Source organism: Electrona antarctica, assembly GCF_951216825.1.
Source record: "Electrona antarctica genome assembly, chromosome: 2".
In the NCBI taxonomy this organism is placed as follows: Eukaryota; Metazoa; Chordata; class Actinopteri; order Myctophiformes; family Myctophidae; genus Electrona; species Electrona antarctica.
Genome location: NC_136807.1, coordinates 48,779,152 through 48,840,099, shown reverse-complemented (window position 1 = coordinate 48,840,099; position 60,948 = coordinate 48,779,152). Strand labels below are relative to the sequence as shown.

At 42.0% G+C, this 60,948-nt stretch overlaps 2 protein-coding genes and 3 long non-coding RNA genes across 6 annotated transcripts in view; all 5 read right to left on the bottom strand.

The window, feature by feature from the left end:
* Positions 1–765: 765 nt before the first annotated feature.
* On the bottom strand, positions 766–4,988 carry LOC306916151. The gene is made up of 4 exons (XR_013788939.1): positions 4,899–4,988; positions 4,351–4,770; positions 1,434–1,708; positions 766–1,081 (listed from the first exon to the last, which is right to left on the bottom strand). It is a non-coding gene; the product is annotated as an uncharacterized lncRNA (long non-coding RNA).
* Positions 4,989–8,352: 3,364 nt separating this feature from the next.
* Positions 8,353–12,602, bottom strand: LOC306916140. The gene is made up of 4 exons (XR_013788934.1): positions 12,513–12,602; positions 11,970–12,384; positions 9,032–9,306; positions 8,353–8,679 (listed from the first exon to the last, which is right to left on the bottom strand). It is a non-coding gene; the product is annotated as an uncharacterized lncRNA (long non-coding RNA).
* A 7,379-nt stretch (positions 12,603–19,981) lies between these two features.
* On the bottom strand, positions 19,982–24,486 carry LOC306916144. Its single transcript, XR_013788936.1, has 4 exons — positions 24,397–24,486; positions 23,849–24,268; positions 20,930–21,204; positions 19,982–20,577 (listed from the first exon to the last, which is right to left on the bottom strand). It is a non-coding gene; the product is annotated as an uncharacterized lncRNA (long non-coding RNA).
* A 6,779-nt stretch (positions 24,487–31,265) lies between these two features.
* Positions 31,266–34,408, bottom strand: LOC306933765 (uncharacterized protein; the record flags this gene model as incomplete). The annotated part of the gene is made up of 6 exons (XM_079516075.1): positions 31,266–31,401; positions 31,497–31,603; positions 31,833–31,975; positions 32,300–32,467; positions 33,330–33,413; positions 34,213–34,408. 6 exons carry the CDS (start codon positions 34,406–34,408, stop codon positions 31,266–31,268), a joined length of 834 nt encoding a protein of 277 aa, XP_079372201.1.
* An 11,877-nt stretch (positions 34,409–46,285) lies between these two features.
* Positions 46,286–60,948, bottom strand: part of LOC306916025 (myosin-binding protein H-like) — a 59,269-nt gene continuing 44,606 nt past the window's right edge. For both annotated transcript variants that reach the window (XM_079493717.1, XM_079493718.1), the window contains 4 exons: positions 52,670–52,856; positions 51,996–52,045; positions 47,115–47,162; positions 46,286–46,573 (listed from right to left, as the gene is read on the bottom strand). In XM_079493717.1, coding sequence (XP_079349843.1) covers positions 52,014–52,045; positions 52,670–52,856 — 219 coding nt within the window. In that variant the 3' untranslated portion in view covers positions 46,286–46,573; positions 47,115–47,162; positions 51,996–52,013. The remainder of the gene's footprint in view (positions 46,574–47,114; positions 47,163–51,995; positions 52,046–52,669; positions 52,857–60,948) is intronic.

Genomic DNA, 60,948 nt, shown 5'->3' with positions numbered 1-60,948 from the left:
TCTCAAGGGCTAACCTCTGTGTGTGGACGCTGCACACAGAATGAAAAACAAGCAATGCTTGATAAATGCATTTTATATATGTGATGTATCCCCATGCTTTTAGTTCTTGCCTAATGTAAATCGCTCTGGATTAAATGTCTGCTAAATGTCTAAATTGTTGTAAATTGCACAGCAGAATTAGGGCGATACCCACTCATTAATACCCACTCATCAAAATAATGAAGAGAGCGATTACATTTCAGGACCGCCTAAAATAAAGGTGGTCAATCATAGAGAAAACCTACAGGGATGCCCCCTATGTCAGCTGGTCGAGGGACTATATGCCAGGCGGTAAACCCATTGGATTTAACCAGATTATAAGAAAACAAAAAGAAAGCTATACCTGACGACTGGAAAGAGACTACCAAAAAACATAGCTAAATGGAATGCTATCTATCACTAAAAAGATAATATACATGGCTGAATACCTGAGCACGGTAAAATTACCCAAAATTTAGGAAGTGTGTATGTGTGTGTGTGTGCACAACACATAAGGTTGGGTCATTGATTCACTCGTATACCAAAATATGTTTTAATTGCCCAAAAAAAAAGAAAAGGTTTTCAGGTCAAATGTTGATATGGGATTAAAATGCTTTTTTTTTTAATCGAGTCCCAGCCCTAATTATATATATATATATATACGGTATATATCTGAGATGACCCAACCTTAGACACTTTTGTACAGTGAGTTAGTAGAAAATTAAGGCATGAGTTACTTATGTCAGATCGGATCATTTTTGCGACATTTATAAGATGATAAAATGAGGATCGGATGACATTGATGTGGTGTTGGAGGTTGAAGTCGGGTCATAATCAATCATTGACGATCAACCTAATCACCATAATCAACCTATAGGTGATGTATTGAATTATTTCCATATATGCGTGTGCCATGATCGGGGATACTTTGTGTTCATGTCATGGTTTGGTTAATCCAGTCCACATATAGGACGTTGGCGTGGACAGCAGGCTTGTTCTTCTGAGCACATCCCCAGCTCACCACACCACACCACACCATCCTGTTCTCACTGCAGAGGTCACCCTGTGAAGACACACAACCAGTATGGATGTTTAACACTTCAGACTGAGCTCCACCCTGCAAGAACACATGCACAACCCAACCCCATCTCACACAAATACGAAATAGCACGGAATTGCAATTCCGTACATACAGTACGGCCAGTACTGGATTTAAGGCCCTGGCAAGGGCTCTTGGACCCGTCATTGGCTGTTAAATATAGGTCAAAAAGATGATAAAAAAAACATAAAAGTCCTATTTCACCGTGTTTGGGTGAGTTGTTCGGGTGTGACATTATTTACAATGCTGTCCATATCGGGTTATAGACTAGTGTCAGCGTAGAAGTCAATCATTATTTATTACATGAACAGATCACCTCCAGCCTCTCCACAGATCTCCCAGCCTGCAATGTTATGCACTTCCTCAGTGACGATTCAGATCCAACACAGGAAGATGAAGTCCACCAAACAGGTTGACGTTCAGAACCAGACCTCCATGTGCAGAGACGCAGCCCAGCTGTTTACACACCACAGATGACGGCTTCAGGTTCCAGTTAGATGTAAAATCAGCCACTGGTTTCCAATCTCCCTGGTGTTTCACCTCCAGTTTACCAGTAGTGACTGGTTCCTCCCACCAACCTGACATCATACTCTGTACAGAGCCAAGAGAATAGACTTTTTAAAGTAATATTACTTTGAACGAACACACATACTAATAATGTAAGACAAGCAATGGTCTGTTATAAACGAACACAGGTTGGTTGTCATGGTGACTTTCTGACACTGCATGTGACCTTCACCACCAAGTGTATAGCTAGCATTTAGGCAGTGTTGATTTTGATTTAGTTTTAGTCATAGTCTTTTGAATACAATTCCATTCAGTTTTAGTTATATTTTAGTCATCTGAAAAGTGTTATAGTGTTAGTCTAGTTTTAGTCAACTAAATATCATTCAATTTGTCGACTAAATCTACAGTTGAATTAGTCGACTAATGTATTTTGGCAGGCCTTGACGATGTCGTAATGGTTGATTTTACACTTGGTTGAATGCTGAAAATGGCAGATCTACAGCTATTTTCAGAGTGCAACCAAACATAAAATTAGTTCTACTGGATCTCTTCTCCACTAGTCCCTCCCTAACATTTTAGTGAGACATGGCCAAAGCATTTCCGGGGGTCCCCAGCCAAAAACGTTGAGAACCCCTGATCTAAGCGGTATTGTAATATTGTTTTGTTCTTTGTGCTATAGTGTGTTTCTGCATACATGGCTGCTGGGTCGCAAGACAAATTTCAGTGCGAACTGACAATAAAGTACTATATCATATCAGATCTGATATTTGGCCCAAGTTTTAAGATCAATATTCAAATGTAATTTCTGAGGAATGTTAACTGCCCTAGTATATCCATGAGTCATTTAAGCCAGACGCATTGCCATGGCAGAGCCCTGAACAGTGTTTGAATCTGCTATAGGGGCTCCATAGAGACACACGAGGACTACAAATGTCACGCCCCCAAATGAGACAGCGGCCCCACTTCTGGTCCGTTTCAACTGTGTACTGCAGCTGCCAATACAATCCCTATGAGAGTCATCATAAAATACCCTAATTTCACTGGTTCATTACTGAGGCTATAGCGATTTTTTTTTGTGTTCTAATAAAGTGTCCCATATGTTTAATGTCCTTTTCAATGTCACATACCTGCCATCTCAATATACATACTACAATGTACTATAATATACTCCATCAGTTTGTGAAAAGTGATAGCATTGTAAATCTCAAGTCAAAGTGGTCGCACGGTATATACGTCACGGATGCATCCACTGAGGTTTTCAATACCCAGATATATTTGTTGTATTTCGTTTTATATGCTATGTATTTGTTGAAAATGATCTAAACAGCATCTTGCAAGACTATTATTAATACTCATCTGGAGTATTCACTAGGTAGTTGAAAATGTCAGGATGTCACTCCTCCATTTAGCTGTGTTATTTTCCCATGCAACTATTCAGCAAAGTTAATTATACAACAAGTTGACAGCGGTAAAACACACCGTCGGAGCTCCGTGGTAGGTAGAACATATATAGTAAGCCTGTGACATGTTCAAAATAGAGACATGAATAACAAAGTCAGTCGGGATCGGGATGTATATTGAGAATTCCACTCTTCAAAGTTGGCGCTCGTAGCCTCGTAAAGGCAGTGACGTCCCGTAAAAGCGACAGGTTCTCTGTCTGCCGTCTCCCCTCTGCTCCGTTAACATTATGGGTAACTCATTCAAGTGGTAAATTAAATGTGAAATACATCCTCTATTGAGAAAACAATATATGTTGACAAAGACACTTCATACATTTGGAAACATATTTTTATTCAAATCAATATAGTCTTCAGTTCATTTCATATTATTTTAAAAGTAGGCTAACTACAGTTGAATTTCAATTGACTTCTATGGGCTGGCCTGCAGTATCCGTGCCAACGGACCAGAAGTGGGGACGCCGTCTCATTTGGGGGCGTGAAATTTGTAGTCCCTGTGTGTCTCTATGGCAGAGCTTGGATCAGCTAGGAGCTCCCAGTCCCGTCCTTGACCTCTGACCCCTGTCCTCCTGTCGCCAGACTACTTCTAAGGTTGGAAGCTGAAGCCTGCACTACTGGTGGATTTAGTGAGGCGCACAGCTATATCTTGCACCACCCCTTACCCCTACATTTTAAAATGGCCGATCTACAAGCTCACAATGTGTCACATTGGTTACAGGGCTCTGCCAGCGCGTGAATTCCGTTTGCAGCCGAGCATAGACATGGTAACGCCCCACCTGCCTACAGACACTGCCCGTTTTGACTGTCCTCCGTGGTGGATATGCTGGATAGTCTGATGTGAGGCTACTCCGTGGTGGGAAATAATACAAGTAGTATGGTATGATACAAGAGAATGCTAACTTGTAAGTTTTATTTTTGTAGAAGAGGCAAACTAATATTGTTTATGCCGTTTGCTTTGATGGAATAATTGATTGAACATTCACACCAGATTATGATTTGGGTGTGTTCTAAAATAAAGTTTTGATTGTGTAATTTGTTTGTAGTGTGTTAAAGTTAAAAAACCCCAGACGATGACACTTATAGGCATGTAGCCTTCAGTAGTCTATTATGCACCTTGCATAAGGTTGCAAGTGATAACAAAAGTCAATTACAAGAGAAGACAACCCATTGGTTTGGCAACTAAAATTGGATACAGGATAGGTGGGCCCTGGGCACTATAGGACATGAATGTAAACTAATAATCAAAGCTATAGTGTATTTGTCTTTTACCTGAGCAGGTGAGTCCAACAGTATTGTCAGGTGAGCAGGTGTTTCTAGTAGAGTCTGAGGTTCTACAGTCCAGCAGATTAGACTCACTGCCTTCACACTGGAACTCTTTGGTCCACATTGGAGCCTTCACTTCACCAATGGCACAAATGGCAGCATCTTTTTCTCAGGACAATTTAAATAGTATACAGAAAAACTCAGATTTAAAGGTAGCAGCTCTGTTTACATGTGCAAAGTCCAGCGGTATATTTGGTACAGATAGTAGTAACCTTCTATGGTATAATAATAATAATAATAATAATATTGGAAAGTTTGTTTGTTCTGTTAAATTGCTGACCACCCAAAAGTTCTCCAGTTAAAGAGCTGACATCGGCAAGGTTCAAAGTGATTGTTGTATTTTCCACAATTCCAGAGACCATGGTTCTGACAAAGACAGAAAATGGAGCATTTTAATACTAAGCAGTTAACAATGAAGATCAGATATAGCAATAAATCAAGTGCATCAAAACATAACTCAAAGCATAATATAAGACAAAGAAACAAGAGCTTACATGTGGGCAGTGACGCATGGCTTGGGTCTGGAGTGGAGAACTGGGTGAGTGAACTGTGTGTGGAGTGTTTGTAGGTGAGCACACCTGAACTGACAATGGCAATCAGCCCAGAGTGCTGATGGCAGACACCTGTGAGTGATTGGTGATGCAGGGAAGGGGAACTGTGAATGGTTTTGTCCAGCAGAGGGTGCCATTTAGAGGGCATGGGAAATTCACAACAAATAATAATAATAATAATAAATATGGCGATTTCTTTATTATTATTCACTATAGCACTACTAGTTTTCAAGTTTTCAAATAATTGTAGTGCCTCTGAGTACGTGGAGTAAAATGTTTTGGAAATGCTCAAGTAATTAACTAAAATACCTCAAAATTGTACTTAAGTAGTAAGTACAATACTTAACATGTTTTTAACTTTGCACTACTGGTTGTATTACTATTTTACCTTAAGTTTACATCACTGCAATATGAAATACTAATCTATTCACCCTCTATCCGTTCATTTCCAGAGGTTTTTGCACAGCTATGGAATGTGGTAACGAGAAGTGACGTGTGACTCTGTTGTCTGTTTACTTAATCAACATTCAAATAGGCTGATTGGAATGTGTGAAACAGATCAGTGAGAGGATTGATGGGTGTCTGAACAATGTGTGAAACAGATCAGTGAGAGGATTGATGGGTGTCTGAACAATGTGTGAAACAGATCAGTGAGAGGATTGATGGGTGTCTGAACAATGTGTGAAACAGATCAGTGAGAGGATTGATGGGTGTCTGAACAATGTGTGAAACAGAGTGAGAGGATTGATGGGTGTCTGAACAATGTGTGAAACAGATCAGTGAGAGGATTGATGGGTGTCTGAACAATGTGTGAAACAGATCAGTGAGAGGATTGATGGGTGTCTGAACAATGTGTGAAACAGATCAGTGAGAGGATTGATGGGTGTCTGAACAATGTGTGAAACAGAGTGAGAGGATTGATGGGTGTCTGAACAATGTGTGAAACAGAGTGAGAGGATTGATGGGTGTCTAAAAAAACAAAAATACATCGCATGGATGCACCTGGGACGTATCCTCAGTGATGTATCCCAAGGTCATCTGGGTTTCGGGTCCCCCAACATCATACCCCTCACTCAGGTGACCCAGCCAACCCATACTGCTCCCGGGTGCCGTCTACATTACGGCTGCCACCCGTCTCTCCGGTGGTCAGACTGTCTGAACAATGTGTGAAACAGAGTGAGAGCATTGATGGGTGTCTGAACAGTGCCTTTTGAAAACAAGGGCTATTTGCCTCTCTATAGTATAGGGCAGTGCTGCTCAACCTTTTCAGGCCGTGACCCCTCCCCTCTGTGTACCACACAATACAAAGCAAGCAACATCAACTCTAATCCTAATCTAATATAGAAACAAATGTAAAAGTACAAGTAAAAGTCCAGAATTCAAAATGTCATTGAGTAATAGTACAAAAGTATTGGCATCAGAATGTACCAACATTAGAAAGTATTCACTATGCAGAATGTCCCAAATTACTAGTACCTATAATTTGACTTCATCACTTTTTCTAATACACTTCTTGCTATTGTATGTAGTCACGGTTTCACAACAAGCATGTAGAGAGACAGGAAACCACCGCAAACACAAACAAGTCAGGAACAAAACCACATCCTCTTTAAGTGCTCAGAGCCTACAGTAGCCCACACCATGCAAGAGTTGCTTATGTATCTGTACACAAGATGTATAACAATTAAATAAAGTACAACCTTGAATCATTATGAACATGTGAGATTTTAAACACGCCGTAAGAGCGATATACTGTATGCTACCCTGCATATGCACCCTGCATTTTATTGTTTATTTGGATCCACATTAGCTCTACCTTATAGTAGGCTAGCTGTTGCAACAGCAGCTACTCTTCCTGGGGTCCACACAAACATATGTACAGTAGCCTAACAGCGTTAATTTATTTTAAAATATAGGCTACAGTACGTTTCACATTTATAGCTGAAAATATCTGATCTACACAAGCACACATGGTTTCACAGTGGTGACACGTTGTGTGAGCAGCTTGTAGATCGGTTATTTTCAATGGTGTATATCTATACGAGTGGTCTGGAACTGTTCTTGCTCTCTCTGCAAAGTTAAGATAGGAGTGCTGAACGCTCTGAAGGGGCTGGACTTAAACACCACATGAGAACCATGTAGAGTCAACACACAAAGGCCCTCTTCTCTCTTGTGCCACTTGTGTTTTCTCCTCGATTAGTTATAACAAACTACTGTGTATATTATTTAATGCGACAAAGAGCTGACCAGTTAACACACATGTGCCTTTCTATCATGAATGTATATCTAAGATGAAAGCAGTGCACTCCTTTTTAGTAATAACCTCAAAACATCACCTGTCTAGAGTCAGATCAAAGTGTTGCCTTTGTCATTTTTCTTCTAAAATATTGTAAACTATGTTCTAATAACAACAATACTCACAATCAATTTAGTAGACATTCCTGGTGACGTGATACCATAATCTATGATTTTGTTATGTCATCCGTTTTGCTATAAATATAATGTTTTCTGAACGCAGTAAACACACTCCTGTTCAAGGAAAGCATGATGGTGGAGTTGATCCCAACTTCCAATGACAGAATGCCAGCTGTTGGAAAACTTGGTTAATTTTAATAACAAATAACTCACTGTGATCAGAAAACTAAGAGTGTTTAAATCTTCTATAAACTGTATGTATATTTGATTATGGAGACACTTCTCAGGTAGGCCTAGATACTTCTAGCCTGGTTAATAAACCAGACCGAATCAGCAGTTGGCAAAAAAAGAAAAGCCTGCCAGTGTTGTGTGATATTAGTCTGGCTTCATTATGTGCCATGCTGCAAAGCAAATGTACTCATTGTACTCTGCATAAAATACAAATATATATAGGCATACTTCTTCCCTAGTGCCATTTCACACATTTCCATTAAAATTACAATTACAACGTATGCGTTTAGCAGACACTCTTAATCCAGAGCGATTTACATTAAATTTACAAAAAGCATGGCAATACATCACATACATAGAAAGGGGAGGCATTGTTTCATTGTATTGAACTCAACAAGATGCTTCACACCAAAACCAGCAGTTGTTCACACTTCATCGTCCTGGAATGGGTGCGGAATGAGACTCTTCTGTACCAAGCAAGTCTAGAGTTTTGGTTTAAATCTAATCTACATGTCTAGTATCTGTGGCTTCTCAAAGCGCAGGTTGAGCATGTTTTACTAGGGGAGGGGATCAGAATTTATTGTAAGAATTGTTATCAGAGTAATAAATACACAAGCGTTTACAGGACATTGCAGAAAACGTAGCAGGACGCTGTCATTGTACAGCTGCACAACTCCTGAATCCAGTCACCAGGAGTTAATCTGCAATAAAATGTAGTCCAATCTCCCATTTGATGCCCCGTACTGAGTTCAAAGGTTATCTAAAGTCCAATAAACATAACTCATGAGACCTTAAAGAAATTTAATTTTTTAATGATTACCACCGGGATACATATCCCAAAACGAATAATCAATCATTGACGATCAACCTAATCACCATAATCAACCTATAGGTGATGTATTGAATTATTTCCATATATGCGTGTGCCATGATCGGGGATACTTTGTGTTCATGTCATGGTTTGGTTAATCCAGTCCACATATAGGACGTTGGCGTGGACAGCAGGCTTGTTCTTCTGAGCACATCCCCAGCTCACCACACCACACCACACCATCCTGTTCTCACTGCAGAGGTCACCCTGTGAAGACACACAACCAGTATGGATGTTTAACACTTCAGACTGAGCTCCACCCTGCAAGAACACATGCACAACCCAACCCCATCTCACACAAATACGAAATAGCACGGAATTGCAATTCCGTACATACAGTACGGCCAGTACTGGATTTAAGGCCCTGGCAAGGGCTCTTGGACCCGTCATTGGCTGTTAAATATAGGTCAAAAAGATGATAAAAAAAACATAAAAGTCCTATTTCACCGTGTTTGGGTGAGTTGTTCGGGTGTGACATTATTTACAATGCTGTCCATATCGGGTTATAGACTAGTGTCAGCGTAGAAGTCAATCATTATTTATTACATGAACAGATCACCTCCAGCCTCTCCACAGATCTCCCAGCCTGCAATGTTATGCACTTCCTCAGTGACGATTCAGAGCCAACACAGGAAGATGAAGTCCACCAAACAGGTTGACGTTCAGAACCAGACCTCCATGTGCAGAGACGCAGCCCAGCTGTTTACACACCACAGATGACGGCTTCAGGTTCCAGTTAGATGTAAAATCAGCCACTGGTTTCCAATCTCCCTGGTGTTTCACCTCCAGTTTACCAGTAGTGACTGGTTCCTCCCACCAACCTGACATCATACTCTGTACAGAGCCAAGAGAATAGACTTTTTAAAGTAATATTACTTTGAACGAACACACATACTAATAATGTAAGACAAGCAATGGTCTGTTATAAACGAACACAGGTTGGTTGTCATGGTGACTTTCTGACACTGCATGTGACCTTCACCACCAAGTGTATAGCTAGCATTTAGGCAGTGTTGATTTTGATTTAGTTTTAGTCATAGTCTTTTGAATACAATTCCATTCAGTTTTAGTGATATTTTAGTCATCTGAAAAGTGTTATAGTGTTAGTCTAGTTTTAGTCAACTAAATATCATTCAATTTGTCGACTAAATCTACAGTTGAATTAGTCGACTAATGTATTTTGGCAGGCCTTGACGATGTCGTAATGGTTGATTTTACACTTGGTTGAATGCTGAAAATGGCAGATCTACAGCTATTTTCAGAGTGCAACCAAACATAAAATGACTGGTCCTTTAGTTCTACTGGATCTCTTCTCCACTAGTCCCTCCCTAACATTTTAGTGAGACATGGCCAAAGCATTTCCGGGGGTCCCCAGCCAAAAACGTTGAGAACCCCTGATCTAAGCGGTATTGTAATATTGTTTTGTTCTTTGTGCTATAGTGTGTTTCTGCATACATGGCTGCTGGGTCGCAAGACAAATTTCAGTGCGAACTGACAATAAAGTACTATATCATATCAGATCTGATATTTGGCCCAAGTTTTAAGATCAATATTCAAATGTAATTTCTGAGGAATGTTAACTGCCCTAGTATATCCATGAGTCATTTAAGCCAGACGCATTGCCATGGCAGAGCCCTGAACAGTGTTTGAATCTGCTATAGGGGCTCCATAGAGACACACGGGGACTACAAATGTTACGCCCCCAAATGAGACAGCGGCCCCACTTCTGGTCCGTTTCAACTGTGTACTGCAGCTGCCAATACAATCCCTATGAGAGTCATCATAAAATACCCTAATTTCACTGGTTCCTGAGGCTATTACTGAGGCTATAGCGATTTTTTTTTGTGTTCTAATAAAGTGTCCCATATGTTTAATGTCCTTTTCAATGTCACATACCTGCCATCTCAATATACATACTACAATGTACTATAATATACTCCATCAGTTTGTGAAAAGTGCTAGCATTGTAAATCTCAAGTCAAAGGGGTCGCACGGTATATACGTCACGGATGCATCCACTGAGGTTTTCAATACCCAGATATATTTGTTGTATTTCGTTTTATATGCTATGTATTTGTTGAAAATGATCTAAACAGCATCTTGCAAGACTATTATTAATACTCATCTGGAGTATTCACTAGGTAGTTGAAAATGTCAGGATGTCACTCCTCCATTTAGCTGTGTTATTTTCCCATGCAACTATTCAGCAAAGTTAATTATACAACAAGTTGACAGCGGTAAAACACACCGTCGGAGCTCCGTGGTAGGTAGAACATATATAGTAAGCCTGTGACATGTTCAAAATATAGACATGAATAACAAAGTCAGTCGGGATCGGGATGTATATTGAGAATTCCACTCTTCAAAGTTGGCGCTCGTAGCCTCGTAAAGGCAGTGACGTCCCGTAAAAGCGACAGGTTCTCTGTCTGCCGTCTCCCCTCTGCTCCGTTAACATTATGGGTAACTCATTCAAGTGGTAAATTAAATGTGAAATACATCCTCTATTGAGAAAACAATATATGTTGACAAAGACACTTCATACATTTGGAAACATATTTTTATTCAAATCAATATAGTCTTCAGTTCATTTCATATTATTTTAAAAGTAGGCTAACTACAGTTGAATTTCAATTGACTTCTATGGGCTGGCCTGCAGTATCCGTGCCAACGGACCAGAAGTGGGGACGCTGTCTCATTTGGGGGCGTGAAATTTGTAGTCCCTGTGTGTCTCTATGGCAGAGCTTGGATCAGCTAGGAGCTCCCAGTCCCGTCCTTGACCTCTGACCCCTGTCCTCCTGTCGCCAGACTACTTCTAAGGTTGGAAGCTGAAGCCTGCACTACTGGTGGATTTAGTGAGAGGCGCACAGCTATATCTTGCGCCACCCCTTACCCCTACATTTTAAAATGGCCGATCTACAAGCTCACAATGTGTCACATTGGTTACAGGGCTCTGCCAGCGCGTGAATTCCGTTTGCAGCCGAGCATAGGCATGGTAACGCCCCACCTGCCTACAGACACTGCCCGTTTTGACTGTCCTCCGTGGTGGATATGCTGGATAGTCTGATGTGAGGCTACGCCGTGGTGGGAAATAATACAAGTAGTATGGTATGATACAAGAGAATGCTAACTTGTAAGTTTTATTTTTGTAGAAGAGGCAAACTAATATTGTTTATGCCGTTTGCTTTGATGGAATAATTGATTGAACATTCACACCAGATTATGATTTGGGTGTGTTCTAAAATAAAGTTTTGATTGTGTAATTTGTTTGTAGTGTGTTAAAGTTAAAAAACCCCAGACGATGACACTTATAGGCATGTAGCCTTCAGTAGTCTATTATGCACCTTGCATAAGGTTGCAAGTGATAACAAAAGTCAATTACAAGAGAAGACAACCCATTGGTTTGGCAACTAAAATTGGATACAGGATAGGTGGGCCCTGGGCACTATAGGACATGAATGTAAACTAATAATCAAAGCTATAGTGTATTTGTCTTTTACCTGAGCAGGTGAGTCCAACAGTATTGTCAGGTGAGCAGGTGTTTCTAGTAGAGTCTGAGGTTCTACAGTCCAGCAGATTAGACTCACTGCCTTCACACTGGAACTCTTTGGTCCACATTGGAGCCTTCACTTCACCAATGGCACAAATGGCAGCATCTTTTTCTCAGGACAATTTAAATAGTATACAGAAAAACTCAGATTTAAAAGGTAGCAGCTCTGTTTACATGTGCAAAGTCCAGCGGTCTATTTGGTACAGATAGTAGTAACCTTCTATGGTATTATAATAATAATAATATTGGAAAGTTTGTTTGTTCTGTTAAATTGCTGACCACCCAAAAGTTCTCCAGTTAAAGAGCTGACATCGGCAAGGTTCAAAGTGATTGTTGTATTTTCCACAATTCCAGAGACCATGGTTCTGACAAAGACAGAAAATGGAGCATTTTAATACTAAGCAGTTAACAATGAAGATCAGATATAGCAATAAATCAAGTGCATCAAAACATAACTCAAAGCATAATATAAGACAAAGAAACAAGAGCTTACATGTGGGCAGTGACGCATGGCTTGGGTCTGGAGTGGAGAACTGGGTGAGTGAACTGTGTGTGGAGTGTTTGTAGGTGAGCACACCTGAACTGACAATGGCAATCAGCCCAGAGTGCTGATGGCAGACACCTGTGAGTGATTGGTGATGCAGGGAAGGGGAACTGTGAATGGTTTTGTCCAGCAGAGGGTGCCATTTAGAGGGCATGGGAAATTCACAACAAATAATAATAATAATAATAAATATGGCGATTTCTTTATTATTATTCACTATAGCACTACTAGTTTTCAAGTTTTCAAATAATTGTAGTGCCTCTGAGTACGTGGAGTAAAATGTTTTGGAAATGGGAAATGCTCAAGTAATTAACTAAAATACCTCAAAATTGTACTTAAGTAGTAAGTACAATACTTAACATGTTTTCAACTTTGCACTACTGGTTGTATTACTATTTTACCTTAAGTTTACATCACTGCAATATGAAATACTAATCTATTCACCCTCTATCCGTTCATTTCCAGAGGTTTTTGCACAGCTATGGAATGTGGTAACGAGAAGTGACGTGTGACTCTGTTGTCTGTTTACTTAATCAACATTCAAATAGGCTGATTGGAATGTGTGAAACAGAGTGAGAGGATTGATGGGTGTCTGAACAATGTGTGAAACAGATCAGTGAGAGGATTGATGGGTGTCTGAACAATGTGTGAAACAGAGTGAGAGGATTGTATGGGTGTCTAAAAACATTCAAATAGGCTGATTGGAATGTGTGAAACAGAGTGAGAGGATTGATCGGTGTCTGAACAATGTGTGAAACCGATCAGTGAGAGGATTGGGTGTCTGAACAATGTGTGAAACAGAGTGAGAGGATTGATGGGTGTCTGAACAATGTGTGAAACAGATCAGTGAGAGGATTTATGGGTGTCTGAACAATGTGTGAAACAGAGTGAGAGGATTGATGGGTGTCTAAAAAAACAAAAATACATCGCATGGATGCACCTGGGACGTATCCTCAGTGATGTATCCCAAGGTCATCTGGGTTTCGGGTCTCCCAACATCATACCCCTCACTCAGGTGACCCAGCCAACCCATACTGCTCCCGGGTGCCGTCTACATTACGGCTGCCACCCGTCTCTCCGGTGGTCAGACTGTCTGAACAATGTGTGAAACAGAGTGAGAGCATTGATGGGTGTCTGAACAGTGCCTTTTGAAAACAAGGGCTATTTGCCTCTCTATAGTATAGGGCAGTGCTGCTCAACCTTTTCAGGCTGTGACCCCTCCCCTCTGTGTACCACACAATACAAAACAAGCAACATCAACTCTAATCCTAATCTAATATAGAAACAAATGTAAAAGTACAAGTAAAAGTCCAGAATTCAAAATGTCATTGAGTAATAGTACAAAAGTATTGGCATCAGAATGTACCAACATTAGAAAGTATTCACTATGCAGAATGTCCCAAATTACTAGTACCTATAATTTGACTTCATCACTTTTTCTAATACACTTCTTGCTATTGTATGTAGTCACGGTTTCACAACAAGCATGTAGAGAGACAGGAAACCACCGCAAACACAAACAAGTCATGAACAAAACCACATCCTCTTTAAGTGCTCAGAGCCTACAGTAGCCCACACCATGCAAGAGTTGCTTATGTATCTGTACACAAGATGTATAACAATTAAATAAAGTACAACCTTGAATCATTATGAACATGTGAGATTTTAAACACGCCGCAAGAGCGATATACTGTATGCTACCCTGCATGTGCACCCTGCATTTTATTGTTTATTTGGATCCACATTAGCTCTACCTTATAGTAGGCTAGCTGTTGCAACAGCAGCTACTCTTCCTGGGGTCCACACAAACATATGTACAGTAGCCTAACAGCGTTAATTTATTTTAAAATATAGGCTACAGTACGTTTCACATTTATAGCTGAAAATATCTGATCTACACAAGCACACATGGTTTCACAGTGGTGACACGTTGTGTGAGCAGCTTGTAGATCGGTTATTTTCAAATATGTGAAGGGTTAAAGTGGTGAAACTGGTTTTTAATGCTATATTAATACATTACATTTGGCCCGGGGACCCCCTGGAAGCCCCTCAAGGACATACATACTGTGGGAGAAGGAGGGAGGGAGATCAGTGAAACCCACACACACTTGACACTTCTCCTTTGCTATACTCTATGGTTCAATGGAATTCTAAATATCTACAGAAAGCGGAAGGTGGATGTGCAGTCACAGTTTCCCTGCTATCATGTCATGATCTCTCTAAAGTTACACAACACACAACTGTCCAGTTTTAAGAACACCAACAATGTTAAATTAAGCAATATTACACGAGAGGGGGTGGTTTAACGTCATTAATGCACTTCTGCGTTGCTTTCGGAACTCGCCCGAGTTCCGAAAGCAACGTTGAGAAACATACGGTAGGCTACCACCACCACTACTGCTGTTGGTGACGAGCTGAACTTTGATCTGTTCAACTATAGTCAAACCTTGTGATTACTTGGAGGATTAGCAACTAGGCCCAGTCCCCCCAACCCCCCCCCCCCCCCCCCCCCCCTCTCTCTCTCTCTGTGTATGAACCTTACCCTTTATTTGTACTTTCTGTTAGAAAACGATCAGACTACACTGGCTTGTTATAGCTGGAGCTCTTCAGAAGTCATACTGGGCAAGGGGGCATGCATGTCCTGTTCTCCCTTTTAATACCAGACATACTTTTTATACTGCCATGCTTATAGTTATATGGGCACTGGTACAACCGTATTCACATAAAATTAAAGCTCACAGATGTTTTTTACCAGAGTCCACTTTGGTGTTTTCTTCATCACACATTCTAAGTGATGGAGAATTACTGTCAACTTAACCCTTTCAAGTGTGATGGGTGCCAACAGAAAAGGCCCAACAATGATAAAAGATGTCACTCACAAAAAAAAGTATGTACCAATTTTTATAATGCACAGCAGCAGAAGGAAACAGCAGTAGAGCTGTGTGAAGTCTGGTTTTAGAGCAGATCTGTCTTGTCCCTAAAATGTTGAGCAAACTTTGATCTGTAGTAGTAGTAGTCAAACCTTGTGATTACTTAGAGGATTAGCAACCGTGTGTGTGTGTGTGTGTGTGTGTGTGTGTGTGTGTGTGTGTGTGTGTGTGTGTGTGTGTACTGAAGTAAAGGAAACAACAGGCGTTCCTCAGTGTGAACTATCAGCACTATGGTTTTTCTTCAGTAACAGTGGTCTCCACATCCCTCCACCTCTAAAATAAACAGAAAATACATTTTCAGGTGGGTTGCCATTTTTCGACCAATCAGGAGAGCGTATGAGCAAAAAACTCTTATACTGTTCCAGGTCCAATTGTGTCTCATTTCATTCTTTGTGTCACCACTTTAATCAGAATTGCTAATTAAAGACTTAAATCATGCTATTGTCAATTAACATTTTATTAAAAGCTTTCACAGTTCATACAAAGCAGGGTTCATGCTTCATCAAAAAATAGCAGCTCTACAAGCTCATTACCTTGTGACGCATTGTGAACTTGTAGGTTTGTACAATATTCTATTTATGAGAATAAGAACACTATGGGTTCATGTGGTTAAAGACTAAACAGTGTGACAACATTACGAATACTAGAAAAAGTGCCCCTCAGGCCACAGGTCTCCACCAGTATAGGAGCATTTTTGGAAAAATGTCAAGTGGCATTTCTTCCTCAGCGTAGTGGGAATATGCGTGCACAGTTTCACCGCAATCGGACACTGTGTTCATGATTCGCGGAATTTTGTACAAAACGGGCCACTCCTGAAAACTCGCAGCCAATCAGGATGAAATATGAGAAATCAAACAGACACGTCACGATCACATGACTATAGAGATCATGTGTACCAAATTGGGATAAAAACTGAAGGAGTAATATCAAATAATGTGTTTTACATAAGTCGGCCTCCTGGTGGCGCTATAAAGAGCAGATGTGGAAAATACAGGTCAAAGGTTTTTCCTTGGCCTCTAGGAAGTGTGCATACAAAGTTGTACACAGCTCGATGCAGTTATAGGTAAAACACGATTAGGGCCTGTTATAGCGCAACCATGAGGTTGATGTGTCAATTTTCAAGTGGCATTTCTTCCTTGGCCTAGTGGGAATGTGCATGACAATTTCCCTCAAATTGCACTCTGCGTTCCTGATTTGAGACAGATCTTGCAAACTTTGGAAGGCAATGGGGATGGAATATGGGGAAGCGGACAGGTCTGTGTTAATCACATGACACTGATTTGTGTGCTGTATGTATAAAATGTATGTATAAAATGTGTACGAGTAATGAAATGTGTGTGGGGCAGAGGGTCGTCGTTGGCATCCAGGGAGTGTGCAGAGTTATCGACCGGGCCGACGGTGCCAGAGATTAGCTGTACACGGACGGACGGACACACGGACACACACACACGGACGGAGTGCACAACATACTCTCCCCATGCCTTCGGCTGGTGGAGACAATAAGCAAAAAACGTAATAGAACAAATAGGGGCTGACTTGACACACTAGGCATGTAATAGTGCGTCTCATAAATCAACATCACATCTACATTCTAACTCAGGAGTAGGCAACCTCAGGCACGGGTGCCAACATTGGCACAGGGGAGGGTGGTCACTGGCACACTGGCATAAGTGTGTGAGAGAGATCTTTTATTTTAATATTAAGAAGTATTCAAAGAAGTTTAGTCTGTGAAATGAAGTCCCCTCACATCTATATATAAATTACACCCTGCACATAATTCTACATTCACTCAAACTCTGGGCTCTGAGTCTGTGTGAAAGAAAATAGGCCACATAAAAAGGTTATGCACAGCCTATGGACAATCAAAATCAGATGGAAATATTACATTTGTATGTGGTGACATAATTAAACTTTATGTTGAAAAGGCACACTGATTATCAAGAAAATTAAAACATGGCACTTCATGTCAAAAAGGTTGCCGACCCCTGTTCTAACAGTGAGTGAGAAAGAAGACAAACCACATAACCCCCACACACGCACGCACGCACGCACGCACGCATGCACACACACAAAGGCACATGCAGGCACGCAAAGCCAGAGCCAAGGAGATAAAAGCTCTTCAAATATTCCCAATTCTCGGACAAAGGTATAGCATTGTGATTGACGTTGTCATGGGAAAAGTCATTATGGAATAATGACTGAACACAAAATGACAACAAAATGACCTTGTTGTGAATTGCCCTGTAGCAGGTTGGCACAATTTTAGGATAATATTGCAAGTTGTTGCAAGTTGTGACTATAGTTGCATTGTACATTAATTGCAATTGATCTGTAGTAGTAGTAGTCAAACCTTGTGATTACTTAGAGGATTAGCAACCGTGTGTGTGTGTGTGTGTGTGTGTGTGTGTGTGTGTGTGTGTGTGTGTGTGTGTGTGTGTGACACTAAATGAAATGTGATTTCCTACAAATTATTACTACCACATGTACTATGGTGTATATCTATACGAGTGGTCTGGAACTGTTCTTGCTCTCTCTGCAAAGTTAAGATAGGAGTGCTGAACGCTCTGAAGGGGCTGGACTTAAACACCACATGAGAACCATGTAGAGTCAACACACAAAGGCCCTCTTCTCTCTTGTGCCACTTGTGTTTTCTCCTCGATTAGTTATAACAAACTACTGTGTATATTATTTAATGCGACAAAGAGCTGACCAGTTAACACACATGTGCCTTTCTATCATGAATGTATATCTAAGATGAAAGCAGTGCACTCCTTTTTAGTAATAACCTCAAAACATCACCTGTCTAGAGTCAGATCAAAGTGTTGCCTTTGTCATTTTTCTTCTAAAATATTGTAAACTATGTTCTAATAACAACAATACTCACAATCAATTTAGTAGACATTCCTGGTGACGTGATACCATAAACTATGATTTTGTTATGTCATCCGTTTTGCTATAAATATAATGTTTTCTGAACGCAGTAAACACACTCCTGTTCAAGGAAAGCATGATGGTGGAGTTGATCCCAACTTCCAATGACAGAATGCCAGCTGTTGGAAAACTTGGTTAATTTGAATAACAAATAACTCACTGTGATCAGAAAACTAAGAGTGTTTAAATCTTCTATAAACTGTATGTATATTTGATTATGGAGACACTTCTCAGGTAGGCCTAGATACTTCTAGCCGTTAATAAACCAGACCGAATCAGCAGTTGGCAAAAAAAGAAAAGCCTGCCAGTGTTGTGTGATATTAGTCTGGCTTCATTATGTGCCATGCTGCAAAGCAAATGTACTCATTGTACTCTGCATAAAATACAAATATATATAGGCATACTTCTTCCCTAGTGCCATTTCACACATTTCCATTAAAATTACAATTACAATGTATGCGTTTAGCAGACACTCTTAATCCAGAGCGATTTACATTAAATTTACAAAAAGCATGGCAATACATCACATACATAGAAAGGGGAGGCATTGTTTCATTGTATTGAACTCAACAAGATGCTTCACACCAAAACCAGCAGTTGTTCACACTTCATCGTCCTGGAATGGGTGCGGAATGAGACTCTTCTGTACCAAGCAAGTCTAGAGTTTTGGTTTAAATCTAATCTACATGTCTAGTATCAGTGGCTTCTCAAAGCGCAGGTTGAGCATGTTTTACTAGGGGAGGGGATCAGAATTTATTGTAAGAATTGTTATCAGAGTAATAAATACACAAGCGTTTACAGGACATTGCAGAAAACATAGCAGGACGCTGTCATTGTACAGCTGCACAACTCCTGAATCCAGTCACCAGGAGTTAATCTGCAATAAAATGTAGTCCAATCTCCCATTTGATGCCCCGTACTGAGTTCAAAGGTTATCTAAAGTCCAATAAACATAACTCATGGGACCTTAAAGAAATTTAATTTTTTAATGATTACCACCGGGATACATATCCCAAAACGAATGGGTCAGCGTGATATGAACAAATGAGTGTGTGTGTGTGTGTGTGTGTATGCATTGATGTAGGCCCTGCATCTCAAGGGCTAACCTCTGTGTGGACGCTGCACACAGAATGAAAAACAACAAGCAATGCTTGATAAATGCATTTTATATATGTGATGTATCCCCATGCTTTTAGTTCTTGCCTAATGTAAAGCGCTCTGGATTAAATGTCTGCTAAATGTCTAAATTGTTGTAAATTGCACAGCAGAATTAGGGCGATACCCACTCATTAATACCCACTCATCAAAATAATGAAGAGAGTGATTACATTTCAGGACCGCCTAAAATAAAGGTGGTCAATCATAGAGAAAACCTACAGGGATGCCCCCTATGTCAGCTGGTCCAGGGACTATATGCCAGGCGGTAAACCCATTGGATTTAACCAGATTATAAGAAAACAAAAAGAAAGCTATACCTGACGACTGGAAAGAGACTACCAAAAAACATAGCTAAATGGAATGCTATCTATCACTAAAAAGATAATATACATGGCTGAATACCTGAGCACGGTAAAATGACCCAAAATTTAGGAAGTGTGTATGTGTGTGTGCACAACACATAAGGTTGGGTCATTGATTCACTCGTATACCAAAATATGTTTTAATTGCCCAAAAAAAAGAAAAGGTTTTCAGGTCAAATGTTGATATGGGATTAAAATGCTTTTTTTTTAATCGAGTCCCAGCCCTAATTATATATATATATATATATATATACGGTATATATCTGAGATGACCCAACCTTAGACACTTTTGTACAGTGAGTTAGTAGAAAATTAAGGCATGAGTTACTTATGTCAGATCGGATCATTTTTGCGACATTTATAAGATGATAAAATGAGGATCGGATGACATTGATGTGGTGTTGGAGGTTGAAGTCGGGTCATAATCAATCATTGACGATCAACCTAATCACCATAATCAACCTATAGGTGATGTATTGAATTATTTCCATATATACTTTGTGTTCATGTCATGGTTTGGTTAATCCAGTCCACATATAGGACGTTGGCGTGGACAGCAGGCTTGTTCTTCTGAGCACATCCCCAGCTCACCACACCACACCACACCATCCTGTTCTCACTGCAGAGGTCACCCTGTGAAGACACACAACCAGTATGGATGTTTAACACTTCAGACTGAGCTCCACCCTGCAAGAACACATGCACAACCCAACCCCATCTCACACAAATACGAAATAGCACGGAATTGCAATTCCGTACATACAGTACGGCCAGTACTGGATTTAAGGCCCTGGCAAGGGCTCTTGGACCCGTCATTGGCTGTTAAATATAGGTCAAAAAGATGATAAAAAAAACATAAAAGTCCTATTTCACCGTGTTTGGGTGAGTTGTTCGGGTGTGACATTATTTACAATGCTGTCCATATCGGGTTATAGACTAGTGTCAGCGTAGAAGTCAATCATTATTTATTACATGAACAGATCACCTCCAGCCTCTCCACAGATCTCCCAGCCTGCAATGTTATGCACTTCCTCAGTGACGATTCAGAGCCAACACAGGAAGATGAAGTCCACCAAACAGGTTGACGTTCAGAACCAGACCTCCATGTGCAGAGACGCAGCCCAGCTGTTTACACACCACAGATGACGGCTTCAGGTTCCAGTTAGATGTAAAATCAGCCACTGGTTTCCAATCTCCCTGGTGTTTCACCTCCAGTTTACCAGTAGTGACTGGTTCCTCCCACCAACCTGACATCATACTCTGTACAGAGCCAAGAGAATAGACTTTTTAAAGTAATATTACTTTGAACGAACACACATACTAATAATGTAAGACAAGCAATGGTCTGTTATAAACGAACACAGGTTGGTTGTCATGGTGACTTTCTGACACTGCATGTGACCTTCACCACCAAGTGTATAGCTAGCATTTAGGCAGTGTTGATTTTGATTTAGTTTTAGTCATAGTCTTTTGAATACAATTCCATTCAGTTTTAGTGATATTTTAGTCATCTGAAAAGTGTTATAGTGTTAGTCTAGTTTTAGTCAACTAAATATCATTCAATTTGTCGACTAAATCTACAGTTGAATTAGTCGACTAATGTATTTTGGCAGGCCTTGACGATGTCGTAATGGTTGATTTTACACTTGGTTGAATGCTGAAAATGGCAGATCTACAGCTATTTTCAGAGTGCAACCAAACATAAAATTAGTTCTACTGGATCTCTTCTCCACTAGTCCCTCCCTAACATTTTAGTGAGACATGGCCAAAGCATTTCCGGGGGTCCCCAGCCAAAAACGTTGAGAACCCCTGATCTAAGCGGTATTGTAATATTGTTTTGTTCTTTGTGCTATAGTGTGTTTCTGCATACATGGCTGCTGGGTCGCAAGACAAATTTCAGTGCGAACTGACAATAAAGTACTATATCATATCAGATCTGATATTTGGCCCAAGTTTTAAGATCAATATTCAAATGTAATTTCTGAGGAATGTTAACTGCCCTAGTATATCCATGAGTCATTTAAGCCAGACGCATTGCCATGGCAGAGCCCTGAACAGTGTTTGAATCTGCTATAGGGGCTCCATAGAGACACACGGGGACTACAAATGTCACGCCCCCAAATGAGACAGCGGCCCCACTTCTGGTCCGTTTCAACTGTGTACTGCAGCTGCCAATACAATCCCTATGAGAGTCATCATAAAATACCCTAATTTCACTGGTTCATTACTGAGGCTATAGCGATTTTTTTTTGTGTTCTAATAAAGTGTCCCATATGTTTAATGTCCTTTTCAATGTCACATACCTGCCATCTCAATATACATACTACAATGTACTATAATATACTCCATCAGTTTGTGAAAAGTGATAGCATTGTAAATCTCAAGTCAAAGTGGTCGCACGGTATATACACGTCACGGATGCATCCACTGAGGTTTTCAATACCCAGATATATTTGTTGTATTTCGTTTTATATGCTATGTATTTGTTGAAAATGATCTAAACAGCATCTTGCAAGACTATTATTAATACTCATCTGGAGTATTCACTAGGTAGTTGAAAATGTCAGGATGTCACTCCTCCATTTAGCTGTGTTATTTTCCCATGCAACTATTCAGCAAAGTTAATTATACAACAAGTTGACAGCGGTAAAACACACCGTCGGAGCTCCGTGGTAGGTAGAACATATATAGTAAGCCTGTGACATGTTCAAAATATAGACATGAATAACAAAGTCAGTCGGGATCGGGATGTATATTGAGAATTCCACTCTTCAAAGTTGGCGCTCGTAGCCTCGTAAAGGCAGTGACGTCCCGTAAAAGCGACAGGTTCTCTGTCTGCCGTCTCCCCTCTGCTCCGTTAACATTATGGGTAACTCATTCAAGTGGTAAATTAAATGTGAAATACATCCTCTATTGAGAAAACAATATATGTTGACAAAGACACTTCATACATTTGGAAACATATTTTTATTCAAATCAATATAGTCTTCAGTTCATTTCATATTATTTTAAAAGTAGGCTAACTACAGTTGAATTTCAATTGACTTCTATGGGCTGGCCTGCAGTATCCGTGCCAACGGACCAGAAGTGGGGACGCCGTCTCATTTGGGGGCGTGAAATTTGTAGTCCCTGTGTGTCTCTATGGCAGAGCTTGGATCAGCTAGGAGCTCCCAGTCCCGTCCTTGACCTCTGACCCCTGTCCTCCTGTCGCCAGACTACTTCTAAGGTTGGAAGCTGAAGCCTGCACTACTGGTGGATTTAGTGAGGCGCACAGCTATATCTTGCACCACCCCTTACCCCTACATTTTAAAATGGCCGATCTACAAGCTCACAATGTGTCACATTGGTTACAGGGCTCTGCCAGCGCGTGAATTCCGTTTGCAGCCGAGCATAGACATGGTAACGCCCCACCTGCCTACAGACACTGCCCGTTTTGACTGTCCTCCGTGGTGGATATGCTGGATAGTCTGATGTGAGGCTACTCCGTGGTGGGAAATAATACAAGTAGTATGGTATGATACAAGAGAATGCTAACTTGTAAGTTTTATTTTTGTAGAAGAGGCAAACTAATATTGTTTATGCCGTTTGCTTTGATGGAATAATTGATTGAACATTCACACCAGATTATGATTTGGGTGTGTTCTAAAATAAAGTTTTGATTGTGTAATTTGTTTGTAGTGTGTTAAAGTTAAAAAACCCCAGACGATGACACTTATAGGCATGTAGCCTTCAGTAGTCTATTATGCACCTTGCATAAGGTTGCAAGTGATAACAAAAGTCAATTACAAGAGAAGACAACCCATTGGTTTGGCAACTAAAATTGGATACAGGATAGGTGGGCCCTGGGCACTATAGGACATGAATGTAAACTAATAATCAAAGCTATAGTGTATTTGTCTTTTACCTGAGCAGGTGAGTCCAACAGTATTGTCAGGTGAGCAGGTGTTTCTAGTAGAGTCTGAGGTTCTACAGTCCAGCAGATTAGACTCACTGCCTTCACACTGGAACTCTTTGGTCCACATTGGAGCCTTCACTTCACCAATGGCACAAATGGCAGCATCTTTTTCTCAGGACAATTTAAATAGTATACAGAAAAACTCAGATTTAAAGGTAGCAGCTCTGTTTACATGTGCAAAGTCCAGCGGTATATTTGGTACAGATAGTAGTAACCTTCTATGGTATTATAATAATAATAATAATAATATTGGAAAGTTTGTTTGTTCTGTTAAATTGCTGACCACCCAAAAGTTCTCCAGTTAAAGAGCTGACATCGGCAAGGTTCAAAGTGATTGTTGTATTTTCCACAATTCCAGAGACCATGGTTCTGACAAAGACAGAAAATGGAGCATTTTAATACTAAGCAGTTAACAATGAAGATCAGATATAGCAATAAATCAAGTGCATCAAAACATAACTCAAAGCATAATATAAGACAAAGAAACAAGAGCTTACATGTGGGCAGTGACGCATGGCTTGGGTCTGGAGTGGAGAACTGGGTGAGTGAACTGTGTGTGGAGTGTTTGTAGGTGAGCACACCTGAACTGACAATGGCAATCAGCCCAGAGTGCTGATGGCAGACACCTGTGAGTGATTGGTGATGCAGGGAAGGGGAACTGTGAATGGTTTTGTCCAGCAGAGGGTGCCATTTAGAGGGCATGGGAAATTCACAACAAATAATAATAATAATAATAATAATAAATATGGCGATTTCTTTATTATTATTCACTATAGCACTACTAGTTTTCAAGTTTTCAAATAATTGTAGTGCCTCTGAGTACGTGGAGTAAAATGTTTTGGAAATGCTCAAGTAATTAACTAAAATACCTCAAAATTGTACTTAAGTAGTAAGTACAATACTTAACATGTTTTTAACTTTGCACTACTGGTTGTATTACTATTTTACCTTAAGTTTACATCACTGCAATATGAAATACTAATCTATTCACCCTCTATCCGTTCATTTCCAGAGGTTTTTGCACAGCTATGGAATGTGGTAACGAGAAGTGACGTGTGACTCTGTTGTCTGTTTACTTAATCAACATTCAAATAGGCTGATTGGAATGTGTGAAACAGATCAGTGAGAGGATTGATGGGTGTCTGAACAATGTGTGAAACAGATCAGTGAGAGGATTGATGGGTGTCTGAACAATGTGTGAAACAGATCAGTGAGAGGATTGATGGGTGTCTGAACAATGTGTGAAACAGAGTGAGAGGATTGATGGGTGTCTGAACAATGTGTGAAACAGATCAGTGAGAGGATTGATGGGTGTCTGAACAATGTGTGAAACAGATCAGTGAGAGGATTGATGGGTGTCTGAACAATGTGTGAAACAGATCAGTGAGAGGATTGATGGGTGTCTGAACAATGTGTGAAACAGAGTGAGAGGATTGATGGGTGTCTGAACAATGTGTGAAACAGAGTGAGAGGATTGATGGGTGTCTAAAAAAACAAAAATACATCGCATGGATGCACCTGGGACGTATCCTCAGTGATGTATCCCAAGGTCATCTGGGTTTCGGGTCCCCCAACATCATACCCCTCACTCAGGTGACCCAGCCAACCCATACTGCTCCCGGGTGCCGTCTACATTACGGCTGCCACCCGTCTCTCCGGTGGTCAGACTGTCTGAACAATGTGTGAAACAGAGTGAGAGCATTGATGGGTGTCTGAACAGTGCCTTTTGAAAACAAGGGCTATTTGCCTCTCTATAGTATAGGGCAGTGCTGCTCAACCTTTTCAGGCCGTGACCCCTCCCCTCTGTGTACCACACAATACAAAGCAAGCAACATCAACTCTAATCCTAATCTAATATAGAAACAAATGTAAAAGTACAAGTAAAAGTCCAGAATTCAAAATGTCATTGAGTAATAGTACAAAAGTATTGGCATCAGAATGTACCAACATTAGAAAGTATTCACTATGCAGAATGTCCCAAATTACTAGTACCTATAATTTGACTTCATCACTTTTTCTAATACACTTCTTGCTATTGTATGTAGTCACGGTTTCACAACAAGCATGTAGAGAGACAGGAAACCACCGCAAACACAAACAAGTCAGGAACAAAACCACATCCTCTTTAAGTGCTCAGAGCCTACAGTAGCCCACACCATGCAAGAGTTGCTTATGTATCTGTACACAAGATGTATAACAATTAAATAAAGTACAACCTTGAATCATTATGAACATGTGAGATTTTAAACACGCCGTAAGAGCGATATACTGTATGCTACCCTGCATATGCACCCTGCATTTTATTGTTTATTTGGATCCACATTAGCTCTACCTTATAGTAGGCTAGCTGTTGCAACAGCAGCTACTCTTCCTGGGGTCCACACAAACATATGTACAGTAGCCTAACAGCGTTAATTTATTTTAAAATATAGGCTACAGTACGTTTCACATTTATAGCTGAAAATATCTGATCTACACAAGCACACATGGTTTCACAGTGGTGACACGTTGTGTGAGCAGCTTGTAGATCGGTTATTTTCAAATATGTGAAGGGTTAAAGTGGTGAAACTGGTTTTTAATGCTATATTAATACATTACATTTGGCCCGGGGACCCCCTGGAAGCCCCTCAAGGACATACATACTGTGGGAGAAGGAGGGAGGGAGATCAGTGAAACCCACACACACTTGACACTTCTCCTTTGCTATACTCTATGGTTCAATGGAATTCTAAATATCTACAGAAAGAGGAAGGTGGATGTGCAGTCACAGTTTCCCTGCTATCATGTCATGATCTCTCTAAAGTTACACAACACACAACTGTCCAGTTTTAAGAACACCAACAATGTTAAATTAAGCAATATTACACGAGAGGGGGTGGTTTAACGTCATTAATGCACTTCTGCGTTGCTTTCGGAACTCGCCCGAGTTCCGAAAGCAACGTTGAGAAACATACGGTAGGCTACCACCACCACTACTGCTGTTGGTGACGAGCTGAACTTTGATCTGTTCAACTATAGTCAAACCTTGTGATTACTTGGAGGATTAGCAACTAGGCCCAGTCCCCCCAACCCCCCCCCCCCCCCCCCCCTCTCTCTCTCTCTGTGTATGAACCTTACCCTTTATTTGTACTTTCTGTTAGAAAACGATCAGACTACACTGGCTTGTTATAGCTGGAGCTCTTCAGAAGTCATACTGGGCAAGGGGGCATGCATGTCCTGTTCTCCCTTTTAATACCAGACATACTTTTTATACTGCCATGCTTATAGTTATATGGGCACTGGTACAACCGTATTCACATAAAATTAAAGCTCACAGATGTTTTTTACCAGAGTCCACTTTGGTGTTTTCTTCATCACACATTCTAAGTGATGGAGAATTACTGTCAACTTAACCCTTTCAAGTGTGATGGGTGCCAACAGAAAAGGCCCAACAATGATAAAAGATGTCACTCACAAAAAAAAGTATGTACCAATTTTTATAATGCACAGCAGCAGAAGGAAACAGCAGTAGAGCTGTGTGAAGTCTGGTTTTAGAGCAGATCTGTCTTGTCCCTAAAATGTTGAGCAAACTTTGATCTGTAGTAGTAGTAGTCAAACCTTGTGATTACTTAGAGGATTAGCAACCGTGTGTGTGTGTGTGTGTGTGTGTGTGTGTGTGTGTGTGTGTGTGTGTGTGTGTGTGTGTGTGTGTGTGTACTGAAGTAAAGGAAACAACAGGCGTTCCTCAGTGTGAACTATCAGCACTATGGTTTTTCTTCAGTAACAGTGGTCTCCACATCCCTCCACCTCTAAAATAAACAGAAAATACATTTTCAGGTGCGTTGCCATTTTTCGACCAATCAGGAGAGCGTATGAGCAAAAAACTCTTTCCAGGTCCAATTGTGTCTCATTTCATTCTTTGTGTCACCACTTTAATCAGAATTGCTAATTAAAGACTTAAATCATGCTATTGTCAATTAACATTTTATTAAAAGCTTTCACAGTGTACAAGTTCATACAAAGCAGGGTTAAAATACAGCTTAATAATATTGCACTTAACTTATTTCCCTCTACACCAAATCTTCATGCTTCATCAAAAAATAGCAGCTCTACAAGCTCATTACCTTGTGACGCATTGTGAACTTGTAGGTTTGCTATTTTTTAAGAATATTCTATTTATGAGAATAAGAACACTATGGGTTCATGTGGTTAAAGACTAAACAGTGTGACAACATTACGAATACTAGAAAAAGTGCCCCTCAGGCCACAGGTCTCCACCAGTATAGGAGCATTTTTGGAAAAATGTCAAGTGGCATTTCTTCTTCAGCATAGTGGGAATATGCGTGCACAGTTTCACCGCAATCGGACACTGTGTTCATGATTCGCGGAATTTTGTACAAAACGGGCTACTCCTGAAAACTCGCAGCCAATCAGGATGAAATATGAGAAATCAAACAGACCCGTCACGATCACATGACTATAGAGATCATGTGTACCGATTTGGGATAAAAACTGAAGGAGTAATATCAAATAATGTGTTTTACATAAGTCGGCCTCCTGGTGGCGCTATAAAGAGCAGATGTGGAAAATACAGGTCAAAGGTTTTTCCTTGGCCTCTAGGAAGTGTGCATACAAAGTTGTACACAGCTCGATGTTATAGGTAAAACACGATTAGGGCCTGTTATAGCGCAACCATGAGGTTGATGTGTCAATTTTCAAGTGGCATTTCTTCCTTGGCCTAGTGGGAATGTGCATGACAATTTCCCTCAAATTGCACTCTGCGTTCCTGATTTGAGGCATTTTGTTCAAAACGGACCAATCTTGCAAACTTTGGAAGGCAATGGGGATGGAATATGGGGAAGCGGACAGGTCTGTGTTAATCACATGACACTGATGTGTGTGCTGTATGTATAAAATGTATGTATAAAATGTATGTATAAAATGTGTACGAGTAATGATGAAATGTGTGTGGGGCAGAGGGTCGTCGTTGGCATCCAGGGAGTGTGTGCAGAGTTATCGACCGGGCCGACGGTGCCAGAGATTAGCTGTACACGGACGGACGGACGGACACACGGACACACACACACGGACGGAGTGCACAAACTGCACAACATACTCTCCCCATGCCTTCGGCTGGTGGAGACAATAAGCAAAAAACGTAATAGAACAAATAGGGGCTGACTTGACACACTAGGCATGTAATAGTGCGTCTCATAAATCAACATCACATCTACATTCTAACTCAGGAGTAGGCAACCTCAGGCACGGGTGCCAACATTGGCACAGGGGAGGGTGGTCACTGGCACACTGGCATAAGTGTGTGAGAGAGATCTTTTATTTTAATATTAAGAAGTATTCAAAGAAGTTTAGTCTGTGAAATGAAGTCCCCTCACATCTATATATAAATTACACCCTGCACATAATTCTACATTCACTCAAACTCTGGGCTCTGAGTCTGTGTGAAAGAAAATAGGCCACATAAAAAGGTTATGCACAGCCTATGGACAATCAAAATCAGATGGAAATATTACATTTGTATGTGGTGACATAATTAAACTTTATGTTGAAAAGGCACACTGATTATCAAGAAAATTAAAACATGGCACTTCATGTCAAAAAGGTTGCCGACCCCTGTTCTAACAGTGAGTGAGAAAGAAGACAAACCACATAACCCCCACGCACGCACGCACGCACGCACGCACGCACGCACGCACGCACGCATGCACACACACAAAGGCACATGCAGGCACCAAAGCCAGAGCCAAGGAGATAAAAGCTCTTCAAATATTCCCAATTCTCGGACAAAGGTATAGCATTGTGATTGACGTTGTAATGGGAAAAGTCATTATGGAATAATGACTGAACACAAAATGACAACAAAATGACCTCGTTGTGAATTGCCCTGTAGCAGGTTGGCACAATTTTAGGATAATATTGCAAGTTGTTGCAAGTTGTGACTATAGTTGCATTGTACATTAATATTACAGTAAGTCGGCCCAATTTTTTAGAGCCCCGTGTATGTTTTATCGTAGATGAATGCCCTGCAACTGTACATCATGCAAAAGTGTCACACGAAAGCAGTAAATATAACAAATCTACTTCAAGCCCACAACGCGCCGCATCACGGTGAGTTGTGAGCTTGTAGATCAGCTATTTTCACTATTTTAATATGGTTTTAAAATGATTAAAAAAAAAGAATTGGACAGGTGGGATTTCCACCTGACAAGCAGCAAGCCAGCAACGATATATCATTTGTGTTGTGTTATTGTTACATTACAATGCCACAGGATCATATTGAGCGGGGATAAGTGACAAGACAACATATAGTCCTTTAAACTTAGAGAGTGTGTTAATCTGGACCTATATGCTCATAAGAATACATCCTGCATCCTTCCCTACCAACAGTCATTAAGACATGCGAATCCCTTGACTCCTTCAAAACCGCTCTCAAAGGGCACCTACGGACGTCCGCAATTCGAAACTGCCCCTTCCCCCCTTTTCCCCCTCACTGTATATGTTTCTTTTCCCTTTTTACCTCCATTATGATGAATTCCTGTTCTGTTCTTTGTCTATATAGAAGTGTCTATTTGTACGTCTCTAAATGTTTTGATGAATTGAACATGGTGGACCCTGTTGTAAACAAGTGTAATGCTTAATTGGGTCGTCCACTCACAGTTAACAGCCTGTGTATTGAGTTTGTGCTCGAAATGTACTGTAATTCTGCAAACTGTTAATAAATATTTCAATCAATCAATCAAATCCCCTCTTTGCCCTCTACATCAAATCTCTTAATGGAAAATAGAACTACTCTGACTGGGGTCACCCAGGGCTCTATACTAGATCCCCTAGAACAGTGGTTATCAAACATTTTCATGTCAAGGACCCCCAAATTGATATGTAATGTAATTGATATGTACAGTATTTGACCCCCATCTAAAAATACTTTATGTTGGAGAGAAGCTATTTTTTTCAAAATGATAAATGTAGGCATATACATTTTTCTAAAATGTACAAAGAATTGCCAAACTAGAAAATGTTTTTTCTGGGGACCCACTCTGGAACCCCACCAATGACCCCTAGGGGTCCCAGAACCACTTCTTCTACAAGCTCACAATACATCGTGTTGTGACGCGATGTGGGCTTGTAGATCTACTATTTTCGCATAATGTTCGTCCCCAGAATAGGGTCACTAGGGTTCAAGTTGTGAAAGCCAAATGAATAACATGCTAAAGCATCATAGTTGGTGGTTTGTGTTAAAGTGGTTATAGGTACAACATGTAGTACTTCAAGATGTTTTTTTTTTTTTTTTTTATCATTTTCACTACTAATTACTGCTGTAGCAGAAGAACACTGAACTGCAGTTTCATCAATGAAGTGAAAACAAACATCACTTAGTCTCACAGATTGAGAGCCTTGTATCTGAACATCCCCAATTAAACCATGTTCCATGTCCCGTGATCCCGTGATCGTAGACTGCACAGTTCCTGTCTTCATCATTAAGAGGATATCCACTGCTCCAGTACCTGCACAATAAACAATGTATTTATTTAACCACATCCACTCAGTCACTCACATAAATTGACTGAATTACAGAAAAAAACCATGTCAAATGTCTCACTGTGTTGTCAGTGGTGTTCCATCCACCCACGTCCAGCTGCCCTCAGTCCTGGTCAGACCAATCCGTGATGAAAAATAGCCCCCAGTCCTCAATCCTCTGATGAATACCTGATTATTTGTACATGATTGAATCATCATTCATTTTATTCAATACACTTCTTCACTATAATCATTGACGCACATATGGGCGCACGAGCGCGCGCGCGCGCGCACACACACACACACACACACACACACACACACACACACACACACACACACACACACACACACACACACACACACACACACACACACACACACACACACACACACACACACACACACACACACTAACCTGTTCTTCACTACTGTTAATGACCACCAGATCAGCTTCTTGACGCAGACATTCGTCTCTACCTTCCTGCCATGTTTTCCTTTCAGTAGTTCTGTAGTAACAGCTGCCTCCAAACTTCATCCATCCACTGGGACACGACTTGTCTAAAAACATCAAACAGGAGATTTACTGATGGATTTTCAATGTACTGACAATCAATTCTAAACACATAATACATAATATAATAATAGTAGTCAGAGATGTATAGTGGAGTGGAGGGTAGAACTATTCATCTACTTTATCAATGGTGTTTTCTACTCCATACATTTACTCAATTACACGTTTCTGGTATTTTTACTTCATATAACAATATTTCAATATTGTGATAGGCCTACTTCTACTCCACTACTTCTCAGAGGCAAATATTGTAGTTAGTTTTGACTAGTTTTTACATTGATACTATGTATGTATTTTGTATCTTCTCTCACTTGCTGGCTGCTGGATTACTTCACTTAGAAGCTGGTTCTTCTGCTTCAGGTTGTCATTGTCAGACTTTAGCAGTTTGTTCTCCTGTGTCAGGTTGCTGTTGAGGAACTTTAGCCGGGTATTCTGCAGGGTCAGGGTATCGTTGGTCATGCTGTTACTGGCTGAACGATCTGCAAGGACAGAAATGGATGATAAACACTGTTGTTACTACTGTTCATGATGAGGTCAAGCATCTGCATGGAACATTTGATTTGAGAAGTACAAAACTATTGTCAACACCACTTTATTATTATTATTTTTTTATCCCACGATTTTGCAACCCATTTTTTCACCCAGTGTCAATTATCTAATCCTGGGCACTACACTTCCTCTGCCAACCTGGGGGGGGTGGCAGCCGGAATGACCTCATGCTTCCTTCTATGCATGAGGAGACCTGTCTTCACCTGACAGGGGAGAGTTTCCCTGGCCAGACGTAGCACGTGGAAGGAACACGTTATTCCAACCAGTTCCTTTCCCCTCCATCAGGCACCCTGGCTGGCCAGTTTAGAGACTAGGATTACTGCATGTTTTTTGTGAGGGTACCTACCCTAGGGGACACAGGGAGAACATGCAAACTCCACAAAGAAATGCCCTTTCGCCAACCCCGCCTCGGGTATGTATGGGCACTGATGACGCAGAGGAGGGAACAGGACCCCAGCGCCCACAGCAGGAATTGAACCCAGGACCTTCTATATGTGAGGCAACAGCACTACCGACTGTGCCACGTCGGTGCCCCTAACACCACTTTATTCATCATACTTTGCAGATGCATGCAGTAATACACACAAAAAGAAGCAATGCTAATTTAAAAAAAAGTCACCTGAAGTTTTTGGTTAATACTGTGGCAATCTGGAAGCCCATCGTCACAAATATGGTAAAAAATCTGAATCTGTCTTCAGAGTTTAATACTGTAGTGGCTTTTATAGATGTCACAGCTAGGCAACAAACTCCCTGAGTGAGTGATGTGGTAGTTTAGTGACGTGTAATACTCACAGTACACAGCCTGGGCTATGATCACACCCAGGAGACACAGCATCCCCAGCAGACACCCAGCAACCACTCTGAAAGGCCTTCTCCCTGTTAGACAAAAACAAGATAAGAGTCTAAAAGTGCCGTTAGCTAAACCCAACCGGACCAAAGTACTTTGAAATGACCTCTAAAATACTTTTACACATAAAGTGAATCACTTCTATAACTGTCCACGGCCCTCAGTGTCCCTCAACTCTCCTCTGTCTCCTTCTCTCTGTCTCACATTCTGGAAAAGCATAAATATAAGCAGACAGCTTTCAAGCATGAGAGGCTTGAACTATTGACAAGTTAACAAATGGTAACTATCTTAATTATTACTCTCAGAGTCCTGTCTTGATTGGTTTAATCAAAATTGCACTTATCATGATTTTTAGTAAATTATGTACTTAATTCAGTCAGAGAACTCACAAATAGACATAAGATGTAATGCGAGCGTGAATGCTATTTTATCTTGGCATTCGGGGCTTTGCTTCAGTTTCTCTCTCTCTCTCTCTCTCTCTCTCGCACGCACGCGCGCGCGCGCGCACGCACGCACGCACGCACGCACGCACGCACGCACGCACGCACGCACGCACGCACACACACACACACACACACACACACACACACACACACACACACACACACACACACACACACACACACACACACACACACACACACACACACACACACACACACACACGCATGCACGCACGCACACACACACACACGCACACACACACACACACTGTGGGAGAAGGAGGGAGGGAGATCAGTTAAAACCTTTGAACCTATGGTTTAAAATAAATTAAAAGGTTTAAACGTGTTTGTATTGGTGATTTTTAGTCTTAGTAATATCTCTTACCAGACAGCTTCTTCTTGGTCCGTAGATCTCCATATACGGCATCGTCTATCTTTTGCAGATCAAGACGCTCATAATGTCCTTCTTCAGACATTTCTACATTAGTTGTTCTTGCAGTGACGGTGGTTTCATTCTCGTAGTCTGTATCGTCTTCTCCATCTTGGACCTCAATGTTTTCAGAATGCCTCGCTACAGCCATCTGTACCTTTATGACTTCAATTCTTCCTGCATGTTTTTGACCGCTTCACAACACACTGAAGATATAGGCCTATATACTATCTTCACTGCCCTAAACGATGACAGCGCTGTTATTTTGACACACTGTATGCACCAATGAAAACATGATGCACGCACACACACACACACACACACACACACACACACACACACACACACACACACACACACACACACACACACACACACACACACACACACACACACACACACACACACACACACACACACACACACAGACAACACTTCTCCTTTACTCGGTTCAATGGAATTCTAAATATCTACAGAAAGAAGAAGTTGGATGTGCAGCCACAGTTTCCCTGCTATCATGTCATGATCTCTTTAAAGTTACACAACACACAACTGTCCAGTTTTAAGACACCCTTAAAGGGGCATTCCACTCATTTTCAACATTTTACTATGTCATTAATATACCTTCGAGCTGTTGTGTGGAAATAATAAAAAAGTCCCCCCCATTCTGTGTTTCCTAGAACTAGAGGTCTGAAAAAAATCATTAACATGGTGAAACACATCTTGATGATGTCATCAAGATGTGTTTCACCATGTTAATGATTTTTTTCATAATTACAGTTCTAGGAAACACAGAATGGGGGGGACCTTTTTATTATTTCCACACAACAGCTCGAAGGTATATTAATGACATAGTAAAATGTTGAAAATGAGTGGAATGCCCCTATCTCCCCATGGTTTCCTCATAGTCAACCAACCACCACTGGTAGTTTAACTAGCAGCTTGATGAAGTGTATTGTGTGTGTTCTGTCAGGTGGGTGACTGTGAAGCCTTGTACACACATGTCGGACTGGCATGCTCTGTTCCCTCCGTGTTTCATGGCCGCCTCAATGCTTTTCCAATGGAATTCACGTGGTTTGACTGATATGTGTGTACAAGGCCTCAACCAGTGTCAGTTGTGTCTAGAGGGTGTAGTCCTGTTCCGTGGCCAGTAGATGGTGCTGCTTCTCTCCTGTGGAAGGTCTGACAGCTCAGCTTCAACACTAACTAAGGTCACATTCTCACCTAATACTTCGGTAGACTCGATGCGAATGGGCGGAAAAGTTGGGATTCTTGCATATTTAATTTGCTGCGGTTTGCCTTCACACTGTCATCCGCAGCAATTGGAAACGCAGCAGGGGGGACCTTTATCAATGTGTTCCATTCATAAACTAGCCTACACAGTGAAATCCATGGTGATAAAATTATACTCATAACGTGCATGTGTCGTGCCGTCTGTAGGCTATAATACACAGCAGTGTTTTTAACGATTTCCTTAAGCAATTGATTAATGTACTCGTCCTCATTTCGATCAGGGCTTCAGTCTCCTCATTCGACCACGTCTATCCACGGTAACGGGACATCTTTGCAGAGTTTGCGCTGCATAAAATATGCCTTCTCCGTCTCCAACGCCGCTCCATCCTGGAGGCAAATCATTCCTGTGATAAAATGGCTACCAATGTAATAAAAAAGGTCAACCAAAGAACAAGATTCCTGTACAGTATTTTCGCACTCAGAAATACATTGAAATTTAATTGATTTATTGAACACTTTTGAAACAATTTGAATGTTTCAGACAGTACACATAACCAGTGTTGATTTAACAATGAGATATGATATTAATACATGTTTCAGTGCATTTATAGTGCTTTTATCCGAAGCGCTTTACTGCCTTTACATAGATTGTGCATTACATTCACCCACACATTCATATACAGCTTATATAGCTTATATATAGGGCGCGTTCGGAAATAGTGCACTGAGCACACTGTGCAATGCACACTAATAGGCGAGTGCGCTCCCGGTGCGCATTTCCGAACGCACCCATAGATGCATTGGTGCATTCACCCACCAATGGCAGAGGAAACCATGCAAGGCACCAACCTGCTCATCAGGAGCAATTAGGGTTTCATAGTCTTGCTCAAGGACACTTCAACACCAACTTTGGGGAGCCTGGGATCGAACTGGGACCCATCGGGCCGCTCTACCGGCCACTCTACCCCTGAACCACTGCCGCCCCGGTGACAGAGATGATTTCACTACACAGCTCTCTCACACATCCAGCGGGTAGTGAAAGAACACACAGAGTTGTACCATCCGATTCCATAGCCGGCGTTATAATAGTAAGCACAGTCCATCTCTAGAGCTCCATCTCCACTAGGCTGTCCAACCCACCAGAACCTGTAGAGATGAAGGACATTTCATTATAAATACTAGGGGAGTAATGATATATATATATATAGTAACTGCGTTGAAAAATCAATTTGAATTTTGAACCGTTTTTGCCGCCAGGATTAATTAAAGAATGATTACTATATGCCACGAGCATATTTGAAGATCCATAACAACGCGACCGGAACCGGATCTTGACTGAATGGCGTGTGTGTTGTCGGATTAGGTGTTGATCTCTCACTAGCTGATGAGAAGTACAGGCTGGTGCCTGTACTTCTGGCTATGCTCCATGCAATAAGCGTTGTTTTGACCAAGAAATACCGCCTGGGACGGGGAATTGGAGATAAAAGCGACTGAAAGCGTGAGTGCATGCATGCATGCGTGTGTGCGTGCGTGCGTGTGTGCACACGCAAATCAAGATGGCGCAGTCCAGTGTTATGGCCAACGACAGACAGCCATCCGAAGCTAATGTGAGTAGCCTTTTGACTAGACAGGATCAACACATTTATACAACTGAATTAACGCTACTAAGACTAATCAATTAACGTAGGTTATGTTTTTCGGGGATTGTGTTAAGAATCGAAGTATATTGAAATGTAAACAGCGACATTGACTTTGTATCGCATCATACCGTTTTGCAATGCAAATAATCGGTATTGAATCGTTTTGCAGTGCAAATAATCGATTGTATCAATACTAATATACTTGTGCGTCGTATTTAGCAATTTTTTTGTAATCATTTTTATCCCACGATTTTGTAACCCATTTTTCACCCTTGTGTCAATTATCTAATGTGATCATGGGCTCTACACACCCTCCGCCAACCTAGTCCCCATGCATATATGGGGGACATGGGGAGTTACTTTTTACAATTACTTTTCCATTCAATATCATTACACTTGGTCTATCGATAAATGTGTGTATTCTCTGTGTTCATGTCAAGGTACGGGTTTGCCGCATGTGTTCAGATATAATGTCTATGTATTTGCCAGATTAATCACTGTGTTTACTTATTTATATTCATATTCATACATTTTCCCATAAAAACCTGCACTATCCACATGTTTTCACCAGATCAGTTGACAGTTCAGCCACTGTGATTACAAAATGGATCACTTATCTTCAGCCTAAGGTGCTCTGGTAGACTGGTACCAGCAGGTACACTTATGAGCATCCTTATGTTCGAACATGGTGTTTGTAAAGGCCCCATTTACACTGGCAGACAAATCTAGCCTGAATCAGATCTGTGCCACATCAAGATTGAAATCTGATTGGTTTAAATGGTCACATGACTCATTTAAACAAATCAGATTCCAATCTGATTCAGGCTGGATTTGGCTGCCAGTGTAAATGGGGCCTTATTGTCAGTTCATGGCTAGCACAGAAGTCCAACAACAAGCAATGCACCACTCAGGGTCAGATCAGGGAGTATTATCAGTATTAGTATCAATGAAGGTAAAGTCTTACGTTGAAGTCGGTGATGTTCCGTCCACCCACTTCCACAAGGTTTGTTGATTGACAGCGTGTCTGTCAATCAAACCAATCCACACTCTGGGACCAACTCTGGAAACGACTCTCTGCACGAGATCCTGAACAGAAAGGTCACTTAAAGCTGCAATCAGTAAGTTTCATGTCTTTTGCAACTATAACACACAGGACTAAGCAATAATTGCGACCAAAAGTCGCAATTATGTGACGTCACGTCACGTCACGTCACGCCACTGCCAATCGTCACTCACAATTTGTGCCCAGGTCTCGTGACATCGCTATGACATCATCAGGGATGATATTAAAATCCCCATACATGGGGAAAGCCCCCATACTGTATATTGTTTCCAGGTCTCTCGTGACATCACTATGACATTCATCCGGGATATTAAGCTCATATATGGAGATCCCTGATGTAATCAATATTATATGGATATATGTCAGAACCTGTTCTGACATTCCATATGTTGATCCTTCCCCATCCATCCTTCCTCTTCGATGTATCCCTTTTGACTGATACCTGTCCATTTAAACTCTAGACGGGCCTGCCCAAAGTTATTTGTGCAGCCGCGCCTGGCAGCCGTTCTCAACAGGCCCAAAAATGAAGGCCCAGCCCTACCTGGGCCCTCATCAAACCCTGTACATTCAAGACACTGCCCCCGCTGCCACCCTTAGATCTCCATATATGGAGCTGACCTGTTCTGACATTCCATATGTTGATCTGACCTACTCGCACCCTGTACACTCAAGACACGCTCCATATATGGCCAGTGCACGCGACCTCGCCCTTTAGGGCATGGTCGCTTCTCGCCCTCAGGCGTCTTACTGGTAATAATAAACTTTATTGTCCCCAAGGGGATTTTCTTTTTCACATGTCTGTTCAAAACGCCCATGCCAAAACAACACAACACAGACAAATAAAAACACATCAACACAAATTACACAATACATAACTATATGTATTGTGTATACAGAACCATATATGGGCAGGGCAGTTTGTTTAATGCAGCGATGGCTGAGGGGACAAAACTAACACACTAAGGTTCTGTATCTGTGTCCTGATGGCATGAGGTTAAAACACTAAAGTTCTGTATCTGTGTCCTGATGGCATGAGGTTAAAAAAGTGACACAGGTGATGATCAGTGTCATTTGATATTGAAAGTGCTAGCCGTGTGATGGCTTAATTGTTCATATCAGAGAGTGTGGGTGTAGGAAGTCCAATGATCTTGGAAGCAATACAGATAATACTGAAAAGTTTGTTTCTGTTGGGCATGGACTACAGTATGTTGTATAGAAACATGCAGAACAGTACAACAGAACAGAAAGAATATACTATTACATACAGATTGGTTAAAAATTCATACCTGTTTTTCTTTGCTCTTGATCATGACGAGGTCTGATCGTTTTTCTCGACAGTAGTGTCTGCTGTCGACCCAATTTTTCTCCTCGGTAGAGATGTAATAACACAAATCACCATCTAATGTCCATCCGACATCCGATTCTAATGACACAAATTAATGGATTGATTAACTGAATACGTTTTTATAAAAAAAAATGGTTAGAAATGTAAAACAGCACTTGGTACAGTAAGACATTAAGGCTAAAAGGATAACGCACAAATAGGTCCCAGGTACGTGTTTCATTGTATAGCGCTTTGGATAAGAGCGCTACATAAAGGCACCATTTACCACTTATGAAAGAATAATTAAAAAAAAACAAACGTGATGTCTCACTGACCACAGAGCCTCCTCTTCAACTCTTCCGGGGTTTCAGGCCTTATTTGGATTTCAGCAGGTTTGGTAGGTCTGGTCTCTAAGTCATCCCAACGTCCGCTCAGGTTGTTGTATTTGGACTGTAACAGGTCCAGCTCTTTGTCCAGCTTGTCTTTCTCTTTCATCCGTTCAGAATCTGTAAGATACGTATGTCCGTTTATCATGCATCTTATGGGCCCAGTATGGCCATACTGGCATACTCACCATAGCCTGGTCAAGGTTTCCCCCTGGTGGACGTGTCATTTCCAACTATTGTCGGCGCATGGAAACTATGGGGCTACTACCTACTAATATATACTATTCTCTGCCTATCGGGACGTAACTCGGACGGCGCTGAGTCGGGTCTGGTGGCCTTCGCAACGCTCAAGGCTCAAGGCCACCAGACACGGCGCGCCTCCGTCAGGACATCAGTGATAATAATCACGGAGAACTACCAACTGAGCCGTTGGGTCGGCAGAGCATGCCCATACTAGCTAGAAACAATCGTACTGATCCTAACTGATAACTGCGGTCTTGTCCATTGATACCAGTCGAAACGGGTGTAGTTTTACATGGATATGTGCTCTGACGTTCCTTCCTCGAGGTGCGTTCAGGCTATCCATTGGCTTCATTCGCTTCACAGTTTGCCGAGTTTGGTACGGATTGGAGCTACAGTAGTCCTGTGGCACCCAGGGGCTTTTCATGTGGCACTCGGGGGCCCACACGTGGCCCCAGGTGTGATTATTCTGATGGCAGACCGCTGACCAGTTTTGTTGCCAACTTTTGGTGTGGATCGGAGCAATGGTGCAGCTTGCAGATTTGCATGTTATGTTTGTGACTTCCAGCGTCAGTTGGCCCTCTATAGGCAATTTTTAATATAATACTTTTTTTTCCTATACATTTTAATTCCACGATTTTTGTAACCCATTTTTCACCCAGTGTCAATTATCTAATGTAATCCTGGACGCTACACCCTCTCCCTCCTTCAATGCATGAGGAGTCCAAGCCGCTTCTTATTAGCCTGGCTAATAAGCCAGACTCAAATCACACTGTCGTGTGGTATTTGAGTCTGGAGATGCTGTGTATGGATCTTGTTTCCCGGGGAGCGGGTTCAAACATTTTCTCTTTGACGCAATTGGTCAGAGCTACTGTCAGTCAAAGGTCTCAAGCATTGAACGTCACTGTACCAAAGCCCGCCCATATTGCATACCGTGTCCCGATTGGCCACACCAGTTCTCTGGTGTAGGAAATGGGCGTACAATTGAGCCTCTCCAGACCGTAATCCGCCGGCAGGCAATTTATTTTTTGCCAATGGCTGATTCGGTCTGGCTTATTAGCCAGGCTAGCTTCTTGTCACTTGACAGGGGGGGGTTCCCTGGTTGGACGTAGCACGTGGAAGGAACACGTTATTCCAACAAGTTATTTTCCCCTCCACCAGGTGCCCCGGCGGCAGTATAAAGACTTCATGTTTTTTGTGAGGGTACCTACCTACCCTACGGGTAGGTAGGTACGCCAACCCCACCTCGGGTATGGGCACTGATGAAGCGGAGGAGAGAACACGCCCCAGCACCCACAGCATCCGGAATCAAACCCCGAACCTTTTAGCTGTGAGGCTATATACCGACTGCGCCACTGTGCCCCATTTAAGCCCCATGTAAGACATTGTTCAACAGTACATGTATTGACAGAACACCATTCTGGTCTAATTACCTTTACGTTCTAAGTTCTTCACCCGGCCTTCAGAGGTACTGAGTCTGGTCTGGATCATCTGGACCTGGTCTTCAAGGTCTTCAAGTCTGGTCTGAAGGCTCTGGATCAGTGTATGGTTGCAGCAGCTAAACGTAAATGCAGTCCTGAGTTAGGGCTTAAAGGTTTCATGACATGCTGGTGCTCGGAGTAGAACCGCTGCTCCTTCACCTGGAAAGGAGTCAGCTGAGGTGGTTCGGGCATCTGGTTAGGATGCCTCTCGGGCGCCTCCCTAGGGAGGTCCTCGACGCACGTCCCACTGGGAGCAGACCCCGGGGCAGACCAAGGCGCAGTTGGAGGAAACACATCGACTCACTGGCCTTGGAATCCCCCAGGAGGAAGTCACTAATGTTGCTCTGGAGAGGGAAGTCTGGAGCACTCTGGTGGAGCTGTTTCCCCCGCGACCCGACTACGGATAAGCGGTCGAAGATGGATGGATGGACATGCTGGTTTTACAAAACATTAAAAGTCCTTCAAACATGTTTAAAGGGGAATACCGCTCATTTTCACCATTTTACTATGTCATTAATATACCTTAGAGATGTTGTGTGGAAATAATAAAAAAGTCCCCCCATTCTGTGTTTCCTAGAACTGGAGGTCTGAAAAAAATCATTAACATTGTGAATCACACCTTGATTCACAGATTTTCCATTTCTGGGGGTTTTCTTCTTACCGCACCGGAACCGGAGTGTTATGAGCGCATACTGGACGCAGTTGATCACCGTTTTTTTGTTTTGTTTTTCTTGTACATGCTCTTGTTCAGCACTTTGGTTTGTCTTCGGTCAATGTAAATGTGCTATACAAATAAACTTTGATTTGATTTGATTTTATTTGAAAAGGCGCAATTGGCGATAAATGAGTTAATGCCGAAGGACATCAGCGCGAGTATGGTGGCCTCGACTCATTTCGAAGGTGACGGTGGTACAGTAGGTGAATATGATAACTTATCCCCTAAAACTGGAGTATGTACTGTATGAGCCACTGACCACGGGTCTTCACCGTCTTCACCGGGACCCAGTCTGGTCTGGAGGACTTCCACCTGCTTCTGGCTGGTACTTAACCTGACATTCGTATCTGAGGAGAGAACATGAAATGAATGAATAAACATCACAGAGTCGTAGGGGTGTAACGATAGGTAGTATTTAAAATGCATTGAAAAATCGATTTTAATTTCAAGAATTGAAGTATATATTGAAATGAAAACGGCAACATATCGTATCGTTTGACTTTGTATCCTATCCTATCGTTTTGCAATACAAATAATCGGTATCGAATCTTTTTTTGCAATGCAAATAATCGATTGTATCGGTGAAAATAATCTTGATTATTTTGAGACCGATCCGATATGGTATTCTTATGGCCGATACGGCCGATTCCGATATGTTACCGATTGTCGTGCGTGCATCTCTAATAATAAACCAACCTGCATTGTCTAGCCTCAGGTCTTCCACCATGACTCTCAGGACTCTGACCACTCTCAACACGTCGCTCAGCTTGACGTCGGGCTCCTGAGCGCCCCCGGCAGTCTCACACACACACAGCAGCACAGTGACGATCAGAGCTCCACCACTCGTCATTGTGAACATGTTCTGACTCTTGACTGCAGTGTTGTTTAAGCACCGTTCCTATATATGTTGTCTGGTTCTGATTGGTTCCTGCTAGGTTGTGTCTGGTTCTGATTGGTTCCTGCTAGGTTGTGTCTGGTTCTGATTGGTTCACTGCCTGCCTCCTGTGAATAATTTTATTTTTGTTTAATTTCATTTTGTTCTTTTTCGGAAACCTGTCTGTTTCCGATTGGACGACGGTGTGAGGCGGTACTTGGTTCAGGGTGACAGTCATGTTTGTAGTGTCCCGTCAATGTCCACTGTATGCACACGCACACACGCTGTCATGCTGCTAGTGATGAAATAGTCAAATATTGACCAAATCATTTACTGGACTTGTTTCCATTCAGTCAACTCCAGAACACACACACACACACACACACACACACACACACACACACACACACACACACACACACACACACACACACACACACACACACACACACACACACACACACACACACACACACACACACACACACACACAAGAGCAGGCTTCTGATATAGTCCAGTAATAATGTAATTTGACCTCTAACTAATTGCAAAAAAACCAAACTCAACTGATTTTGCATCTTCAATATATCCTGAATAACAGAAAGAAAGTTGCCTGGAATTGTCTGAGGGGAAAGTGTTGAAAATGGCCTGTACAGTATGGCCACCATTGACATCCTATTATAAGGCAATATTTTCTAAATTTCCTTATGCTTTAAGTAGCATGTGACATATCAAACTAGGTTGTTGTCATGATGCTGAAGCCATTCCAAGCATTAGTTTTGCATAAAAACACTCATTGGGCTAAATTTGGCCATAGCAACTTGCCAAAATGTAATGAGGTCAGCACATTTGGGCAAGTTGCTATGGCCAAATTTAGCCCAATGAGTGTTTTTATGCAAAACTAATGCTTGGAATGGATTCAGCATCATGAAAACCCCCTAGTTTGATATGTCACATGCTACTTAAAGCATAAGGACATTTAGAAAATATTACCTTATAATAGGATGTCAATGGTGGCCACACTGTACAGGCTATTTTCAACACTTTCCCCTCAGACAATTCCAGGCAACTTTTTTTCTGTTATTCAGGATATATTGAAGATGCAAAATCAGCTGAGTTCGGTTTTTTTGCAATTATTTAGAGGTTGATCCTGTATTTTCCATAGATTTCCTGTACTAATAAAGGCAGGCTCTGTTGTGGGGTCTCGTGCTGGTGGGAGTGGATATAGGACAATCAAAGCATAACCTGGTGTTACAACCCGGCCTAGGGGTCACCAGGTGTAACACAAAAGTGGTCTCCCTCCTACCTAGTTCCCAAATATAATCAGCCAACACCAGTTGAAAAGCCAAAGTACAGTGGTTTATTTCATAAGTTACAGTTACATCAAATACATGGGATAAATTACCTCAGGGTGGGCACCTGTACAGAACATTACTCAACTAAAAGAAAACCTATGCTTAGCTTCTCCAAACACAAAACAAACACAGGTATCTTACCTAACATCAACTAAAGAAACACACTATTAACAAGGAAACCAAAGGAAAGGACACCCACCCCTACATTACCGGGAGTAAACCATGTTGACAGTGAAACTTCCTAAAATACTGGTAATGGCTAACAAAAAGCACTCAAAACACCAGACTGGTGTTGTTGGGAGACTGGCATGGAGGAAGACCTCTGAAGATCTGAAGGTAGGCAGCTTTATACTCCAGACCAGGAAGCCAGGAGCCAATCACCTGTGAGGTTCCACCACTCAGCCAGTCACACTCAGCCACCACTCATTCACCATTCACACAAGCTGGTACTCACTCAGTCACTCACTCAATCAGTCACACCCACACACACACCAAGAGGGAAGAAACCTACACATATGACCCAAGGTCATAACACCTGGTCAAAACATGACTCTGACCTCTTAAAACATTTCCGAGCATACATGTAGGCTATCTTGTGCTGTTTTTTTTTCACATCTCACGCTTTCTTGCACTGATCAATGGACACTTTTGTTTGGTTTTGCACTGTTGACTATTTTTGTCTTGTTTTTGAGTTGCACCACTCAGTTCACACGGGTGTGATTTTTCTTGAGGAGACGCACTGATCGACTGTATATATGTTTTTGTTTATCCTTGTTTGCCCTGTTTATTATTATTATTATTATTATTTCTTGATGCACCTTGTTTCTTCTGTATACTACAGTACTTTTTTATCCGGCACAGTTTAAACTGCTAGTGTCCGAGACAAGTCGAACTCTTCTGGCCCCAAAACTGTGGAATGCACTTCCCGTTGCAATCAGAACTGCAGCATCACTCCCAATCTTCCGCCGTAGTCTGAAAACCCACCTTTTCAGACTCCATCATGGCCCATAGCACTTACCCTACCCTCTTAGATAGCATTTGAAACAGACTTATAGCATGTCATGTAGACAGCACAATAATTGCATTGTATGTAGTCATAGCACGTACTTCATAGTACATATGTACAGCATATTATAGTATATATGTATAGTTTATATGTATATAGTGTCATTATATAGATATGTTCTAGTTACGTTCTTAGTTTACGCATGTTTCATGATAAAAGCATTTTATATATTATGTGATGTATTCCCATGCTTTTTTGTTCTTGCCTAATGTAAATCGCTCTGGATTAAGAGCGTCTCCTAAAAGCCTAAATTGTAAATTGAACCCAGTGCAGGGATACTGCAGTTCATTGAGTTCAGGCTAATCTGACGACACCCCAAACCCAGTAGCATCCATTTTAAGGCTGGGCTTTCATCTGAACCCCAGGAAACTTGGCTTGTCTTGGCTCTAGACAAATATTGACCACATCATTTACTGGACTTGGTTTCCATTCAGTCACCTCCAGACTCTGGACTCACGCACACACGCACGCACGCACGCACGCACGCACACAAATGTCCGTTAACAGCTAATCTCGTGAAACTGTATATTATTATTATTACAAAATATGAATGGAATCAGTTCCTTGACCTGCTGGCAGTGTGCACATAGAAATATGCTTGCAAGATTAGTCGCAGACACGATACCGACAAGGAATAAGGCCATTTCTGTCTGAGAGTCCAAAAATAAACCTTTAATACATTATACCGTATTCTTAAAGTCATTATTATAATCATGTTCATGGGTTCAACATTGTATTAAGTAGTACATAACATTATTATTTATGAAATAGACAAATTATCATTTGGGGCATAAAATAATAGACACATCATGAGGCAGGAAAACAAGGCAAAAGAACCCTACAAACATGTCACTATAGCTTTGAAAACGAGGTGTTTGGTGTTTCCGTTCACTATGTACACAACGGCTACAGAGGTCAGAGGTCATCTCCCCGGTCACTCTGGAGAGGGAAGCAGGCAGAGAGACACCCATGAACCCATTGAGAGAACACATCCTACAAAATGTCTTCTAAATCCTAACAGTTTTCTTTACCAGTGGTGCTCATGCACACTATTATTTTCATTGTCAAGGACCCACAGAATGATATATATTTGGCCCCCTATCTCTCTAAAATATGTTGTTCCAGAAGCAAAGATTTGTGTTATTGTTGTGATTTGTGCTCGTATAGCTACATGCTATAAGGGTGACACAGATGCGCCCGCAGGTCTAAATGGGTTGACCCATTTTGGGTGGGAACTGGGAACCCCTTTTGGTGTTTTAAGCATTATGTTATACTTTAGCTATTGAAAAATAGCAGATCTACAAGCTCGTTGATTGGAGGTCTGCTATCTCTGAAAAATCGTGAAAATATTTATTTCAGAAAACTGGAGAATTTAGAAGATTTCTTTTTAATTATTTTACATTTTTTAAATGGGTTAAGGGACATATATGCATAATAAAGTGCCCTGACACAGACCCACAGAAAATAACACGCGACTTACCTTCAAACATACGACCTATAGACTCCTGCCGGCCCCTTTGTTAAAGCACTGTAAGACAGAGAACAGGTGGTTAAATTGGGCGTGTTTGTGTCGGATTCACACTAGTGGTGGTATTTCGCTGGCATATTCTGAGCATTGTACAGTATATGGCAGGGGTCCCCAAACCTTTATGGTCGAGACCGGGACCCAAACTAGTGAAAATAGAGCAACTCACAATGTGTCGCTTCCACTCTATCTGTGTTATGAGCTTGTAGATAGGCTATTTTCACTACTTTCTTAAACATTTGTTTTCTAATTTATGGAATTTCTTAAGATTTTTCTTTTTATTTATTGATGAAATCACTGGGGGAAAAAATCATGACATTTTTTAATAATTAAAAACAAAACATAGGAAACGGTGCATTATTCCGACAGACACGTTGGTCTGACTCCCCCCATTACTAATCCTGTGCCTAACCACACATGAAGCCACTTTGTACTAATGCACCGTCGGAATTACGAGCGGATCCCAGGTTGGGGTTCGATTAGATCTTTTGATTTGATTAGATGTTTTTGATTTGATTTGATTTAGATTTAGCACGTAAAAAAATACAATAAAACATATAACATAATATAAAAAAGGAAAAGTGCCAGGAGGAGGCAAGAACATTGAGAACATCATCGATCTCGAGTCAGTGGCAGCATTATTTCAGGAGTCAGGGGCTGAAAAGTTTGGGAAGCCGTGATCTATGAATTATCGCTGCTTTCCACACCTTCCCATGACAAATGTGTCCGTGGCAAAGACTTGGTCTTGTCCGTGGCAAAATGTTTGATTTTCTGTTACACATCATTATAATGTTCTTATTTTGGTTTCTCCAGGTATTCTTCACAATATGTATGGCAATTATTCATTATGACACTATGGCATATTAGGAGTCCAACTAGTACTAGTGGTTCTCAAATGTTTTATTTGCAAAGACCCCCTTAACTCAGAGTCACAGACCTGTCATTCAGGGCTATCTATTTATGTGTTTCTGGTAATATTGTTGTCCACTCATTTTGTATGTCAACAATATGTTGACAAAAATGTCCACCACAAGCCAACATGGCGATGACCCCTGGAGCCAAGGGAAGCGTCAAAGTTTAGAAGAGTTCAACAGAAGTGCACTGTGCTCAGAAGAAGAAATAATGTTGGCATAGACTAGGCGTATACTGTACACAGGCCGTGTTGCCATGTCTGCTAATTATAAGCTTTGACTTGTTTTTTCTGTAAAGTCACTTGCAAATAAATTATTGGTAGTTGCTGGTTGATGTTTTTTTGGGCTTGATTCTAAAGTGTATAGTAGTTGCTTATTTGGGCTTGCTTCCACATTTCTTCACATCTAGGAACCCCAGATTAATATGTAATTGTCCACAGACATCCAGCTGAACATATTGTCTGCCTTTTTTAATTAAAATGTTTTAAAAATATTCAAAATATTTCGATTTATTCTCAATGTGTTTTTAAATAACGGAACAATGTGTCCCTGTGAGCTTGTAGATCAGCTATTTTCATTTGTGCTTGTTTTCATATAGACCTGGCCACTTGTTTCTCTTGCAAAACTGGCAACGCAGCAAGAGAAACTTATGCACACACAAACACAATGCACTATAGGCTGTAAGAAAGACATCCTTTACAAACAAGCTGCCATAGACAAGCAAGTAGTACTTGGGAGTACTTCACCTTGCCTGCCTGAGAACTCTCCTGCTTGGCACAGCCGAATAGTGCCTCCTAGTGGCAGCGGAGCTCTCGCTGCACCACTACAGCTCGCTTATTTATAAGACTGAGGTGTCGTGTCACTCATAACCTTGGACACGTTTTTTATTGCGTTTTGCCATAAAGCAGAGGGACAGTAACGACCGGTGTGAATTCCCCGTTAAGGTGGTGACAGTCACTTGAGTCAACAGGCAGGAGACATGGGCAGAGCCGGATTTACCTTGCTGAGGGCCCCCGGGCTGGAGCAAAAGCCGGAAAAAATGTGGGCTATTTTGTTTTTATTTTGGGGTACCCAGGCCCCTAAAAAGAGAGGCAGGCAGGCAGAAGCTCTCAATGGTTTAACCATAATACAACTAAATACAATAGCAATACACACATTTCACTTGAATTGGATTTAACTTTGAATTGGATTTAACTAGTCGGGCTTCGGCCCACCCTAGCCCAACGGTAAGTCCGGCTCTGGACATGGGTTACGTCAGTGAGTGAGTGAGTGAGTGAGTGAGTGAGTGAGTGAGTGAGTGAGTGAGTGAGTGAGTGAGTGAGTGAGTGAGTGAGTGATTGAGTGAGTGAGTGATTGAGTGAGTGAGTGAGTTAGTGAGTGAGTGAGTGAGTGGCACCAAGTGCAGGATCTGTCTGTCACGTCAGCAGTGGCTTTCTGCCGCTCCTTATTGGCCTCTTCTCTTAAACCCATTCTTACCTCTTCTCACTGATGCCTGTTGACTCATGGTAATGTGAACACCGTTTGGCTGTGATGCAGGTCTGATGGGGTTATTCTAAGACACTATGGATCCCCTCATTTCGGGTCTTCGGCCATTTGAAAATAGATGATCTACAAGCTCACAATGCGGAAAAACGCAAAATTGTAAATTGGTAAATTGTGAAGGAAAACTACGTCAGGGACATAAAGAAGAGAGGAAAGAGGGAGAGGTGCATGGAGGACTCGGTCTGTGGCAAGTTACTGGGGGACGATTTTGAATTATACGCGAACGGAGACGAGAGCTGAGCATTGAATGTGTACATGCTGCGAGGCATTATGAGTTGATGTGTTAGCAGTGTTTACATGGGATCTGAATGTACACTGGTAGTGTAAGGTGATAGCCTACATAGTGTTTCACAGTCTGAATGTACACTGGTAGTGTAAGGTGATAGCCTACATAGTGTTTCACAGTCTGAATGTACACTGGTAGTGTAAGGTGATAGCCTACATAGTGTTTCACAGTCTGAATGTACACTGGTAGTGTAAGGTGATAGCCTACACAGTGTTTCACAGTCTGAATGTACACTGGTAGTGTAAGGTGATAGCCTACATAGTGTTTCACAGTCTGAATGTACACTGGTAGTGTAAGGTGATAGCCTACACAGTGTTTCACAGTCTGAATGTACACTGGTAGTGTAAGGTGATAGCCTACATAGTGTTTCACAGTCTGAATGTACACTGGTAGTGTAAGGTGATAGCCTACACAGTGTTTCACAGTCTGAATGTACACTGGTAGTGTAAGGTGATAGCCTACACAGTGTTTCACAGTCTGTTAAATATTTTTTTATCCCACAATTTTGTAACCCATTTTTCACCCCTGTGTCAATTATCTAATGTGATCCTGTGCTCTACACACCCTCCGCCAACCTAGTCCCCATATATGGGGGACATGGGGAGAGCAACGGACTTGAACTCATGCTTCCTTCATGCCTGAGTGTCCAAGTTGCTCCTTTACACCTGACAGGGGGGAGTTTCCCTGGTTGGACGTAGCGCGTGGAAGGACCAACCATTTCCTTTCCCCTCCCCTCCATCAGGCGCCCCGGCTGGCCAGGGGGAGGCAGTTTAGAGACCAGGATTACTGCATGTTTTTTGTGAGGGTACCTACCCTAGGGGACACGGGGAGAACATGCAAACTCCACACAGAACTGTGAAACAGTCTGAATGTACACTGGTAGTGTAAGGTGATAGCCTACACAGTGTTTCACAGTCTGAATGTACACTGGTAGTGTAAGGTGATAGCCTACACAGTGTTTCACAGTCTGAATGTACACTGGTAGTGTAAGGCGATAGCCTATACAGAGTGTTACATCGTGCCATAAAAAGCCTCACTCCACCCTCCTTATACACTAAGTAAAAAGCAATCCTCATTTCCTCTCCACTTATCCTCTGCATCGACCCTATGGAAATCTGTCCTGACTTGTTTACAATACTGCTCCTGTACATGTTAGAAGTCTCTGTCTGTCTGTTTCTTAGTTTTCTTTGTTTCTTCTGTTCCTTCTTTGCTCCATCCTTTCTTCTTCACCTCGCATCAGGAGTGGAGCTCAGAAGAAGGGCTCAGAATAGCTCGACTCGAGGTAGAAGTGCATACTCATCTGGCTCTCCTTGAAATGGTAAACCACTCGCGTATTTAAACAGCTTAAAACAGAGTGTCAAATCCCACACTTGAACATGGCCACCTGACGAGCACAATTATAGATGAATCAAAGCTGAATAAACATTACATAGGTCATTTAGCGCTGCAGTTTGACCAGCATTAATCTTTGACACATTACTGCATCCCAAAGCAGAGCTTAATTACCAGAGGTGAGATGATGGCCGGATGGACACGGGGAAAGGGGAGAGGGGGGGGGGGGGGGGGGGGGTGGAGGGGGAAGTTGGTGGGCATGTGGATGCATGTGGTCTGTTAACCACACGAATCCTAGCGTTCCTTATTCTGGGCATGTCATGATCGGAAAAAAATATGCGAACATCCTGTGAAAACAGTCGATCTATGAGCTTAAATTGTTAACTGGCGCTAATGACTTGAGTCCAGGTCTGCCAGCAGGAGGTGCTCTTTAGTGGGTGTTCGGTCCTGAGTCTGACAGAGACCAAATACAACACTTGTTGAGAGAGGAGAAATGGGGTTGCCATGTCCAACGACAGGATTACTGCAGTCTGACATTCTACACTGTTCTTTTTGAGGGGCGCTAGCCCTTCCACCCACTGGCTTCCAGAATGATGTCATATTGGCAGCCAAGTCTATGGACTTTTTAAATGTTTGTTTAGAGCACTTTAAAAACAAAACATAGAGTAGCAGTCAAGTCTTTAAACAAACATTACAGAGATGTAACATTACCAGGCGCCCCTCACTTCACACAGGGTGTGATTTTTATTTTATTTGTATTGTTACCTTTGGGTGGGTGTTCAATTATTGTTCCTTCTCCTCTGGAAGAGTGACCTCTGTGGGAACAAAGCAGAGCACAATTTCCTTTTAATCGCCTATACATTTCAAAGTCATTGAAAAAAGACTTAACCGTCTGCCCGCCGCAAACGAGGAACACGAGGGTGTAAATTAGTACCCTAGTCTGCCAAACCCAAGATTCTCGGGTTTGTATTGTTTAATCCATTTTTTGATAGGATCTTAATGCTAGCTGATGTTGCTACCCGCATCAACACAGTGGGACACTGTGGCCGCGGCCATTTTGAACATGCGCGTGCGCATCCACTTCCAGTCTAAGCCCACCATTCACAGCTCTGTATCTCAGAAACGACATTGAGGGGCCGTTTCTGGTGAATACAAGGGTTTTCAACGGGCTGTAGCAGGCGGGCTGACACTCGCGGTCGCCTTTTTCCACCACCGACCGACACAACAACACCCGGGCATGAGACCACACATAGCAGTTTGTCATTGTAACATGCCATTACGGATATTTGGATCTTCAAAGTAAGTGTTACGCGCGATAAAACCTTGGCAATACGCTAGCGAGGGATTAATTAATGCTGCGGCGCTTAATTGCTGTGCACTGGATACACGTCAAATTCATCTCTGTATCTACATCCCTGGTGGTGAATGATGATACTTACTTTTGATGTCTAACCTACAGGAGACGGTGGCCTCTCCCTGGGCGTTCTTGGCTCTGCAGGTGTATATCCCGCTGTCAAAGTTGCTGGGCTTGCGGATCTCCAGGGAGCACACGCCCTGTTTGGAGATCTGCCGGTACTTGGCGTCGTCGCCGATGACAATCTTGTTTCTCAACCACTCCACCTTGGGCTGAGAGGAGAGCACATGCAGGGCCAGGGGGAGGGAAGAAGGAAAAAAGGGGTTAACGACTGATGTCACCGCCGGATGTACGTACAACACGGTATAGATTTCGTTGTTGATGGTTTTGCCTCGTCAATAGGTGCTGCCACACTATCGAAAGAGCTGCGCACGTTCTCGGCTGTTCGCAGCTTAAATTCTGAGTTTTTAGACAGCTGGTGGATGGAAAAGAAGCTCCACCTACGCTGACTTTTTGCGCGACGGCCAGATTCCCGGAAACGCTCTCCTCCGCGCAAAAAGTCAGCGGAGGTGGAGCTTCTTTTCCATCCACCAGCTGTCTAAAAACTCGGTATTTAAGCTGCGCAGAGTTTAAGAAGTGCGCAGCTTAACACCGTCTCCACACCTTAGCGCAAAACGGTCTTAAGCTGCGCATTTCTTAAGCTGCGCGCAGCTTAAATTCTGAGTTTTTAGACAGCTGGTGGATGGAAAAGAAGCTCCACCTCCGCGGACTTTTTGGGCGGAGGAGAGCGTTTCCGGGAATCTGGCCGTCGCGCAAGTATTCCGCGGAGGTGGAGCTTAATTTCCATCCACCAGCTGTCTAAAAACTCAAGCTTTAAGCTGCGCGCAGCCGAGAAGCTCTCTTTCGACAGTGTGGCAATTAAAGACCGTTTTGCGCTAAGGTGTGGAGACGCTGACTAGAGAAGCAATTCAGTCAAATCACACTGCGTGAAAAGAGGAGTTAACGGGCAATTATGGGCACTGTATTTTGCCCGTAAACCTCAAGTTTAGCGGGCATATACAGTTAATTTACTCCCGAATTGTACCATCACACCTGGTGCCTGCTTTTATCACTGCATGACGGCAGTTATCAGAGATGGAGTGATGTCATTCTGCCATGACTCACAGGGCCAGCAAAAGCGGAGCCTGTGCTTTAATTTCCTATAGGTGTGCAGAACACAATATGCGATATGTAATGACAATATCAAACCACAATGCTGCCAACCTTGTGCGCGCGCGTGTTTCCGGGAATTAGAATTGCGTCGAGTGGGAGTAACTGAAGCCTTTTTCCCCCCCGTGCCCAGTAATGTGCAGCTCTGGGTTTACCCTCAGCTTGAACATTTAGCGGCGCGGTTCTCCGGACCATAACAGGCTAAAGTTTAGCTGGTGCTGGGATTTTAACGCCTCCACGTGTGGATTTCAAAGCAGCAACATTGATTTCATACATAGTTTAATCCTTCTTTCCTAGGAAGGTGAGGTAAGAAACGTTAGCTTCTGGTCTGTCTGGGTGTCACGGGCACTCACGCGACACAGATGCAGGAAATCGGTCAAAGTTGCGCGGTGTCTGTTTCATTCTAGCGTCTTTGACCAAACCATGCTGGCAAGATCACTCATCGGTCACAGATCTACCAGATCTAACTCCATGGCACTGCTGACGGAGGGGTGAAAAAGGCTAAAAATAGCGTGTGACGAGGATGAAGGAAACCTCCTCCCAAGAGATGTTACAATTACTTTGTTTCACACACACACGCACACGCACTCTGTGTGTGGGTATCTATCTACAGTTACACTGATAGCAGTGGTTAGTCGATCAGGTGGCAAAAATAGTGCCTCCAGCAGCAGCAGCAGGCAGCCTAACTGCTGTGAGAAGACAGGAAAAGCAGCCATGCTTAAATATCTCTATCTTGAATGTCTCCTGTGTTTCTACCTTCTTTCCTGTCTCATTTTGGCCTTTCTATCACATGAGCAAATACTACAAATACTACTACTAATAATAATTAAATTAAATAATCACAAATACAAATTTATAGTATATATTAAACTTCATATGAAGATAACATTTAACTTTGATTATTCAACAAACAAGCGAACAAGTAAAACTACACACACAAGCTGAACCTATATATTCAAATTGCTGATACAGATTCACCAATGTCACTAAAAAGAAAGTCAAATACCGTAATGGCCGGTATATCGGCTAAAACCAATATATCTGTCGGACTCTAATTTCTATTATTATGCCTCTATTATTAGCTCTGGAGTCAATACAGATGAGACCAGAGAACATGGAAGAAACACTCACTTATGCTGCACGCACACACACACACACGAACGAACGCAAACACAAAGTAACAAGCATTGTGTCCACGGTCCAGCTAGGGTTACTGGGTAGGCTTTCAAACAGCTGCTCCAGTTAGGTTTGCTTTGCTGGCAGAACCCAAGCCTGGCAGAGATATATACACACAGTGGACTCATTTAGACAGGGACAGTCCAGCTATGTATGTTGGTAGATCCAACCTGGATTAGGGCATCACCACCGCAGTCATCACGGAAATGCAAGCGAGCGCTCGGACCACCACCGCTGAACCCACAGCTTACCTCTGAATTTAGTAACCCACACACCACATGAGATCACGTGCACACATTAAAAGGCAAAACCACACATAGACACAGACAACAACACTCTACACACACACACGTGCGTGCGTGCGTGCGTGCCCTCTTGAAGGCCCTCTTCAGCTGTCCTTGAAACACAATTCCCCTGCCAGCCTAACACCCTGTGCTTCCTCCTTCCTCCTCTATCACTCATGTCCCTCATCTCTACCCTGATCATCTTCTCCTTCAGTGCTTCCTTCAGTTCTCCATGCGGCGCTCAGCACTATAGGGGCAGCCCTGTGCCAGTCACCATGCATGCAGAACCCTGCCCACCGCGCCGGGTCAGTCTGCCCAGCGCCCCGTGCCTTCTCGATCGCTCCCTCTCTGGGGTGAGCCAGCCAAGGACAAATCATCACCTGCCACCCGAAGCCATCTGCGTCAGTAAGGGACAGACAACTGTAAAGATTATGTTTAACCAGAGAGGCGACCGCCAAGTCCAGATCTGACACATACTGAGACAGCCCACAGAGACATACCAGAGCTAGCCAAGATCTCTGTTCGACATGAGGGCTTATGTCGAACCTTAAGACCTCATTGGGCACGCTATACAACACACGCACATGGTTCAATATGGGTCATATAGCAAGAACGACAAGCTTAAGGCTAGAGATTCTTCAACAACTTGAAAACCAGACGTCCATTTTCTGAGGCAAACATTTAATTCACCAAAAATAGCAAATCTACAGACTCATGACGAGTCTCTCATAACTAGTGGTGGATAAAGTAATCGAATATCGTGACATAAAAGTACTCTGTTACAAGTAAAAGTCCGGAATTCAAAATTAACTTGAGTAAGTACAAACGTATTGACATCAAGATGTACTTAAAGTACGAAAAGTAAAAGTACTCATAATGCAGAATGTCCCGTTTCAAGTTTTCAAATGTATAAAAGTCTTTTGAAAATAGAAGATCTACAAGCTCACAATCTCGAGTCGTACATCGACTAATTTCAAATGGAAATGTATGTAGAGCTGAAGTGGTTAGTGTAGCCTATGTTTTGTAATAATAATAGAAATCAACAAAGTAACTATAGTAACAAAAGTTTATAAATGTAAAAGTTGAATATTTGTATCCGAGATGTAGTGGAGTAGAAGTATTGGAAATTGGAAATACTCAAGCAAAGTACAAATGCATGCCTCAACATTATACTGAACGTTGTGAGCTTGGAGATTGACTATTTTTGGCAAACAGATTTGGTGTAGGGGGGGGGGGGGCTAGTATAGAGCCCTGTGGGACTCCAGTCAATGAAGTATATAGTAATGTTTTAATTGCGGTAATTGAAGGCAGGCAACTTTCTCAAGTTGTGCCTTCTCACGGTGTAAGCACAACTTGTGCTCTCCCTCAGCACAAAAGTTGCAACTGTATACACGTTAAACTTAAAATGAAAATAATGTCAACTCTTATCATGACAAGTTGTGCTTACACCGGAGCACAATCTGTGCTCTCCCTCAGCCCAAGTTGCCAAAATACATTTTAACTTAATATGAAAATATGTCAACACTTATCATGACAAGTTGTGCTTACAGTGCTCTCCCTCTCAGCAATCCATCTCCCTGCTCTAGGAAGTACGTCCATCCAGGTTACAAGTTATAACCTAATAAGACGTCCTTGGTGAAAGCTGATAGCGGCAATAAGCCCTTCGACCCACTTACTTAATTCATTTCATATGATATTACTTAAAGGTGGGACAAGTGATATTATTTTGTTTAGATGTAATTAATAATCATGTGTAGTGTTTGTTCATTAATAGGGGTAACTATTCCCCCATCTCTCCAGCTCAGAACACTTAGGGCTCCATTCTCGTCACCGCTAAACCCCTTATCCCTAAACTTCTTTGCCTTTTGTTACTATTTTGCAAAACATTTTTGAATAGTTAAAATGGCCAGTCTACAAGCTCACAACGTGTCAATGTAGATTGGCTAGTTGAACTATTCAAAAAAAAAATTCAAAATAGTAAAAAAGGCAAAGAAGTTTAGGGATAAGGGGTTTGGATACAGGATAAAGAAGTGAAATTGGAAGTGATGAAACACGAGACAAAATCGGACCACTATAAAACTGAAGCTGATTAAAACACTTTAAGGGCCCATGACGTAAATCACCGTCAAGTTCAAGTGCACGGTCATGTGCCCGAGACGGAGATTGATTCATCTCTGTCAAATGAGTGATATGAAAACGGATCGCATCGCTCCACAGCCTAGATGCGCTTGTTGCGCATAATCCTCGGTGTTGCGCAACAGTGACACGTCATCGAAAATGTTCCTCCCCTGTTTAGCCGACGACGACGAAAATCTTAAAACATTAATAACTCGCGATCTAAATCATCCCACCTAATTATAAAAAAAATATCCTGTGTTCGACGGCCCTCCGCGGTCCAGTCGCTAGTCGCGATAGATTTATTCTTACCTCCCGTTGTTGTCGATTGCATCTTTAGTGGTGTGGCTATTGTTAGCTGCTACACACACATTCACAACAACATCCGGTCCGTCAGTAAAAGTGGTCCGGGCGCTATATAAACGATGGGCACATTTCATTAATGGATTAAATAGGCTATTTACACATGGGTTCTCTCTTCTGACTGAATTGGTATCATGACGTTTATTTTCTGTTTACTAAAGCGCTGGTGAGACGGGGATACCCCTGTTACTGCACAAACACGCACAATGAAACTTTTTTTCCACCAACATTTAACGTCTTTTCCAAGACAAGCACTTGGTGCCGGCAGTACATAATGTCTGACCCATACTGCAGTACATAATGTCTGACCCACACTGCAGTACATAATGTCTGACCCACACTGCAGTACATAATGTCTGACCCACACTGCAGTACATAATGTCTGACCCACACTGCAGTACATAATGTCTGACCCACACTGCAGTACATAATGTCTGACCCACACTGCAGTACATAATGTCTGACCCACACTGCAGTACATAATGTCTGACCCACACTGCAGTACATATGACTGACCCACACTGCAGTACATAATGTCTGACCCACACTGCAGTACATATGACTGACCCATACTGCAGTACATAATGTCTAACCCACTCTGCCTGAAAAAGCCAAAGTGCAGTAACTACATTTTTGGACACGACGACGGCGACTTATTTGTGTCCAAAGAAAAGTCAATTTAGTCTTCGTGATTTTGGGGGATACAAAAATTCCAACATATAAACAATAGAGGGTATGCACATACAGTTATACAAGTGAGTGGCATATCGAGTGGCAAAGTGAGTTTAACATTATTCAATGCAATCAGATAGGACTTTTATTTTCTTTGGATGTATGGGCTGTCCATGCCAGAAAGTTTTTTTGCCACTCAGTAGGCGTTCCCACATAACTTCCGGGTATGATGATGATGTCACGTCGATACCCTCTATTAGTGTAATACAGCGGTTCCCAAACCTTTTTGGCCGTGCACCCCCTCCCTGTTACCTCCCGACCTAGCTGACTCACCCCCCAACACCAAGTCTCGTTGTATTTGGCCAAAAACTATAACATTTTTTGAATGATTATGGCAAATAATCACAGAAAGAGACATGCAGCTGCTGTATACTCCCACAGCTGCTCTATACATCTCCTAACGGCGTTTACAGGATTTTGCCGTTTGTGTTAAATAACACCACGAAACCTCCATTACCCTTTTCATTTCATGCACCCCCTAGAGGGCGTTTGCTTTGTGCACCACAAGGGGCGCACGCGCCACAGTTTGGGAACCCCTGGTGTAATATCACTTCTATGCCGATATATCATTTGGGGCGGCGGTGGCTCAGGGGTAGAGTGGCCGGATGGCAACCGCAAGGTTGCCAGCTCGAACCTGGGCTCCCCCAGAGTTAGTGTCGAAGTGTCCTTGAGCAAAACCCCTAATTGCTCCCCATGAGCAGGTTGGTACCTTGCATGGTTTCCGCCGCCATCGGTGTATGAATGTGTGTGTGAATAGGTGAATGTAATGGACAATCTATATAAAACGCCTTGGATAAAGGCGCTATATAAATTCACCATTTACCATTTGGCTGACCAGTTGAAACGCTTTTAAACCCATTTCTCAGTTACATTTCTATTCATATGAGTTACTGCACTGAGGCTTTGTAGGGCAGCACAGATGTACGGCAGCAGTGGCGTGCACAGATAGACACTAGGGGGTGCTAGAGCACCCCCTGCCCTTTTGGCAATGTGCCCTTTTGAAAAAAAAAGAAAAAAAAACTTTTATTTTTCTACTTTATTTTTTATTTTTCAAAAATAGCAGACCTACAAGTTCATAGCGCGCCACTCGGTGGCGCGCTATGAGCTTGTAGATCTGCTATTTTTCAATAGCTAAAGCATAACATAATGCTAACACCAAAAGGGGTTCCCGCCCAAAATGGATTAAGGCAACCGGCCGGTTCCACGCGCTGCACAAGGTGCCCTTTTTTAACTTGAGCACCTGCCCCTCTAAATGTCTGTGCACGCCACTGTACGGCAGCATGGTAACGTGAGCATCTTCCCTGTGCCAAGGATGCACCCTGACTTCCTTGACTTGACATTATCACGATGATATCTCCGCCAGCTTACATTAGCTGCCTCGTGTATCTGATCTCTAGATGGGAACCGTACGCTACTGTAGTGTACAGGTCACCATTTAAATGCCAGTCAGTTACGTGCCAGAATACCAGCCAATTAAGCAGCTGTCAGCGACTATCGGTGCGGGCACGCTACACGGGAATTAAAGCCATTGTGATTCAGGATATTAGATGGGGAGCGGAGACTTTGGTTGTGGCAGGGAGTGGATTTGCAATGGCATAGAGCATATATGTCAAACTCAAGGCCCGGGGGCCAAATCAGGCCCGTGAATGAATTATCTTTGGCCAGCAGGATGATATTTAATTAGTATTAGAACTGGCCCTCTGGTATATTGCACGGACCACCATAATACTACAAGTCCGACAATGCACTGCGAGTGCATTGGCACATATCACATACTATGAAAGCAGTGCTTGGTGAGGATCATAGAACAGGAAACTGAGCTTAATAATAATGCATTTTCAGTTTGAAATGTATTTACTTTTTTGCTGTTTGCCTGGGACATCCTCATGACCACGGTGCCCGTGTGTTGAAACACAGTCCGGCCCTCGACTTGTACCAATTTCTTTATTTTGGCCCACTGTGTATTTGAGTTTGACATCCCTGGCATAGAGCGATTGATCAACCCAAGGAGGTTTGTGAACATAATCCCACTTCAGTGAGTCCATGTCAATGAGTGAAAGTGTAAAATGAATGTCATTTGGGTCCACTTTTACACTCTCAGAGCCCTATAACTAGTGCTGGGTATTGCCAACAACCTCACGATCGAGACATATGAGTACCACAGACGAAAAACAGTCTAAGTCCAAATTTCATTCTGACCCCTCCACGAAAAGGCCTCGTTGTCCTGAACCCTTATCTATCATTTATACATTATGGATCAATAGTGTGGACTTAGACGGTTTTTCGTCTGTGGCATTCGACGATACAGAGGCCACGATACAATATGTATCGTGAATCGATACGTGTTGATTTTTAATAATGACGCCATGATGCCATTATCGGGTAGAATAAACGATACGATTATTGCTGTACTGTATATTAATTGAACCCAACCCTATCATACACCCATCACAAAACAGCAGGACGCGCAGCCTAGCTTCTCATT